General features: G+C 29.0%; 1 long non-coding RNA gene across 8 annotated transcripts; it reads left to right on the plus strand.

Annotated features, from left to right (window-relative positions):
• Positions 1-236: 236 nt before the first annotated feature.
• On the plus strand, positions 237-60,487 carry LOC132919304 (uncharacterized). 8 transcript variants are annotated; one of them, XR_009660617.1, is made up of 3 exons: positions 237-489; positions 53,266-53,379; positions 59,018-60,487. It is a non-coding gene; the product is annotated as an uncharacterized LOC132919304 (long non-coding RNA). The 8 variants fall into 8 exon arrangements; XR_009660613.1 differs by having other exon boundaries at positions 53,266-53,383; positions 59,018-60,486; XR_009660612.1 differs by lacking the exon at positions 59,018-60,487 and adding an exon at positions 54,174-54,729 and having other exon boundaries at positions 53,266-53,387.
• The last annotated feature ends 4,751 nt before the right edge of the window (positions 60,488-65,238 follow it).

Below are 65,238 nucleotides of genomic sequence, written 5' to 3' on the forward strand. Positions count from 1 at the left end.
TATACACACCGACACATAATATATACATAAACGCGTAGTGCATCGCTGACGGTACAACAAATGTAAATGGTATATACGTGTATATATATATAGGTATATCATAGTCCCTTTTTAACATGCAAACGTTGTAGCCGACGTCGTCATCGTCGCCGCCGCCGCCGCCACCGCCGCCGTCGTCGTCGTTGGCACAACTTTTATGGGACTGAACCTCGTCGCGTGCCAGAGGGGTTGTCGCGCCGGTCTCGCGTGGTAGTCGTCCGGCGGTAGGACGGCGCCACGGCCGCGTCCGGCTCCGTTTCGGCGCGACCCCCGCGCGACGATGAAGAACCGGTTCACCGCAAGATAAGGGTTTAATTTCAATTATTACATTTGTTTTTTTTTCATTCCGTTCCACGACTGACCCAGGAGACGTGCAAAACGAGGGTGTTAGAAAACCGTCACAACTCGACCCGATAAATCACCACCAGATGGCACTACCGACTGTGTGTGGTAAGTATATATACTACCTACACGCATATATTATGATGTGTGTGTGTGTGTGTGTGCGTTTTTTATTTTATTTCTGCAACTCGTCAACGTTACTTTTTTAGAAAAACTTTTTTACACGTATTCGCGTCTATATGTATATACTTCCTCAAAAGAGTTTTCGAATAAGCGACCCTTTAATAGGGTTTGACTTGTCGCCGGGTCCGTGCTAGTCGGTTGCTCCCTTGGGACCATGACCCTTTCGTAAAAAAAATTTCGCTTCGTTAACATGTTTATTTCTTGCCCCGTTCACCGAGCACCGGTCGTGTCAATCCGGTTGATTTCCGTACAGAAAAACCGTATTCGTTTTGACGCCTGTCAAAAAACGCCCGTGGACCTCCCATGTGTATTGCATGCACCGCACATACCATTACCATTGGTCACGACAGACTCTTTTTTTACGTTTCCCTTTGGAAATTAAATCGTTAAGAACGGGAATGCACAAAAAAATAGAAATCAATGTGACATTTTGAAATGAAATTCGTCCAGATGTTATTCCATCATCATATAATGTGTATAATGTATATGTGTACATATAACCGCGAACTTAGCTATATTTAAAGTTAACAAGCTGTTTATATCAAAATATGTGTAAATATAGGAATAAGTAACATGACCGACTCAGTATATGAGTTCGAATTTCTTTTTCTGTCACAATAACATTTGATCAAATTATCAAAAAATCGAAATTGTAATAAAGTTTAATTATACGTTTATACGTAATATATGGAATTAAAAATTGTTTATAACGCTGATATTATACGATAAGCTATATTATAATTGGATTGAACTATATTTATAAAAAATAAATGAATCACTCATAAATGTCAATTGATTAAGAATTAAAATATTGTTCAAAAAGTATATACAATAATTTTGTCGATATATTATATTTTAGTTGTTTGACTATTAACTCATAGATTAAATTTCCATCTTTCCTATTTTAATTGTTTTTCCTGAAAACCTTTACACTCTAAAGATTACTTTGTAAACAATATGTTAATTCAATTGATCGTCATACAAGTGTAAACGAGGGCCCTCACCTTACACCCTATATATAATGCACTGCAACAGTCGTGCTTCGTGCATATTTAACGAATAACCATGTGCATTTTTAAAAGTGTTTCAAGTGTTGTGTATAAAATATATGTAAAATAATTGTCAACCCTTAAATATTTCACAAGTGTATAACTCAGTGGTTTCTAAACAACTTTTATGTGACCGTTTTTCGTAAATGAGTGTTGTATCTACTGTATAAATATATATAGTGAAAAATCAAAATCATATCGTGTTAAATATTGTTGCATAGTCTTGATCTAGTGTACTTTTTATAGTTGATCCTTTGTGGTCAACCCGTCATTTTTATATAGTCAAAATATTAATTTTTCAATTAGCAAGCAATATTTTCACTAGAATGTAACTATTAATATAATATATTTGTATCTTTCTACAAGATTAATGACATTTTAAACGATCTGCATATATTTCAAACAATGCGTATTAAATGTCATAACTATAAGTACAAATAGTGATGCAAGATATATGGTTTTTTATTTGTTTTATAAATATTATTATTTATTTTACATAATATGATACATCATAAAGACACAAAATAAATAAAACACATAATAATAATAATACTATAATACCAATACAAATTAGTTTGAAAATATTAACAAATATTATTAAGTTATTGTATAATAATATCATGACGTATAGTATTACTAATCGATATTGCCGCTATAAATGTGCACGTAATATGTAATGCGAATTTAAACATTTAAGTATTTTATAAAATTACGTGTTTGTGAATTGTTCAAAGTGGCGTAACGAGTTATACGAAGAAAGGAGAAACTATATAGGGACTTAAAAATCTAATAGTATTTTTTACTGCCAAAAGACATTTTTTTTAAATTTAAAATTCATGATCATTTACTTGTTTATTTACAGTATTTTAAATCATTAAATAATCATACACTTTACAGTGTAGAACTCAAAAATTTTCGGATATTTCAATCAAAAGCTACGCCACTAATAATTGTGAATTATAAATTAAAAATCATAATATTCTATACAATATATAATATATCTAATGATACATACGACATCATTGCAGTGCCATATTTTGAAAAATTTAAATGCACTTCAATCAATAACGATTATAATATTATATAGTTAACCTTGTTGCTAGATTATTAACACTATATTGGTAATATGATAAGTTTTTTTCAGAAATGAAATAAACAAATAAATAATAATTACTTAGATTTTGGTGACTATACATATATATATATATATAAATATAATTTAGGGAATCGTGAAATAGAACGTTGAGTGGAGGGAGAGGATAAATGGACCTATATGAACACGCGCGCAACTTGAAAATCGAGGACATAATAACATGCCATACGTTTAAGACTACGTTTGGATATGTCTCTGTAACGACTAACGATTATGAACGAACTGTAACCGTTATATAGTTATTGTCAGGCATAAACACGCTGTATACATACAAATATATATATACACACGCATGTGTATTATATCATAAATAACGGCCTGGAAGAAGAAACATATATAATATATTATGTAAAAAAAAAGTCCATATAAAATAATCCTGATTCGTGGGCAAACCGGATAATTTATAATACATAATATTATATATTTCTTCTTTGGCTGAACAGAAAAAAAAAACATTCAGACTTCTGTCATCGTGTGTCTTTTTCATTATTATTATTATTGTTTAGCTCTCAGAATGATTAACCACTCGTGTATATTATAGCAATTATAATAGACGGCAAACAAATTTCAGCGGGAGAAGTCTTTGATTCGGTCCAATTTGCACAACCCGTTGGTAAATAATGTATATAGATATTATAATATTATTTTTAGATAGTGATACCTACGCGTTAAAATTTAAATACACGAAAAATCAATTCATACACGTTTACATGTTATTCTTCTATTATCCAGTTAGTTATAAGTTATAACGCTTGATAAATAAACACCAACCATATTGATTCATCTAGTAATAACAAACGTCGGTTAATCAAATAAATAAAGCAGTGAATCGCTCAGTGTTAATTATTGCATTTTAATAAGGAGGGTGAAGTTTTTAAGAATTGCAGCACTTTAATCACGGCTAAAATAAAGAACATTGAGTTCCCTCGCAACAATAAACCCTTTTGCTTATTTATTTAATGAACACAGAAAAAAGCCAGTTAATAATATTTTGATGGGATTTTTTTGTATGTACATTTTTGAACAATAAATTATCATTTTCATAAGAAATATACCGCTAACTAAAGTATAACATTTTATTATAATTTATTTTTAACCAGAAACCTATCCAATTGTATAGGAACAATTCAAGCCTCCACATAATTCTGTTTTTTATTCTACAATAAGATGCGTATATATATAACTAAACGTGATCAAAATTATTCGTTTTGTTGCGTAACATCGGTTATAAATTTTAACTGTGTGCAGCAATATGTCGCCCTATAGGTAGTGCCTACCCACGTGTTCCACCTATTATATAAAATGTATAATATTTCCACGTTTCGGCACCACGCGTACAATTCACATCAAAAAATATCGTTCCCAAAAGGCTCGGGGATTTATGGAAATCAAACAGGAAATATCATTATTCACATGGGCGTGATATGGTGGCCGTAGTGGAAAAGGAACGCGCGCGCGATTTATTTCGGCACGTATATCGGTTGGATGTATATATGTATAGCGTGGAGATCGTATCAATAATGCAGACGCGTGGCAGCGGCTAAAAGTGGCCTCGGTAGCTGCGACTCTAGACCTACATGCAGGACAGTCGGTTGGTTGGAATTTATAATTTGGTCGGTCACATATTATAATATACTACTATGATTTCATGCGATATAATATATTAAAACAAAAATATATAATATATGCGCGTGTTCAAACGGAATACGAACGATCGCCGATGATAAATTTAATAATAATATTATATTATATTATATCGTATGCGTTATATCTACTACACTCGTACATAGATAATAGGACGATGGTCCACGGTGTGCTATACCGCCCCCGCGACGTTGTGGTTTTTGACCCGAAACAACCAAAATGCGTAACAACGACTGATTTATATCGTATCGATTTACGTTATAGTCGAAATATAGCAGCATGGATGGTATAACTTGTGACTATAATATTATGTATTATACATATTTGTTATTTTATACAGTAAATTTTCACAAATTCAAACCCTAATAATTAAAAAAACTTTACAAATTGAACTAAACCAATCTCACGAGAAAACTTTTGAAATTCGAATAAAACTTAAATAAACTTATTTAGAAGTGCAACTCAACTAATATAAGTGCACGTGAATTAAAGGTCTTAAATAAGCCTTAAAGGCTTGCGGTCTTATCAAAAAATAACAGGGAATTAGCAGAGTTCCAATATACAAGATATGGTGGACTTTTACTGAGCACATGGAGTAGACTTATGAGAGGGTTTCTAAATACGTTATTTGATAATTTATTCACATTGATGTTTTTTGAGTCATTTTGAAAAACTTTAGACAACATTTTTAACCAAGTTATAGTCAAAATGTATCTCAAAAAATACACCCATTTTTTTTTAACAAGAACGACGACTCAACAAAATATCTAGGAATGTTTCTGTGAAAAAAACTGACATGAAAAATTCACTTAACAAAAAACTTGCGCAATACTATGCAAGAATAAGCTCCTTCTATTCTTTATTACAAATCCTAACTCCAAATAAAATCAAAAATCCAAATTATTCGTTCAATATTCATATACGTTGCCTAGTCAATGGGCGTCAGCCTCTTCTATAAAAATAAATAAAATCCAAAAAAAGTTCCTTGGAAGATTTTTTAAAGCTTGGTCCGTAAAGAACAAGCAAATCATGACGATACGAAAATACCTTTCTTTAAAGTTTAAATAGAACACAATAATTCTCAAATGTTCACATCAACCTCAAAACTGCAGAAGGAACATGGTTCTCCAACTTGGAAAACATAACAAAAAACTGGTGATTAAAACGGTGTCTAACATAATACATACTATTTATTATAGTGAAAACGTAGATACAATCTAATAAAACTAACCACAATTAGAAAATCTTAATAACTAATAGTATTTTTTTTAGAAAATATTTGTATTTGTATCAATAATCGATTTGTAATCTTGTAAAAACATGCGATATACTGACACATTTTAAATAAATAAATAAAACAAAATTTGTTTATATAAATTGTAACCATTATGTCTATATTTATTTTTTTTTTATTCTTTAAAATTTAAATTTTTAAATGTGTTTACTTCATTTTAAATTACTGATAGTCTAATGTACTATAGACTAATATTACTATGTTGTATATAATAACGATACTGAAGTTAAGTTAAATGTATATTACAGCATGTGGATAATTCTATGTACCTACTGTATATTATATAAATATTACTATTTAAAAGGTGTGTTATCTGTCAAGTGTTTAACGAAACGCATTTATATTATATGAGTAGATATGTTTTGGGTATATAATATTATATTATCTAATGACGTTCCGAAACCAGGGTAAAAAATGTTGTAAGTTTACAGATAGAGAGAAAGAGAGAGAAATAAATTTAACGCATGTCTCGGTGGTGCGTATTTGGCGTGTGAAAACAGTCGAAAGTAATGCGTGGCGAGGAAACTTTACCTCTACACACACATACACCACATGTCGTAGTTACGTACATATATGATGCTCGGAGGGCTTTTAATATAATACAAGCGCATTTCGACAATGCCGCAGATTGCAGTTTGAAACTTTTGAACGCCCATTTTCACGACCCCAACACAATATCGCGGGACGAATTCGTAAGATGGGAATACTACTATGCCACCAGGCGCAAGGGTGAGAGCAAGAGGTATACCGTATACACGTGTACATATATGTATATAATAATAATAATAATAATATATATATATATACATATACAATTTATACATATACTGCTGCCGTTGCTCGAGTCAAATTGCCAGTCGTCAGTAATATATTATATCCTTGAATAAACTCGGGGATATATCTACCTACAATATAGGTAGGTACTTTGGACGAGACCGCAAATCAGACTTACACAGCCAAGCAATGCGAGTATGCGTATATTATATGGGTGTAATGATAATAATAATAATAATAATAATACTGGGACCTAATGACAACGATGACGATGTATACGACGCGTGAGGTAATACATAATATAGAGGTACATTATACATCATAGCGTGTAAATCACAATGCCATATATAATATACATATACCTTTTACACGTATAATTCTATATTATTATTATAATCTTTATTATGCGGTAATGGTTAAATATTTTAAATTCTCGAATACTTTTCGCATTTGCAGTGTGCGAAATTTATTGTTCACTACACACATGCACGGACGCGTGGCGGCGCCCGTCGGATATTTTATTGCAGCGACTATACTCTTATTATTATTTTAGAATTTTTATTCTGGGCGTGGACTTAATGTTAATTTGTAACACTCATCTGTGATACATATAATGGATAGTATAATATTAATGTTACATTGGTGAGATTATTTGTATTAACAATAATACAATTAATACGATTTGATAAAATATTTCAGCCAAAGTAAAAAACGATTGTCGGCGTGGCAATGCAGTGGAATATTTAGTAACAGTGGCGTATCTGTGAAGTGGGAAATCTGAGCCATAGCACATAGTGAAATTTAATTTTTTATTAAAACCTATGCCATGATAAATTATAAATCCTTAGCATCTTAAACAATGAAAATACATAATATTTATTATTTATTCATGTTTCATGCCATTGACCTGCAATCTAATTTTACGCCTCTATACTTAATTTCGTGAATGTGGTCTGTGTGTGATGTAGTTGGTCTTTATTTTATTTAACTGTATAACATAACGATTTATTGGTATTACGAAGTTAAGTCGCAAGTGTATTTATAATATTAACATGTGTGAGCGTACAAGTTGAATTAAAAAGTTAAATGTATTCTAATTTAATCATCTTCAAATTAATTCGACAACAATATCATCGCCTACCTTTTTTACTTACCTATATAATTATCAACTTTCGCGTCAGTGAAATATTTAATGAAACATGCTTGTTGTCTTTATAACTTTGCTCTATTTGGTGCGATTGATATGATCATGTAAAACATGTGTATAGGTACCATTACAGTATAGGTGCCACGTATATAAGTATTATAATATGTACCTAATGCAATTAATACGCATCAATCGTTTGATCGCAGTCACTTTTAAATTCAAAATTTATAATTTATAAAAGTTAATTTTAACTCAGGCAGTCACATCGACTAGGTATATCAAGTGATATCAAGAACTTGAATATCCAATACTTAATTTATGTTTTTAATTTGGCTCGTCAGTCTCAACTTATATTTTGTTCACCTACCGTGAAATCAGAGAGGGTTTAAAAAATATTATCTAATTACAAAATATGTATAAACCACTATACATTTTATGACAATAATAATAATAATAATAAAAAAATCTACATAATTAAAAAATTGAATTATACTTGCATAATCTTATGTAGTTATTGGTTAAAGTTCTAACCATTAAACAACATAATCATTTATAATACATTTATACAACTAAATTAACCTTCGGTAAATACATTTTTCCTTACAAAAATTGTTATTTAAATTAAATTCTCACTAATAGCCAATAGGTATATTATATTAAAATGTGCCTAAAAGTGTTAAATTATTAATATTATATTATCTTTGTTTAATTGTCGTGCACAAATCGATAAATTATTTTAGAACACATGTGTCTAAGCTACATGCTTTATATTAACGAATACCCATTATAAACAGAAACTAAAAAATAAATAAACATAACAAATTAAGAATTTAAATTAAAAAAAGTAATAAAATAAATAAATTTCAGGTTTCACTGGAGCCAAGTGGTAGCAGCCAGGGTGCATCTTATATAATCGCATAATATTAATTAGTCATTTCGCAGAAAATCGGGTATATACACTATACTATACGATATTAGCCGTGTGTCAATATTATATAATATATTAGTAAATTTTAGGAACTTTAAAACACGTACGTGAAAACACGTATTATATTTGGTACAAAGCTGGATGGGTAGTCACGTGGTGAAGGGTTGAAGAGAAATGACATCCCACGTAAAAAGCGCAAACGTTAAGAGATATACATACATATAAAATATATTATATATATATATAAAGAAAGTAAAGCGTTTAATATTTTAGCCGTCGACCCTAATAGACGGGCGCAAAGGGCGTGTGCCGCCTTTGTGCGTCACACTCGTCGCCGTCGTCGTTGTCATAAAAGAGGTGTAACTGTGTAAAATGGAATTCGTTACGTCACGGTAGAAAGCACACGGGGTAAAGCCCCGACGAGGCGCTTTCGCTCGATCGTGTTTTGACTAAATGGACAGCGCGGCGACGTTTGATGTGTTTATCTGATATTTTTATAACGTCCCCTTTCGTCGCGCAAAACCAACCACCATTCGGCTGGCTCCCATCGACTCCGCAGGCGCGTTATACGGGTCAGGACGAAATGATAATAATAAATCCCAAATCGGATTATATTATGTAGATGTATAAAATATAATAATATAAATCGGCGAATCGCTAAGACTGTGCAGCTAAACCGAAAAAACAACACCCACGCCCGACCGGGCGCGTGCAGTCGGTCTCGTTTTGTGTAGCCGGCGACGATTGTTATCAAAACGAATTATAACGCTGAACCGAAAATCGAAATAATAATATTATTGCCACGCGGTGCTAGAGTTTTTCTTGAAGGACTTGATTAAAATATATTACGTAATCCTCTTTCCGCCCTGCGTGTTGTGTAGTCGTTTTGTAACGTCGTCAGATGGACTGCAACATTTCAATTCTGCACTTCGCGATACCATTATATTATATAGGTACTATTTATATTATACCACGCCGTAAGTTCAGCACGTTTTTACAATAGAATACAACTACGGCGTGGTGGCGACGAAAGCTGTTTTACCAAAGCCTGTATCTCAAACAAAATCAGTTTGCGGGTACGAGGAGGTTGGATTGGTACATAAGACTATTTAGATCTGTGAGTTTTAGGTGATACATTTATAACTAATAAGTGCTAATACTTATTACATTTAACTTACCATAAAATCTATTAAAGTTTAGGTTATATTAGGATAATAGGCACTTCAAGCCATGATTTTAATCTAATATTGAATTATATCATGATTTTATATTATAAGTTTTAGTCTAAGTGTATAAGTGATGTATATCATATTTAGTATCTTCTATTATATATATTATAAACTAATTAGTCCACATTTTACATATAGATACTACGGATTAACATTTTTGGAAGAAAGATAATGTTGAAATTTGTGTTGTGTTTAGGTTATATACATATAGTCTGAATGAAAGCGATTGAATGAAACAAAGTAATAATAATAATAAATATTTTATTTTTATTCTACTAGATGAATTGGACTTATTCAAACTATTCGAATATATTCAAATAGGTACCTAATTGCTTATAATTGAATGATTATTTCTATTAGAATTAGAAAAAAAACTAAAATAAGTGCTTATTTGATAATAGGCGGGAGGGGGATTGTAGTTACGGAAAATGTCTTGGCTCCAACCAAAAAAATATTTAATACACGCTACTGCGATGTTAAGCATAGAAAATGTTTATTATTTCTAACCGCTGCACGGCGTAAGTATTATTATTATTATTATTATGATTGTAGTTGTTGTTGCTGCAGTAACACGCGAACTGTAAAACAATGTGCCACGAGTATAAATGCATTATATTTCACAAATATATAATCGAACATATACATACTATATATATATATGCGTATATGATACGCGACATTATATTATAAAATGTATTATTATTATACTATCGTGCTCGAAATCGACCCCTTAAAGGAGCTGGCGACCGTCTCCTCTGCCTCAGCCACCGCCGCAATCAACGTTATAAACCGTGTACGACGTCAACTCTTTAATACAGTGTTTGATTTACGAGGGGATAACGATCCAGTCACATTGTTCTATGTATGTATATAATATTATGTACGCGAGCTCAACGTATGCGGCAAAGCGGAAGATCAACCTTACCGAGAACAAATTGTAACATGTGGTGTATGTTGTACAATAATATATATAATATAGTATTATATTCCGATTTAAATCCCGAGTGTTTATAATATATATATATATATAATAATAATAACAATAATACATACGTCATACATACATAGAATCGCTATCACAGTTGGACGGCAGTAGGTATGCTATAATTTCGGATTAAAATAAAAACTGTATCAGAAAATAAAAATTAAATTCCAGTAAGATTAATCCCAACGCTTTATGACACTAGAAAGACAATGATTGATTTCAAGAAAAAAAATTGTTTAATAATATACGGTTTTATGCTCAGATTATAACTTGTATTTTATCATAATATTTTATGAAAATAATAATCTAAATAATTAAATGACTATTATATTTATGAATTATTATTAAAGATGTTATTGAATTATTTTTTTTATATGTATATATAATATAATCCAGTGAAATAGTTATAGAACGGAATATGGTAGATATAAGTTAAATTAATTTACATTTACTATACAATTCACTCTTGAAAAATATTAAATACATATTCGTATTAAGTATACGAGTACAGTAACAATATATAAATAATAATAATATATCTGTACAGTAAATAGTAATTAATAATTATTATGCATGTGTTAATTCACGATAATTCGAATTTTCACAGGATTTGTTTGGATTCATTTCTAAACCAATCATATTTTAAATGGCGACAATGAAGTGGACGTTTAATAATTTTAGATCTACAATAAACATACAGACAGATCATACAATAAATAAAAGCTACTTCTAACGTATTATATATTTATAATATGTATTTTGGAAGAAAATGAGTTATTACTCATTAGTGTTATTTACAAATTACACACAACAATTCTAAACTGCCGAGTGCCAAACTGCCGACAATATATATTATTATATACCTAAATTAATTCAATGTTTGAGCTTGAACAGAGATAATATAAGATTATGTATAATAAACACAATGATAAGAATATATAAATCTACATATCTAATATGTATAATATTATATTGTAAGTACTAAAAGCAATCGTCACTCTATATAAATAATATTAGTTCACTGCCTATACCGTAACAACTTAATTATATATTATTATTATATTATATGATACGAGTGATGGTTGTAAATACTATTTTATTATCGTTTCAAGACAACGGATGGTATTATTATTATAGTGAAAACCGAACTGCTTGACGAGGAAACGATATGGGATTTCGATCACGCTTCCGTGTCAAATTGAAGCGAAAGATTGACATAAAAGAGCCGTGAAACCAGCACACACATTTGGTCCGGATCTATATAGGTACCTTAGAACAAGATTCTGAAATTAGCTTTTCTAGTTTCTTGTAAAATGTAAGTTTTTATAGTTTAAAACGACTACCATTAAACTGACGGCTGTCAATTGAACGAATATATGTTCTTTATATACTTAATACAAGCAATATTATATAATTCATTGTGTTTTAGCTTATAAATTATATTTTGTGTGTATGGAATTATATACCTATTTTATCAGCGGATCGACGAAAAAATTGAAAAACTGTCATAAAGCAAATATGATTGAAATTATTTAAAAATAAAAGCCTTAAGGTAAACAATTGCAATGAATACAAAAAAACAATATATTTGGTAAATTGTGACGTTATAATAACTTATTAGGTAATCAAACTTGTAATAGCATGTAATATGCTGAAACTTTTTAATTTTAATAAATATAAAAAAAAATAACTTATTAAATATTACGTTGGAAATATAGATATATTTAATACTAAATGAGTATAATAACTGATAAAATAATTATCATTTATCATCTGGTTCTGATGTCCAGAATTTATTATTATATTATTTTAGATACTGTTTTTAATTCCATTGAAAATATTTATAGTCAAATCGTTTTTTATTATTACAATAGAAACTTGTCCGCTATAATTTAGGTTTATAATAACGAGGCCCTTTAGGAATTAAATACATATATATATATAAATAAATACACAAAAAAAAATGTTTATAAATCACATGGGTATACCTATATGTACAGCAAAAAATTCCTGCACGCGCAGACATTCGCCTGGTCGCCTCGTTCTCACTTCGTCTCTCTCACATACATTCTCACTCTTTCTCATTCACTCTCCAAGGATAAAAATGTCGATTACAAAAGATCGTAAATCAAACGATCGACGGACGATCGACGTGGACGAACGAACGAGACTGGTCCTGGTTTATTAATGGACCCCCTCCCCCGCCGTGGCCTGACGACCTCTTTATTCTCCTACTGTGTACGCGTAATCACTTGGCAATTTTTACCGAAGGGGGGGACACAATGACCACTTTTTTCTCTTATAATAACCAATAGGTATTTTTTTTTTTTACAATGTAAGGAATTCTTATATACTTCAAGTATATAAAAAGCTAATAAGGATTTTCGACTTCAGCATAAAACATTAATCGTTCTGCCCTCTCTATGCTGCAGACCTTTAATGGTTTGATTTTTCTTATACACACAAAAAACGTTGTAAACGAATTTATGCCAATTATAAATTATATCGGAACAAGATAAAAAAATATTTAAGCAACTGTATATATACTTGTACGAAATAACTGACCATAAATCTAGATTCACAACATACTTGGGTTGGAAGGAATGATTTATTTGGGTCAACTTTTATCAGGAAATATAATTTAATTCAATCAAATAAACTGAAATAAATTATTATGTATTTGTTGTGTATTATATTTATATATTAATAAAAAATTTCGTTGTAATGTAATACATATTATATAGTATTTCAATTAAACACATTTTTGTAAAAATAAAAATCATAAAAATGTATCATTAATATATTTATTTCAACAGCGTACTTAAATTAAGTATATTGTATATCATATATTATAATCGTATACATTTTAAGATCGAAATGATAAAATACGTAAAATACTTGAAATTTTAAAAGTAAAATACGTCAAGTCCACTTCTCAAATATTTTTTTCTTTTTTTTAAAGCTTAGGAGATGTCCAACTGCGTATAAACCCTGAATCGTATAATAATACTACATCTCTATATGTACGTAAAAACAGCTTTAAAGTGCCCAGAGGTACCTGCTCCGAACAAAAAACTGCTGAATGTTCCCTTTAGAGTTTTTTGTTGTATATAGAGGACATAAAATGTACATACACACACATACACACACACACACACACACATATATATATATATATATATATACAGATCAACGTATTCAATATTTCTCTGCGACACTCACAGCACGACTATGAAAAAGTCTGCGCCAAAAGGCCCAGCCCGTTATAACCACCCACGGGTTTTGACCCTCCTCTCTCTCTCATGCGCACGACGCGTATATTCCTGTCGCAGGCTTTGCGGAATAGCCTCAGGAACACTACATCCATTCAACACCCTTTGCGCATTATATTTATCCTTCTCCTGCTACGGCTGTCCATCCCTCTCCTTTCGGGTCGATTAAGTATGCCCTGAAGGCTCCGAACCAATCAAACAGCATGCGTTCAAAAATTACACACCCAATCGTATTTATAAATATATATATATATATAGAAAGGCAGAGAATCAATTTGTAAAGGCTTAATATGTCCCTTGTGTGTTTTTATTGGTCGAATTATATATTTCTTGAATGAGCGTATTGTCCTAATTTGTCACAAAAAAAAGAATCTAAAGCTATTAAATTCACATTCAGACCCACTAATAACAATTTATTACTATTATTATTTACTTACTATGTATTCAAAGTCAATACTAACAAATACATCAGACAAATATATATTTTAAATCGTATATAATATTAACGTAAATTCTAACTATGCAAAAGTAACTATAATATACGAGAATCATAATAATGAATTACCTATAAAATATTATCACACAAATGCGTAAATAATATAAAAAGCTTTAGCAAATAATAATTTAATATAAAACCATAACAGTCTTTTAAACACTATTTTAGTGGATTATTATAGTTCAAGTCATAACATACTTAAAAGTTGCATTAGTTAATACGAGACGAAGATAATAATTTTTTAACTCGTCATTGTATACTTCAGATTTCTAGCTAGGTCATAGAGCATACAAAGCAATATGCAATTCTTACAACTTCCGAGCCCTATTAATAAAATATGTAAACATCGATTCAAAACTAAAATTTTTGCGAATTTTCCAATTGAAATGCACATATCGATTGAAACTTTTGCACGGTATGTGATTGGAAAATATATGTTGTAGTCTAAGAAATTCCACCAAAACAACTTTTTTCCATTAACAATGATATCACCTACTTTGAAATATATGTCCGTTTGAATTATTATCAAAGATCATTATAAACACTCTTAGAGTAAACTATAATATAGAATCATATTATATTATTATATAAGTGCGTCCAATTACAAGGGGCGCGTAAGTGTATAACTACTGTACATATTATTATTATATACAATGTACAATGCGCATGTATAAAACATACACCACACTCCTCAGCTAAACCGCAAATTTCCACTTTGGGCGCACGTTACAGTAGTCCCTCTGTATAATATGCTATAATATATTATACACAAGGCTGAGTGAGACAGCCGACTAATATTTCGATAGGTTGATAGCACTATATATATAACAATATATATATATATATATATATACTATAATAAGAGGTACACAACATATAAGTGTATGTACATGCGAGGAAAATCATTAACTAAACCTGTCCGTATTATCCATCGTTTACGCGTCTGTAATTAATGGGGCAGTGCGGGATTCTGATTTTCGTCGGATCGCGTTATTATTTATCTATGCCTTTCGGCCGTACGCTGTTGGTTCTGCTGTTATCCAGTTATCCATTAAACAGACGGAACACTGACAGGTCAACACCGACGACCCGAGAAATCGTTTTCAAATATATATATAGTGTATAATGGCAGGTATGGTATGTACTATATTCAAACACATATTATATCAGCTACGCGATAAATCGAGTGCTGCCATTATTATTATAATCATAATAAATAGTTGGACCAACGTTAGTCCAAGTACTACAACAGTTAACAACACGACCCGTTAAAAAATGTGAAATATAGTTTCACTCGACGTTTATCACCGTATATTAGTAACATAATAAGATATCTAAACTACATAATTTTTTTACATGTATAAAAGATTTCTCGCGTAAGTTTCATGTTATATTATAGTAAGAACCCAGGTAGTTTAAGTAGTTTAAAATTTGAAAACTGATTACATTTACATCCATTATAGTATTTTAAGGTATTGATTAATTTGGGTGTAATTTATAATAGGACATGATACGTTATATTATTTAAAAAAAATAATCCTACACATATAATATTGATGTAGTTAATATGATGTAATATTATTACATTATTATGTATAGTTTAAATAATATTCATCACAAGTATAACAATTATTTGAATAGTTTTATGAGTAAAAAATGCATTTAAATATTATATAATTAATAAATAAATAAATAATTTAGACTGTCGTATAAATCCAGTGACTCGTACTTTTAAAACTATTACTGTAATAGAACTATTATATAAAAAATGTTCAAAGCCATCATAATTATCTACATACAACTTACCTACCTACTTTTTTTTTTAAACGTAATTAATGTTGTTTATCATACTAGAATAACCATGATAAATAATTTAAAAGAAAAAAACAGTTCAAAGCAAAATAAATATGTAATGAAAAGTGTTCACTGAAACGTATAAAAGTTAGTAATATAAATAGACTAGTAACTACTATTCAAAATAACAAGTAATAGGTAACGATAGTTTTTTTAGTATATTATAATGTAAGTGTTTCATAATATATACAATACTATTTATAGGTATCAATGATATTGTAAATATTATCATTAAAACTGATCACAAAATAAATGCATAGCATCTCGTAATCTCATATAGGTATATCATGCGACATACCACAGCAATGAATACAATATAATAATAATAATAATATTTATTCATCGGTTCTAAAATTATTTACAGTGTTATTATTTAAAAGCTGCACTGCATCGTTAATCACTATATATTTTAAAATAATGCTACATCGTATTATATATTTAAATATTTGCATTTGGTTTAGTAAATACTAATTTATGATTTTTATATACTAAAATTCAAATAACTACAGTGAATTTTTAAAAAATTTACCTATGAAATGATATGTTTTATCATATAATTTAGAATATTGTATTTCAAATATTCAGGACCGAAAACTACAAAAGGCATGATATATCAATATAATTATTACGTCGTGTGGGGATAAAATCGGCATTCGTCGTCGAATGCGCGTATAATATAATAATATAATAATAGCGTCATACGCAGTAATAATCTTTTTTTTACCAGCTGGATCAATTTTTACTCAGTCATCATCTCGTATCATCGGGATCGGGGCTTTGTCAACGAATGATATATATATATATATATGTTACATGACATCCGAATAAAATATAAATTCAAAATAATAAAATGTCGCCTAGTCACTGCAGAAATCCGGTGGCAGCAGTAGTATTATTACCACAATATTGTTTGCCGAACAACCACCGTATAGTCTCACCGTGCCAGGCGCGCGTGTGTGTGTACTGCGTAGTATACATAATATATATTTATATACGCCGCCCGACCCTCCCACGCATCCACAACAATGACTAGAGACAATTTGGCTGTATCGCGAACGGGTATACATATATATCGATATTATATACATTTGTGTGGGTCCCAGACAATGCCGTTTGACATTGCCCTCGTTAGCAAATATAGCGGAATAATCCCTATATATTCGTGTGTATGCGCGTATTCCTTTTGTGCGGTGGAGACAAACCAGAAAAGAAAAAAAGGGGTTTCTTTTTTGTCAGTATATAGGGCGTATTTATTTAAATGCCACTGAAAAAACCCGACTTCGCCGCTAATGATAACGCGTTTTGGCGGAAATTATTACTCGCTCGCATATTTTGGCCGGTTCGTATACTTACGCGCGTACGCACATTATACGCATTGTATATTTATTATTTATACAATCATACGCCTAAAGTCGTACCACAAACGTTTTCAATTAAAATTATTGCAGTCTATCTCTCATATTATGCGTATATACCGCAATCTGCATGTCAAATAAATTAAACTATTTATTATCGGTGTATGTATTTATAAGCATATATTATAATATTTAGTGTTTGGTAGAACGATATTTATTAGTTCAAACGTCGATTGAAAAACATATTTTTAATTATATTGCACGCAAGCAATACCGCTGTGGCTGTACCCATACTATTATTAAATTCATTCGGTTTTGTTTTGAGAACGCTCAATATTCGGCTATATATTATGTATAACCATATGTGTACACATATTACATATATATACTTCAACTATAGAAATTATAAAAAAAAAGGTGCGTCATATACTATACAATACGTCTGTTGTCATTCATTCAATTATGATTTGATTTTACCGTGTCGGCGAATTGAAAATTAAATAAGTACTCACTATTCAGTATATAATATATAATATGTATATTGTATATAAGTACTATTATGTATATAGAGAGAAAAACAAATTACTGAGTAAGTATAGATAATTGAAACGTCTTATCCAATGATTAATACTTCACAACGTCAACTAGGGCTTTTTTTTTTATTAATAATGACGTCGTCAATTTATTGACAATATAAATGTGTAGGAGCCAGGTAATAATACACATAATTATACTATGAAATTAATGATCACACGATATTTATATGTTGTTATATTGTATTTTACTACTATGTATGCAATTCCGTAACACAATATTAAATACAGGTGTCCTAACCTACATTAGTACATGTTATATAATGCAGTATATTATTAACGTTTAAATACCGTATAATACTATACACTCAAATTACATGTTAATTTAAAATTTAAATGACGTTTATAAGGGCGTGTTTAATAAATTAGGTAATAAAATATAAATAAATCAGAGGAAAAACAATGAGTTTTAATAATTTCCTAAAATAATTTAATTAGTTAATTTTCGTTAAAAAACGGAAGAGTGATAATTATAAGATAAAGTAAAAATAAAAATGTATTATATTTCATCAAATCAATTAATTCTGCAAACGAATTCTAAATCAAAATATTATAATGCATAGATAAATATTATACAAGCATATTATTACATGACGCACAATGATTATACGCACTGACACGTGGTTAAAACGTTCAATCAATCAGAGTACCTTATATTTTCGTTTGTATATATATATATTATTTTAAAACTGCTATCATATTATTATGTGTATGTATATTGTATGTATTGAGATGTACATCATGCATAATGTTTATATTTCTTGTGAATGAACGCAAAAAACAACAATAATTACCATAATATACGATTTATGAAATTATTTTAATATATTCACCCGGTTCTTCTTCGGTCATGAACCCATAATATATAATAATAATTGTATTTCGAGAAATGTTTGTTAAAAATCAATCTACGTAATGAAATGTATACGTCAACTCAAGAACGATTTTTTTTTAAATGTTAAGCGCGTTCGTCAACGGTTATAGCAACTATAAAACTTATTGAAACTATATATATATATTATATATTTGTATACACCCATTAATATTATATTTTTATGTATATAAATTAACTAATAATTTTAGTCATTTGCAAACTCGTGCACAACATTAAATCGCAGCAGCGTTTTTACAAAATAATTATATTGGTTTGAACGATTTGAAAAGAATATTAATAAATAGTATTTACACGAGCGTATAACGTGGAAGCTTCACAAATATTTTAATTATTTTTTTTTGTAATACCTCTAGGTACACCTAGAAAATTATTATAGCTTATAGTTATTTACGTGAACAAAAAAATGTGTAATACTCATAATACTCGATGTACACGACTGCAGTGGCAGTGGCCTCGGTACTTTATAAGACAGTGGCGGCAGTGGCCTCGTGAGTATATATAGTGGTGACAGTGTCCTCGGTATACACTAACAGTGGTGACGGGACCGGTGCTACAGCAGTAGCAGAGCATAGTACATTTATAAATTCCGATTATGTCCGACGACAGCGAGCGATAAACCCTTTTATAGGCACCAAACCGTTTGGGCATTGTTTGCACACTGGCACGCACACACGCCACGCATGACTTTATCGGTCGCACGACCCTCTCTCATTACGTACCGCCGCCGTTTCATATATGCGGGCTTAAAGAGAAATTAATTTTCCTTTCGATACCATTGTTCCCCAGCATCGGAGGAGGAGGAAGATGAGGTGGCGGTGGACCCTCTAAACCCTTCCGTGACGAGCTTTATTGGTATAATAAAAACACGTACACACGCACCCGACTGGGCCGTGACTTTGGTGAGTATAATACACACACACACGCGCGCGCGCATACACAATATATATATATAGGAAAACCAAACGAGGAATAAAAAAAAAACGAACCGACGACGACGACGACGACAGCGACGGGATTGCTGTGCACAGGGGTGACAGAGTGAATTAAAGTCGTCCCTCTTTCGATCGATATGTGTATATATAAATATGTTTATATATATGTGTGTGTATGTGTCTGTGCGCACGCGTAAGGGGACAGTGGTATTCAAATGAGATAATACGGAAATGGATTTAGAGTGAACGAGTGAGTTAGCGTTCCGGGAGAGAGATGGAAAAGTGCCTGCGTGCACTGCCACACTGTAAGGATTATATGGACAGGACTATACAGCGGGACTGCAGGATATAGAGTAGAGGAGGCGGTTGCTGGTATATACGTGGCAGAGTCCACGAAATAACAAACGGAATAAATCGAGAGAGAGAGAGAGAGAGAGAGAAATATAAAAAAAAAATGACACCGATTCGATGTGGTTTTCCAATGAACTCGTCGCGACCCACGACAAACGCGTCCGTCCGTCAACACAATCGGATTATGCATCGCACACCAGAATAATAAAGGAAGAAAGAGAGTGCAATATCAAACGCACTATAAATGTGCATATAATATGATATTATTATGCAAGTGTACTTAACGCATTTTATCTATACCTATTATGACATATAGTCTATGTAAGTATTGTCTATATTATAATATATGTCATGTGCATATTTTATTACGTGTCCGTTTTGTTTTGCTCTGCTCGTTTTTCAAATATCTGATTTATACATATACGCGTATTTGTTTTAACATCAAAGACTCTGGTCTAATAGACACGATAAATATAAAAGTATTGTATTCAACTAAATATGTATATACAATAAAAAAAAATTTTAATTACATCAAGACACAAAACGTTTGTTATTAATCAATAATTATACCATAATGTCTTTCTTCTGCTGTTTTAAATAATACTACATGTTATACATTAATGAACATATTATATCTATTCAACTGATTAGTGCATTTTATTTATTCGTATCTACTACTATTATAGCTATACAAATTAAATGACTAAAAACTATATTATATAATAATTAATAAACGATTAAAAAAGATACCAATCAGTAATCATCTTTTACTGTAGGATTAATCCCGCCTAAACACCTAAATAAAACGTTCGTTTTTTAATTAAATTTTGCATTTGACATACTGTCTTATTAATTTTACATCTATTATACTATTATACAAATTTAAAATGTATTTCACTTTGTAAAAAGTGCTAATCTCCGTGATCCAAGACTATTTTTTTTAACAAATCTTATGGAAAATAAGATAATATTAAATTACAATATACATAAAAATGAATACTGAAACCAAGTTATAAACAATGTGTATTGTGTATACATAAGTTTGTGTACCTATATGTATATAAACATATAAGTACCGGCTATACACGGTAATCTTGTAAAGAAATAAAGGTTTTATTATACATCAATGCAGCAAAACACACCTTTAATAAAACTTGAAAAATGGGCTTAACAAGTTTTTTCCTATGTTTATGTGTGCAATTCCCAGAAAATATATTCACTCGGAATATGGGGAAATGGGTGTTAAAGTTATGTGGATTTTTATAAGCGTTAAACTTTCAAAGTGCTTTCCTCGGCGCGTATATCCTACTACGGCTTTAAGTCATACTAAATTAAACTACGGGCCCCAAGGGCCAATAGAACATCAATGCATGGACGGGATTAAGAGTTATATACACACATATTCGAGTATAATATACCGAAACACCAACACCGCTATTATTATTATAATTTTCCTTTGTACCTATACATTTTTAGATTATCAAGTTTCTGTGAAACAGCTGACTACACGATCTGATGCAAGAAGTTCAATTAATTTGCATCAACAAATACGTACTTAAAACGTTTTCGCAAGTACAAAAGATGAATTATTACTATACAATGGATTTGTTTTACACATACAAAAATTATTTTGGACTGTTTTCTACGGGGTGCTTACATTATCATGTACTCGTATCATTTGAACATATAAAAACTATACAATACGTTAATGATATTATATTATGATAACCGTGCAGGCGATAACCAAACTGGAAGTCTTGATAATAATATAATAGATCATACTAAAATAACAAATTATTTTTTGAGATATGAAATATATTTTGTAAGATTTGGTGTCTATATAGACTATTTATAGTAATATTTTATAATACATCTATAATAGAAAATTTTTCAAACTCATCAGTTACGTGCACAAATTAAAACCGTTTGTTGCTCTTGTTCATGCGCAGGTGTGACAATGGTGGGGTGAAAGAAGTCAAAGCACTGCGTTGCTACAATGATTACGCTACCGCTACGCAGGGTTATTGCAGCAGATGAGCTGGCATCGATTAATCGTATTTTGTGTACAATATATCATTTTATACGTATATGTATCGTAGTCGTTTGCAGTATAATATTATGGTCGGGGGATCGATTGCCTGGGGTGACGGCGGCAGAGCTCGGGGTGCGACTGAACACTATGTATACACTGCCGAGAGAAAATGGCAAATTAATGATAATTGCTTTAGGTGATTGACCAACGTCGTCGTCGTTGTCGTCGTCGTCATCGCATAGTGTACATTATATGGTGTAATTTATTCATTTTTTTTTCACTCCCCATACACACACACGCGAGCGCGAGCGCACACTCATACATTCTGCACGTATTGTATAATAGTCGTCAGGGCCAGCGCTTTGTAACGATTCCGGTCGAGGGATGATGGCCTCGGGTTAAACACACCACCCCTGTGGCAGCGGTGAGACACGGCGACGAAATCGAATGAAATAAAAAATAATAATAATAATAATAAAAAACCACCCGGGCCACCCGCCGTTGATCGGCCGCGCGCATTAAAGACACCCTCACTAATTGTGCAATTTTTGTCAATTTTCCGAGGGCTATATATATGCTGGATATACCTAATAATATAAGAGCGGTGGGGATAGAAGCACTCTACTATTGGTACTATTTCGCGAAATGGCACTCGAGGGTAACATACCGTATACCTATGACGTTGGAACCTAACTCGCGCCGAATTATTCTGTACACTTTTCAGATTACAATGCCTTTACGACGAATATTGTTTTTCCTATATGTACGCCGCATCACGCTATAGAATTCAAACGGCATTTATACATAAATATAACGATATACTATTATGATATACGTATACGCACATTATGACATAATATATCATATCGCACGAGCTCACACGACCTCTCGCACATATAGGTATTAAGTCGTTATAGCGGTTTCGGATTTATCATCATATCGAACGCGTCGTATAGGTTTATTTTGCATTGAAAAACTCGGGAAACCGCGTCTAAATCCCCTGTATAATATTGTAATACATTTTGTTCGTTTACGTATTACGGCTGGTTTCGTATATCTGTAGGTACGCATTATGGATCGGTCCGACATTCGATTTTCTGCGTGGCCCGCGACAGAGTTCAGGTCCCGGTAAGGAATTTCACGGTTCCGCGCTCCCGGCGGCGGCTCTCGATAACGCGCGCGTACGTATACGATGTATGAGCGATCATTGATCATTATCGATGCCCCATCGGGTCAACGCGCGGCTCGCGTTGTTCGACCGACCGACTCGCGCTCATTAATCACCGCGTAAATGACAGCCGGGTAAAAACGGTCGTCGCCGCCGCCGCTACCACAGTCAAAGTTCTTCTACGGATAATATAATAATAATAACGGACAACGAGACTATATAATACTGTATACACACACATATATATATATATATATATATATTATGCACGTGTGCGTGTGTATTATTAAACGGGGGCCATTGTGCAAAGCGTCAAAAAATAAAATCATACTACGCCACCCCGAGTGTACGTATATACATATATAGGGTAGTGCCAAACAGCTCGGTCAAATGTGTGTTTGGGGTGTAGAAAAGAGTTATTTAGCACCACAGCGAGTGTACCGTTTAGACACGTATCATTGATCACATACGTTTAGCGGCTGTGGCTGTGGCGGCGGCGGTAACGGGTGCGCGTTGTAAAACTTTTGTCGCTGCCGCTACTGCTTCTGCTGCTGTTGCAGAAACGGAAGGATAAATATATGTTATATGTTTTTAACACACACACACATGTATATATATACCAGTGTGCTAAATATGATATTATACTTGGTAAAGGATTTGGTTTAAAAAACACGTTATTATTATTATTATTATAATATGCGTAAGTATGTATGTGTACCGTATACGGTACATAGACGCGTATAATATCACTGCTCCATACCTATATATAATACACGTTTATAACACAACGACGATTATGGTAATTCGATTATACGTGTAAACTTCTTATATAGGACGTATGATTTTTTATTATTATTATTATTATTATTATTACCCATATCCATACGCATATACATAATAATAGCAATGAATTTATATCTTTACATTCGATGCATTGTCGAATCTCTAAATACGATTGTACAATAAATATTTACGTTAGACGTTATGAAAAATGCAATAATAATATAAAGAGAACTAAAATATACGCAGCAATGCTCTCGGCGAACACATACCATCAATACGTTGTATAATATACTACACAATATACAATATACATATTATGTATATTTTTTATTTCTTTTAGCTATTTAGTTTTAATAGTTTTATTATAATCATAATAATATTATAATACCTATATGTAATTGCTCAATACAGATTATAAATAGTTGTAGTAAAATATTATACGGTATACATGATGGAATTGTACATGTCAATATACCTTAACATTCCAAAACTCGTCAAGGTTGTTTAAAACATTTAGATTTTTCCGATTTTTTTTAGTAAAAAAAATCAAGTAAATGTTTATATTTGTAGTAAGTCGTATATTAGTAACGGTACGAGTTTTTTCTCCCAAATAAACATTTTAAACCAGCTGTTCCGGTTTCCTATATACTTAATAAGTATATACGATTTGGAATTATATTTTTCATTTTGATTAAAATCCGATTAGCAGTTTAACGGAGAGATGTAAACGTCGAGAAATAAATATTTTTTTATCATCGTAGAATAATCACTGGAGAAATGTCGTTCGGCACACATATTATATTATGTAGGCACGGCAATGCACACATACCAAAAACGATAGGTTTTTGCCACGTAGTTTTTTTATGCTTTCGGATTTGCTATGACAGCAGTTTTTATACTTTGAAATAGCTTTACACACACACATATACTATTCATACTGCACATACACACACAAATAATGTGTATATACAATGTATATACACGAATGAGGATATAAACCACCATATAGGATATATAAGCGAAATGTTAGGGAAAAAGATGCGGTGATGTCATCGGCGGGTGTGCGCTTGGCGGTGGATAGTACATGGGGAGACGCCTCATGCATATTCAGCAGTCCAAGTCAGCTAGCTGGAGGAGAAGGGAGGAAGCTTTTTTTGTCGTATTCCCCTCCACCTTGAGGGTCATATTTTGACGACCCCTAAATACGGTTTTCTTCTTTGAGAGGGTGGTGTTCGGACGACAAACTTCTCATAGTCATTTGCATCTTTGAATCAACGCCTCTGACCTTATACTAAACTTCAGGAATGCTGGTTGTATCATATACATATATAAAATATAATATTATAAGTAACTAATAATTAATATTTATAATAATATGTGATGTATACTATTATATACGAATGTAAGATAAATCAATTTACGAGTTATACATTAAGTTTGATACCATAAAAATTTAAAGTAATAATTTATCCAGTCCAATACGTAAAAAATTAAAAATTGTAAAAAGAATAAAAGTACCTATGTACAATACTAAAGAGATAATTATTTTTCTATTTTTAATGAAATTTAATGTCTAAAATAGAATTATGTAAATTACATACATAAAATATTTCAAATATCAAAAATAACTTTTTTTTTAATCGTGAACAAAAGATACATTTCTATAAGTTCATAAGATAAACTCGTGTAAACCATTAATTCAACAAAACAAAACTTAAGAAAACTTAAATAAAGTTAAATTTTAAACTAAATATAAATGGAAAAATATTAAGAAAATATCAAAAACCCATATCCCTATAACTTATAAGCTAAATATATAATATATTATAGGTAAATTCATATCATACCTCCATTAAAATATATATTAGTTAGTACGTATATTATATTAAACAAAGAGTATGATAACAACTTAGATCCAGATTAAATCTATAAAAATGGTGAACCAATAATTTTAAAATTAATTTTTGTTTTAAGTTAATATTCTATTTTGATGCAAATTTAATTTAATTTACATACTTGCAAATAAGTTTTTTTTATGCACAACACAACGTTGTAGATACTCGTTAGGAAGTACCTAAATAATAAAAAACAACTTGTAGAATTTAATAAACCTATATAGGTACTATAATTATTACGTAACTGTTTTATAATTTGTATAATGTTAGTCAAACTGTATATTTAACATCGTTTTAATTAAATTAAAGTAAATGTATAAACATCTAAACAGACACACACTCTGTAGCGCCACCAATAAAATTTAAAATATATGCATACAATTTGCAATACTCGTATTAGATATATCAACTGTCTCGATTTTAAATTTATTATAACGAATAATATCTATATATTTTGTTTCATTTTTACAGATTCTATAAACTACATTTAGATAACCATTTTCAATATACTCATGAAAAATATCATGAAAATTTTCTCACATATTTAAACGACTGCAACCTGTATTAAATTTGTTTACTATCCTAAATCTGCAAATAAACAAAACAATTTTACCATAAAAGAGCCGGCAAAAATGATAAATACAGTGTTGAAGAATTCGTGCCATATGGATATTATTCATGTGTTCTAGTTTTTTCAGTTTTTTTTTTATTTTTTTACTGAAAAATCAATGTAGGTATGACGCTGCAGTAAAAAAATTATAAATACGCACGCGGTCGTATAATATATAGGTGAGTACAAGGGAGGCGAATAATCGGTAGTATAATATAGAATATTATAATATTTTGACTGTGCGTGTGATTACGATATAAATACACGGATATGTGCGCGCGTGAGTTTCGTTGATGGCTAAATCGAGTAGAAATAAAAAAAATATTAATCGATTTCAACATTTAGAAACTCAGTGAAGTAGATATTGTACAGGTATTATATCTATGTATGTTGGGATAACTATATAATATATGTATGTGTGTGTGTGTGTGTGTGTGTGTGTGGTGTGTGTGTGTGTGTGTGTAATAAACGGCGCTCGCGTTTTGGGTTTTAATAACCGATCGCGCGATGGTATTGCGCGTCGTCTTCTTCGAACGCGACGGCGACGGCGGCAGCGATGTCATCGTTGTCGTTACTGTCGAGACAACAGCACTACAAACTATAGTTCATATAATATATTATTTTGCAGTATATATAATAATATGTATAGACTATATTATATAGTGTGTGTGTAAATATGGTAGGTACGCGACAAAAACACATCTCTGGACATTATCGATTCGACACGCAATCGTTCGTGACCATTCCACCACCGCAGCGCCGTTCGCATCAATGCGTGTATATTATATATGTATAACTATAGTAAACGCGGACGGACGAGAAAGCTCTAGTGAGCATAACACTATATAATATTATATATACGACGATATATTTATGGCGCCAGGTGGGCACGTGTAAACGGCATCGTCGTGTATTAAATCGTAACGCGCAGAACTATTATATTTATATATAGTTATATACATATATAATATGTGTGTGTGTGTGTAGTCGAAACGCGTGCGCGCATACACATACGATTAGCTATATGTATAGGTAGGTACGCATAGAATAATATATATATTTATGTATACCTGTTAGATATTATATACGCGACCACGAAAATAGCGCTAATGCTTTTTTTATGCTCCGGAAAGAGAGAGAGAGAGAAAAAAACGAATGCGAACAATGACTATACGACGACAACGACGACGACGAGCGATGGTTTTTTTTTCCGATTTTTCTCGTTGAATAATAGTAATAATTTTGCTCGTCGCCGCCGTAATGATGACGACAATAATGCCTTTAGGGGAGGGCTGCCGAGTGAGAGGTGTGTGTGGCGTGGTGGGGGTTTTGATATTATTATCACGAAAGAGCCGCCCCGGGGACGCCGCCGCCATCGCGAATCGTGACGTAATCAATATACGCACACGGTGGCGGCGGCGGCGCATTGCGTGTCTGCCGGCAGATGGAAGCACGAGCTTAGCTGCTGCACAACGCCAAAGCATAATAATATAGTATACAAACATAATATATTACAATTTAAACTTATAATATATTATTTATTGCCTCTACAGTTTATTATATACGACACTTATTGCAGATTGTATACGGACCTATATGCACAATACATGTATGATAAATGTAATTGGTTTCAATCTGATGCCAAATAGTCAAATACAGGATCCAATACTCGCAATAAAATATTAAGTACACAATGTACCCTGTATAGTGCAATGCGCAAAACGATAGGTGTGCCCCGTTTGGCTGAGGTGCGGTGGTGGCAAAGGGGAGATTTGTTTTAATTGTATCATATATACGGGGCCGCACCCGCGACTGATCGACGACAATACGACCGACGAACGAGATTGCAACACACATAGATTATATAAAGGTACAACTGCGCACTATCCCGCTATAATATTATAATATGATATAAAAATGTTGTGGGCGAAAAGCTTCGCAGAGATTTATTTATCACGATCTCTGTTAAAAAAAAACAGCTATATAGTATCAGATATACACGCAGTATATTATCATATTTATAGTCACGCCGGTATTTATTATAATTTGTAGCGTGTGCCGATCTATTAAACAGGTAGGTACCTAACCCGATCCTCAATCGCCCGAACGATTTTAAGACGATTTCTGAAATATAAAGTAGGTTTTTTTTTATCGTATACCTATATTATATTCATTTCGAGGTCTGCAATAAAAGCGTTCATCGTACATACACACGCGAAAATAATTATGGATACGTGAACCGCACGAAACTATATGTTATAATTAACGGCGATAAGGGATAGGGACATTTGAATTCTCTAAAATTAATTTTAATTTAATGCCATTATAATATTGTATTTATACTATGCTTGTAAAATAAACGAAGATAGTATGTTTATTGTTTATGCACATTATTTTTTACGACGAAAACTATACATGATCAACACGTGCACCTACATGACACCTATAGAGACGTATTCGAGATTTTTTTTGTTTTAAATTTATATTTAAAAATGCAAAATGTGAGGCTTTACACGCTCTCCGCTGTTGTAGTCATCAATCTTCATATTAATAATATCAAATATTAAATAGAAACAAATGACAACTGCATGTTTTGTAGAAATCTGAATCATAAAAAGTATATCTACACATACATTTTTTGTATAAATTTGGCTAATATATTATTATACATGGACTGTTTCAACATCTAAACACTCCGCCATTGAACCATTCATTTTACCTATATAATGTTATACCTAAATGTATACGCTAACTTCAGTTCAAAAGTAGATATTTAATATAATATAATTGGGTATATACATGTATATTGTATATGTGTGGTGGCCAGACATTCGACGATCCGCGGTTAACACCAGATCGTTGTTCCCGCCAAAACGGCCGGAAATAATATATATGCGTAAAACGACGCGTGTGTGTACGTCTGCGTGTCAACATGTGTGTGTATGTGTATGTAATAATAAGGTACATATATTATTATAATATACAGCGTGCGCGCGTAAATCGGCGGCGCTAACCTGCGGACACGGTCAGGGATACACCGCACACCATATACGTATATATAGTACATATTGTACATAATATATATATATATATAATATGTATGTATGCGAGTATGTATACAGTTGCCCGGCGGGTGGTGCACGAACCTTATGAAAAATTCATGAATTATGCAAAACAACCGCTTCCGAGTGAGAGGACCGCCGCCGCCACTACGACTAAACAGCCGCAAGTGGCGGTACTTTTCTTTTATATATATATATATATATATATAAATATATATACTTAAATACTTTGCATGTAATATATCGAAATAATAATAAAAAAAAGAACTATCGACAGACAACACGTCGTCGTATCGACAGATCTATAATACGGCTGCTGCGAGGTACACCCTACACCCGAACTAACACCTATATAAACAATAAAATGATAATATATATATCATACACGATTAGGCATATTCTTAGATATAATATATAAACGACGACGACATTCTAAAATATCACCGTGCAATTCCATCCCTAACGTTTCATATTTTATAAAAAACACGCGCGTGTTATATATTATATAACATATTTTATAAATTTCGATAATATTTAAGCTCTAAACCTACGATTTGGTTTAATCCTAACCCATCGTTGAAATGTTACTGTATTTTTGTTCTTAACGTGTAAAAAGCTTTCCAAATAGAAGCGGAGGAGGTACTTGAAATCGATTAGCAACGCACGCACGACGACCGCCCCCTCCCCTTCCCCATGCGTGATATACGGCGTCGTGGTAGGTCTCTCTTCTGCTACTCATGTGCGTATATAATGCTATAGTATGTATTTATCATGTATAGAAAATGTATATATATATATATATACCTATATATTGTATGCAAGTTGTGACATTTACATCTTTGAGCTTGATCGCCGACACCGATGTATGAATCGACACCTACACACAGTGGCGGCGCTTCGGGTGACGATCGAGACAGAAAACTTATAATCTTGATTGCTGCAAGTATAAGTATTTTATACGTATTCGATATAGATTACTATCTAGAATCGATATGAGACGAGATTTTTTTTTAAATTCGTATATGTATACGATAATATACGTTAATTATAGTATATCCATTATGGATATGTGATATTATATTATTATATCCTGCAAATGTTCTAGTATATATATAATATAATAATAAATATTAAAAAGATGTATTTTTAATTCATTTCATGTTAGGGTGCCTTTTTCAGTCTAACTTAATCTTAAATTATGGCTTGCATATTATATTTATACTAGTAAAGATTATAAATACAATATAATAAAAATATAGTATATAAATAATAATACATTTATATATTATATGTATATGGGATCAAACATGAGACTTTGTAAATTGTTATCGTTCAACATTCTCCAATACAAGGTCACAAAGATAAGCAAGAATTATTTGACGTTATTAAATTTTACGAGAACACGCGTAGTTCAAACTTTTTAAATATATACTGCACGTATAATCGCATTATACATAGTACGTATAATGCTATAGCTATTAAGCTATGTACACTATAAACACGTAAATATTCCATAAAAAAAATGCTTTGTTTCCCTTAGAAGACAAAAATATATTTTGTAAAAAAAATCTGAATAAAGATATTTACTTCATATTATGTAATTAGTCATTAATAATTTGTATAGTTGTTACGACAGCCAATAAGATACATGTTAAATTATAGATTTGTGTAATAATTATTCTGTTAAGATTTCAATGGACACAATATATTTTCCAGAACAATAAGTATTAGTACTGATAAAATTTTAACGATAAATTTAAATTATAATATAACAGACCTATGGTGTCTAATTAATATGTATATTTTTATTTTGTATATTGAAATTGCATTTTTACTTCAACAATTAAAAAAACACAAGTGTACGATAAATAGTATAAGACTATAAAATAGAAGACGACATATGTATATTATATATACAATTAAAACCTTTTACTAATTTATACATCTAACGCCTCAGGATTAAATATTATCTCGTAAGTTCACATTGGTTTCAATAATATTTAAACAACGGTACAGTACTATTGATGTTATTCATTGATTATTTTTAGCAAATTATGTTGGACGTAAAACGTTGAAAATTAATATTATAAATATTTTAATATTATATACATTGATAAATTCAAACACTACTGGAATTATCATTCATCAACGTGATTTATATGCGTAACCGCCTCTACTCGATGAGACTTTTTGTTATGGACCATTTTTCACTTCTGTATATTATTTTTTCGTCATCGTCATTCTTGTTGTTTTGTTATATAGCGCACAGAAGCATCCAACAGTCTATTTTCATAATTTTTCATTTTTATTAATGACTTTAAAAAGCGCCAGGCATCTAAGACGAGATTGGGTTCCACCTCTATCCAAACCGGTGTAATGACAGTAATTACACGTGGATATTAATAAACCAACCGGAGGTAATTAATTTCGGGTTGAAATACCCACAATGGCTTAATGCACACCTCTGGCGATTTCTAGTATACCTGTAGCTGCGCGAGTTCCATTAGAAACGTCTTATTTCAGTCATGAATTTTAGTCCGATAATTCGCCTTTCTGAAACTGTTTACTCTTGTTAATAACAACATACATAATATTATGCGTATTACGCTTTTACGGTTATTTAATATTTTCTATTATCTCACTCATAGACAGCTTAAAAATATAAATTAAACATTTCAAGGGTACTTAGGTATAAAAAATATATCGGACGACTGTGCTTGAACGTAAAGAAACTGCGCACAAGATTCATTTATTTTATTTTTGATGCTTATTAATAATTTAATAGACATTGATTTTATATTAAATGAAAACTGAAGTACCGAATTTGAGTCATCCATCATCATTTCTTGGGACACTGTCATATACACACTATATAATTTGACTGCTTGTCTCATTTATTTAATTCACACGCATCACGTCAAACGTTCGTTTTTGTAAATACCTGCCTATATAATATTATATTATACTTAGACATATAATACGACAGCGCTCTATATAAAATATGCTTATCGATCGCAACATATTGCACGCATACTGTATATATACAGGTATCAGAACTGAGTCTCCGAAACATGCTGATGACGGCACTGCGCATTAAAGTCGGGTATATCGTATATATAATATATATATATATATATAGGTATACTAGTATATATATATATGATAGCTGATAACGTCGCAAAAACTTTCCCGTCATCGACGCTGTAGTTAAGAGACATCACAAATAAAAACGTGTATTTTTTCTTACGGTTTTTTTTTCAATTCGTACAAATGAAAAATGTTGAAAAACAATATTCAAACGGCGCGATGAAACTTTGTTGCTCCCGGGTTTTCTTTTTTTTTTTAACGAAGGGGAAAAGTTACACATAAATGGCGGAGATAGACGAAAATGAATAATAATAAAAATGACATAAAAAATTTTTCCGGTAACTTTTTTTTTATCCTTGAGCATAATTGAGGAAGCGTTGTGGTGTCCCACATAAGAAAATAATACCCATAGCTATTGTTGGTGAATATTGATCGAGTTCCTGAAAAAAAAATAATAACACCTTCTTCTGCACCGTTGTATACACTGTGTGTATTTTTATCATTGACATTTTATCTTTGAATTTTTTTACGATGCAATAAAATAATAATAATAATACACATAAAATGTATACTAAATAATTCTGAAAACGCGTGTTAACATTTTAAAAGTAAAAATAAATACAATATGTATTTTAAAAAATCCTTTAAGGCTTAAAATATGAATACTTTATTAAGTTATACATTTTTTTTTGTAGCAAGGCATTACATCATACACATTACACATACACACTGTATACTGTATAGGTACATGGTATTGTGTCTTTTTTGTGTTGTACATAATTTATTTGAAATGTTCATTTGTAAGTGCATGATCGAATTTTAAATACGTTCTACTTTCTTGTAACAATGAAAAAGCGTGACTCTCTCTTAGTAAATTTACCATATTATATAGGTACAATATTTAAAACAATCTCTGTATCATTGAGATACCTCCATTAAAAAATGTTCCTAGTAAAAATATCATATTTATATATATTTAGGCATTCCTTTTTGTATCGTATATATTTATATTATTGATTTACTAACTATACTAATGCTATATACAATACACCTATATTCTATAGTAGATTTTTCAATTATTTGATATAATTCTATATAGTAGTTTTTCATATTCAACTAAATGATAATTATAATTCCCAGATTAATTAAATTATTAAGTTAACTGAAGCGAAATTGTATCAAAATCGTGTTATTAAAAATTAGTAAACTAATTTGCATAAACGTTTATTATTTTATACGGGAAGTATACTATCATTTATAAATTATATTGTTTTGTTTAAATATCATTAATATTAAAAATAATTCAAAGTTAATAAATATTTAAAAAATAATAATATCAACTTGTTTGCTTTTTAATTGAAGCAAACAAATATTTATTCTTTATAAAACCTTGAACTATCAACCAAGTATTGGAATTCTGAACTTCAATGTTCCGCTCCACATTAGTCATTATAAATATTCATTTTTGAATAGAATTATAAATTCAATATGCGTTTACACTGTTTACAGTGCTTTTTACTTAGGTATTAATTAAATTGGTTATTATTACTATATTAATATTGTTTATGAAATATAGAATATAAAAGGAGAATAAAAACAACATATTTAACCTAGCTCGTATTTATCTTTCATACATTTAAAAAGTACCTAATTATATATTATTTAATTAGTTCAATAATATATAATGATATTACTTGTTACAATTTTTCTCGATAATTGTATAAAACCAAATTGCAGAGTATTATTTTATCAGCTTATCCATTTTAAAATTTTACATTGGGTACTACATTTTTTAAATACACCTAGGTACCTGAATTATAGGTAAACAAAATAATATTATATCATATACATAATAATGTCTACATGTGAAATTGTGAATACACTCACATCAATTAATATCATTGGCTATAATATAACTATAATACTACAAGAAAAGATATTAAAGTAATAAGTTATGTTATAATTTTTGATTGAAATGATTAAAACAGAATAATTATACGTATTATTTTAGTTACTAATGTTAGTATATTTGTATGTACTATATATCTATAGTTATAGCAATAACTACTCTAATAATTACTCTACTATAATTTTTCTACTCTTGATTTTTTTTGTAATTATACTACATTTTATACATAGTTATATTTTTATTTTTTATATACATAAATATATTTTGTTTATCTTGTTACCTCCGATATTAATATTTTTAATTGTTTTGTCATTAAGTCAAATAGATTTAAGTTACCATTATAATAACCATATAAATTGTAATGGGGTTCATCCCGTTTAAATTAATAATAAATAAATAAATACAAGTACCTATAGTTTTACATTTGGAATTAGTAATTCACAAATACGGTGGGTATATAATTTATCTACGACACATACCAAAGTAATAATATAATATGAAATTTTACATCTATTATACTATATATTTATAAATATTGTGAACAGGACACATAAAATCAACGAAATTACATCATATTTTATAATGAACGATGTAAATGTAACAACAAAATTCATCTCGCATACATAATGTTATTACCCACACATTTTTCTAAATCTAAACAATTTTTCTGCCATTTAATATTTATATACAATATATATTATTATACGAAGCATGACAACAACTGATTTATTAGATAATAGGACACATAATTAACTACCTATAAGTGCTCTTGTATAGGTACTGTTTATTTCACCATATTACATTATTATTCACTACATACTAATAATTTTCAACGTATAGGTTAGGTAGCTTATGTACCTTTTATACATAAAATTTGCGATACTATATATATATATATATATAGAATTATGGCTGTATAGTAAATGTGTATATAGTATAGTGTATACTCGTATTATATAGACAAGGCTGCGCGGCGTTGCGTCGGTGGTGGCGGTGGACAAGGGGTTGGCGCCGCCACCGCCGCGCGAGGGGTAATTAATTTAAGCAAATTATCGCGCGCTCAACCGCCGCCCGCCGCACCACGACCCGGCAGTCGCGCGATCCCTGTCTCCCGTCGCCGCCAGTGTAAACAAGGAAGCCAACGCGGGACCCCTCCACGCGCACGCGCGCGCTCTTACTCTGCACCCACACAGCACACACACCGCCGCCGCCGCCACCTTCTCCTCGTTCTCCTCCTTATCCGCACCAACATTCCGCGCGCGTCCCTTTGTGTTTATACCATCATCCGCCCCCCTCTCTCACGCGTTACCCGCCCGCTAGACCAATGGGTGAACGGGGTACGCACCGACCGGGATTTTGATCATCGGCCGAGATGTATGCATATTCATGAGGCCACTCCTCCCGGCGTCATCGTCGTCGTCGTCGTCGTCGTTGCCGTAGCCGCTGCCGCCGACGACGTCGACGACGGTCGGGCGGAGGAGCTTTTGCCGTGTAGTATATAATAGTGGTTCGTAAACTAGTGTATTTACACGACCGTCCAATATGACTGCGTTCGCGCACCCACGATTTTATATTTATTTATTATTGTGGTAGGTATGTAACTATATGGAGGTATATATATTATAATGTTTCGATAAAAAATGTGCCTAAATATTTTTAACTAAATTAAAAATATTATTCTCTATGACTAAGAATCTAAAAAGACTAACACAAAATCTGATCTGTTAATTTGCATCAATTAATTAATACGTATACGTTTATATCTATAGAATACAGATGTAAACTGAATATTATTCATAATAATTGTTCACTTAAAATTAATTACTTTATGTTTTATTTTATTGTTAGTGTGTCTTTCTTATATAGTTTCTTGTATTTTGATTTTATCATATTTTAATTATTATGCTTAACATTCTTAACTATCAATATAAAGATTGCGCCTATAAAGGAGACAGATATTTATTGTTATCATTTTAATTATTACAATAATAATTTTTAAAAACAAAATATATTTTATAGTTGAAGTAATATGTAAAATGTATAAATGCATTTTAGAAGAACAGTATACCACGTACGAATATAATATTATATCTAGATATTCCATTAGGACCAAGAGCTGTGAATTGATGGCAAATTTTACATTATTTTTATTTTATACATCGTACAATTTTGAATTGTTATTCCGTTAGAATTATGCGTAAGCTGTGTCCAAGACATATATTATAATATCAAAGTATATTAAATTTACACTTAATTGCATTTTTAACATATTATACTATTTAGTACCTCAATGATTGCGGTTTCTATTATAAATTATTTTATTTTTTATTGTATATTTTGATTTTTTTTCGCAATTTATCGATTTTTGTTTTATTAAAGTATAAATTATATTATATACGCACATGATATCAGCTATAGTGGATACAGGCAATATAATATAATGAACTAGAACTAAGTTAAATAGTAGGTATACTAGGTATAGGTATATTTAAATATATTGTTTACCTATTATATAATTATTAATACAAATTAAATCGGATCGTTTTTCTAAACTGTATTAGTTGAAGTATTTATCTGAAGCCAACCAAACTTTATTTAATCGATTAGATGGATAATAGCCAATATCCAATAAGGCGCCTTAAACTAAAAAGATACATATTATTTTGACGAGTACATATTTAAATAAAAATGCACATATTATGATATTTATTTAGTACTCAATTATATTATAGGTACAATATATAATATGGTATATTATAGCAGTTATAATATATACCTAATACTAATAATACAATGCTGTAGGCATTACATAATATTTATACGCATAACTATCTGAACCATAATATTACGATGAAGTAGATAACGATATTTCGTATAATCGAAACGAAAATTCTCCTTATATTTTTGTGTGATTTAACCACGCCGAGTCTGCTGCATATCGAGAGTTTTTGGCACTCATGTCGGTCGCGGGGTTTTCTAATACAAAATCCACTCTTTCCTCGTCTGATTCGTGACAAGGCAACCCCTAAGTACGCTATCGTCGAAGGCTAGGTGAAGGGATTGAAAATAAAAAGAAGAACTTACGGCGACATGTGTGTGTGTATATATATATGTATTTATACATCGCACTACCGTCGTGAAATCCCAACGCTCGTGATAACATTTCCCTTATATATAAAATAACATACATATAGTATATTCGTACACTCGTACACATACAATACGCGTCGCTTATATTCCTACCGGATACACGTACGTAAATATCCATGTGTACGTGTATACTGGGACCGGAAATGCAAAACGTTTCAGTGCTATGTATATCCTTATGTATTTATATGTTATATATATATATATACTTAACCTTCGTTCAACTTAATTCTATAAAATACAATCGTTAGATATATATTATATAGGTAATCACGATTTTCAATATTTTATTTTAGTATAAAGGTATTATAATATAATATGTATAAGCACTCGACAAAAGTCAGGATACTTAGGTACTCTCGGTTGTTTTATCGATAAACATATTATTATATATAATACATATAGGTATGTATATACTATATATTGTATACATTATATGATAGGATACTAAGATGAGAAGATTTCTGTATAACACATACATTCGTGATTTTATTATTTTACTATAAGCTGTAGTATATTAAAATAATAAAATATATATTAATTCGATATACTGACAACGCGCAGTCACATAAAACCACAAGAATTTCAATTGATGTTTTTCGATGTTCGATCAAACCGTTGTATTCTATTAAACTTGTGTGTCTATTATAGATATCGGTCGTGGCACCTAAATAACTTAAATCTGGCATTTTTATTTATTATTATTTTTTTTTTTTGCATATTTTTGCATAATCAAGTAGTTTTTGTATAACCAACGTTTTTATAATATCCACTTGTACGCTAACACAAGTATGCCAATTTAACACCTAAACTGGATAAATTACGCAAGTTTTTTCTGTATACCTTTATATAATGGAGTAAAATATATATGATATGTGTGAATATGTCTAAATACTAACAAAAATGTATGTTTTTTTAAATTAAATTTTGTAACCACGATAAATGTTTAATAAATGATTTTATTTTATTTACTAAATTAATAATAATTATTACGTAAATAACAAGTAGAGGTATGTCATTTACATTGTAATATTTTGCATATTTCAAATTTCGTGATTTGTATCGATATAAAGTATCTTTACTTTATTTAATCTTGTACAATAAAGAATAAACTATAAATACTAATAAAAGAACACTTTATAATTTTGGAATTAATTTCACATAATTAATGTTTATAATGAACGCGAAAATACCAAGAGTAATACTATTTTAAGTACAAATGCATAACACTATCAAAATTAATTTAATAATAATGTAAAATAATTTAATATATTGATAATTTAATTTTAAGTAAAACAAATTGTTTTAATCATCAAAATGGTAAATATACATCGGTTTTCAAATGCAAGTGTGTTGTACTATATTGTATTAATTATAATTAATAAATGCAACTCAATAATAATATAATTATATTCAGGATTTATAGTTATGGGCTTGTTATGCCTAATTATTATAGTTAAATAACGTACGGTACCTAATGAGGAAAAATAAATGTTTCTAAATGCAATCTAAAGTGATATAGGTAAAATAATGATATACATCTAAATCCATAAATAGTAAAATGTATAATGAAAACTTTAAACGAAATATCGTCATTGTCGATGTAGAAATATAATATGCGAGCAATTTTTTTTCAATTTCTTTCCATAAATTGTTTTCTGGTACAAGTGCATGAGTACATATATACATATCGGGTGTCTATATATACACGTGCACGTACATATAAATATACGTATATACTGTACATTATACGATCGCGACGGTTATTGTAATCCGAAGGGTCGATGCCTGTATACTGCAGGGAACTATGGTATTTATATGTATGTAATTGTGTGTGTGTATGTGTATGTGTGTGTGTGTGTTGGCCAGCGGACGCATAGGGAATACTAATGACCTGTATAGTTGTTGTCAGCGCGTTATCGTCGTTGTCGTACGGTGGTCGCCTACGTCAAACTATAATAATACTAGTATTATATTATTATATTATATACCTATCTACGACAGGACTATTCAGAAATACTTTAGAATGTGGAAAACACATTTGTATGTATATAAGTACCTACTATTTTAAGTTGTTTTTATTTTTGCATAATATTATATTGTATATTTGTAAGTATATAATAATTTATCATGTGCGTCTTTAGATTTAAAAAGTTTAAATCTATCGCGATTTGACGATCACGTGGTCCGATTCACACAGCATCACAACTGGTACATGAAGCGCTATCTGACGACCAACCACCTAAATCTGTGACAAGTTATTCTTTGAAACAATACTACATGCATTTATTACATTTATTACCATCCGAATATCTATATAATATTTTCGAAACTAACGTATTCTTTTCGCTTAGGCACATAACGTATCTACAATAATACGAAAATAGCTAGATTATACTTATATTGAAAAAATAAATAATTTACCTATTAAGTAATAATAATAAATTATAAAATAAATTATTAGGTAATATTAAGGATTCACATTTGATATAATATTATTAAAAGAAAACTCATCAGAATTTTATATGACAAAACATACATACTTATGTGCGTTTCTCCCAGAAAAAGAACTTCCACCACAGAAAAACTCAAACAAACGAACCATAAGTCCATAAACTATCAAAGATCAACCAATAACATTCCAAACCCCAGTAAGTAAACACTCACACTAAATTCAATGAACTTAACGTAATTAAATTTCCATAATTACATTGAACCTTATAAATAATTAATTTAAAGATAAATAAACTAACTTTTAAGATATTATCTAAATTAATATAAAGCTTCTACATATTTAATATTAGCAAAGGATTTTGATCATTGGTCACATATTTTAAAGCTTTCAATAAAAAAATAAAATAGTAGGTATGTAATACTATGTACTTGCAGATAGTATAAGGTAAACGTTATATAATACCATAATAATATTTAGAAATAGTACACTGGAAAATATTTAAATATTATATTTTATTTTTTAAGTTAAATTTTGTTTGTATAAAGTGAATAAATACATTATATACAAATTACAAAGAATATTTTAATGAATTTCATTATTATTATATTATGACATGAAATAAAGATATTTTTGACGTTTTAATAATCATACTGATAAAATTATTTTATAAAAAAAAAAATAAATACTTATATAAAAATCATTGAAACAGCTGTATAAGGTAATATTGAGTCCTAATTTTTAATAACCGTTTCTTATTAATTGGAACTGTGACTAATATAGGTTGTGTATTTCGATTTACTTTCTTCGCTCACGAGTCACGACTACAGCGTATGTGATCAAACAAAACAAACTGCGAATCAAACGTATACACATAAACGCATCACTTATGCATAAATTATTTCTACCGTAGTGAATTATAATTTTCATTTCCGCGTGTCGTCACGCACACTACGTGTGTCTACGTTTCTATTATACGTATTATTATTATTTATTTTATTATTATTATTGTCGGAATCGATCGATCCCTGAAACTGATAACGATAAGTCGAATCGACATTTTTTGATTATATCGAACATCGCGTGCACATAATACGTATATTACAATAATGTAAAATAATAATAATCGTAAATTACGTCTGGCTCGAACCGTCGATGGTCAGGAGCAATTAAGAGTAGTTGCGTTAAGTAGTTCATTTTATTTTGCATACATTTACAATGTATTACTTGACGACAAACTCAGATACAATTTATTTTTGAATAGAACTATCCATGTCATTAGCTTTGAATTTATTAGCTGAAAAATCGTCTAATAAAGTGGTGTCCTAATTTTTTTCTTTACTACCCACTTAAAAAAAAAATTGACAGACGCCCCCCTAAAAAAAGTATTGTTAATAATCTTTCACCCCCCAAGTTAAGCTTCTAACTTCCATTGCCCACTTGGATAGATCTAGCGCCCCCAAGGGGGCGATATTGCCCACTTTGGGAAACACTGGTCTAATAGAACTAAATATCTAAATATGATTGTATTATTTATAAGAACAATGTGTTTATATTTTTATTCTCAGCAAAATATAGAATAGTATAATACTGTATAGGTACGTATGAATTATGATACAGGCATACTCTTTGAAAATATATTTAAAAAATTACATTATAGGTATTATACATAGCACATAACTATATATGAAATGAGAAATAAATTATGTTTTAATATACGATTTTACTTTAATGTAAAACACTAAATTTTTAGGAATAAATGAAAAACACTATGCGTAGTTACTAATTGGATAGAAAATCATTAGCTTCTAAATAATTTTGAAGTACTAAGTATATACAATCCACAAAGTGCCTACTCTTATTAAGTATACTATAGCTGCTATTAGTCTATTATACTATTATCTACTGAAATGAAATATAAACTATAGTTACGCCATGTAAAAATATAATAATAAATGATATACTAAGATGCCATAAGTGGCATATAACTCATAATAAATTTAAACTAATAAATTATACTTAGCCTAACACTAAGAGAAAAAAATGACTATTTAATAAGAATTTTAGTATTTATATAATAGCTAACCAGAAGGGAATTGCTCTATGAGTAGTATGAGTACATCCTGTAATATTTTAACGAGGGTTTGTATACAATGGTGTTATAGCACCAATAACTATAATAATAATACGGCATCATGGTAAACCACAATTAATTTGAAATAAGCTATTATAATTTTATAATATAATAATTATAAATTATAATACTAGATACGTATATAAGATTAAAAATAGGTATAACTAAATATTGTATATATATATATTATACATTTTTTATACAATTATATTCAACAATTTTTTTTTAAAACTTTTTACTGAATAAAAAAATTAGCTGTTAAGTACAAAGTATATATAGTTATAAGTCTATACTGAACATTTTTCTACGAAACAGAATAATATTTGAATATGTACCTATAACTAAAATTTAGTCACATTATATGTTATTGATTAATTTTTTATTATTTATTATACTATCTGCTACACTATACCAATAAATTATCGAGAACAAAATAAGAAAATAATATCCTGTAGGCTATATGAATATAATATTATGTTTGTAAATATATATGTGTTCCGTAATTAATAATTATCCTGATTTAATATGAAGTTTATGTATATGTAATTAAAATTTTAAAATAATTTATGATAAAAAATAATAGCATGTTTTATGTAAATACTTGAATCACGGTATTTTTTTAATTTTCATTCATCATAATATTATGTCAGTATATCACTATAAAATTCATTCATACATTTTTTGAATGAGTTATATTATATTACCACTATTACCTATATTTATTCAGTTACCGCATTCTATACAAGAATGCATAATTTAATTAAACAATTTTAACAAACTTTTAAATTAGGTGAAAAATGTATTTATTGTTCAAAAAACGTTACTTATATAGTTAAACAAAATTTATCATATAGTTTTTATACCCTCTTTATAATTTAATTAGACAGAATTCTAAAAGGTTGTAAATTATCAATTTATATGACTGTGGGAAAAATCTATAGGTACATTACAGCCAACAGGTATATATATTATATTTTTAAACTATTTAATAGAGAAACAAATTTTTATTATATCTTATTAATATTTTTAATCTATATAAAGTGAACTTTTATTATAATTAATTATAAAGAGAGCATAATTACATAAATACCAATAATATAGTGAAAAATTTTCCCTAAGATATCATAATTTATGCAATACAATAAGCAATAAGCATTATTAATTATTATACTATAACTGTGATAACAAGTTTACTGTGTACAATACTATAATATACACCTTCTCAACTTCTCGTTCTCGGAATCTACATTTTTACGAACGTCAAATAGTTTGAACTTAAAATTTTAAAGCTTATAATTGTTGAATATATCTGTATAATATGTTTAAATTGTGACAATGTGCCACGGCCACGCGTAGATAGCTACTTTACCGCATACATAAAAAAATGTTTAAAATCATGCATTTTTAAAAGTACAATATTATATAGCACAACACGGTCGGTATAGCAGACCAAGTGGATACACTGTGTACCGTCCATTTTGTACCGTAGGCCGCCGTAGGAAGTGGCTCCAATAACGCGCGCCGCCCACACACACATACGTGATACGTGTCTAAATTTTATATAATATTAGGTATATATATATATGAGTATATCATGACACAGGTCCAGTCACCTTATGTTGTTTTATTTTGTATTTATTAATTTTATTATTGTATGATTTTGATTTAAAAATAAATTATATTATATTATATTTTATTGCCTATGCTTTAAACCAGAGGATCACAATAGTGCAATAGAAACTTTTCAAAATTTAAAAGTTTCTCATAGTCGGAAACTTCAATTAGTTATATAAAATGAATTGTTTAAATATATAGGTATATTTATAGGTAATTACAGGTTTATTTTGAAAAATATTTACAGATAATTATTAATAAATTATTATCATAGATATACAGTAAAACCTTTCTATGATGGCTCTCTATTAAACAGAATCATCTTTATAACGGAAAACGTCAATAGTCCCGGTTAAAATAATATATGAAATCAACCTCTTTAAGACAGAACCTCTACAAAACGTGAACGAACAATTTTGGTGACCCTGCAAACAGTAAAAATATTCTATGTAAGACTGAAATATTGTAGAAAACGATGATTATTGTGATAGTAATGAGACCATCAGCGATGATTTAAAAATAAAATATTTTAAAACCACAATCTCATATTAAGAAGAATTATAAATAAAGTTTTCTGCCACAATTTCAACTTCAAATCTATTATAACTAAAATCAAAAGCACGAGAATGTGCAACACGCCCCATAACAGTCACAAAAAGTAGTAAAATATTACAATTTTTTTTTCTCAACTATATAAAAAAGTAATATCTAATATATTTTTTTAATTTCTTAGCCTTAATTTTTTAGAATATATGTATTATACACAAAACATATTTAAATGTTAATCATATGGCTTATATTATAATTTTTAAATATAAATTTACGTTGTACGAAATATTTACCTAAAACACAACTTTTGTCTTTTTTAACACATAAATACATTTTTGAAACTTCGCTTTTTTTTCTACTTCTCTACAACGGAAAAACTTGTCGTCCCCAAGCGATTCCGTTATAGAGAGGTTTTACAACTTTGGTAAACGGGGATAAGGAATGATAATTGTGGAGAAGTAGATAATGCTTACAAATTTTCACTTGGTTTGCAAATCTACACGAAAAGAATATAGTGGAATATATATATATATACATATTGCATAATATATTTAACTTCGAAAGTTTATTTTGGAGATATTTAACTTAACTCAGTTAAGAATAGTATTTAAAAAATGTTTACTACCATTTAGGTCAAACATAAAATAGTGATTGTAAACTTTACATTTTTAAAATTATTATAATCGATAATTGGATGATCAAGTTTTAAAATTTAAATTAAATAATAGGTACCATTGATTAATTTAAATTAATTCAAAACAAAATTTTTCTTACGAAATCAAAGGATTTTCTATTATATTATTATTATATACAATTCATGTACAATATATTTTATAATTACAAAGATAATATTATACGCATTAATCTTCTAAAAATTATCTAAATAATAGATATGAGGAAAACGGTAACTTTGTACGGTCGGGTAAATATGTTCATTTCAGAATGCGGACACTTTGTAGTTTGTACTTTGTACTATTATATACATAAAGTATATATTGTAAAAATAAATTATATACCTAAGTAGTAAGTATATATAATGTCAATTATGAAAATGTAAAAATTAAATAAAAAGTTAATATTACAACGTTAAAATATAGTGTATTAACAAGTCAAAATAATCAGTTCTTTTAATTTTTTACAACCAACAAAAGTTAATTAAAAATGTGTATAATATAAATATAAATAAATAACAATATTGAAAAAATCGTTAAAAACTATATGTCATGTAGAATATAGTCGCCAATATATAGGGAATTTAAAAATTCGAAATTTGTTATTTTCTTTTTTTGATACTAGTTACATAAATTTAATAGTTTATTATTGTCACCAGCGTTGAATTTTTGTCTCTTATGAATTCTTAAAAAGAGTTTCCTTTTGAACAGATGCTATAACAACTTATTTATATTTTATATATACAATATACTTCATGTATAATATAATAGTACAATGTACAAAATGTCCACGTTTTGTACTTTTAGTGCTCGACCGTACAAAGTAACCTAGAACCTAGATATGAATGATATGATATATTGACATTAAAATACTATAATTATTATAGTATAGTACAATAACATTAATAAATAATGTTTGATTCATTTCATAAAAAATTATAGGAGTAATGAAAACATTATCAAAGACATTTAAATAAATTAAATGTAAAACTGATTACATCACTGTTTTTATATTTATAGTTTAGTGTGTATAACTATACTACTTCCATTGATAATACTCAAATTTAAGCACACGATTGGTGGTCCATTTAATCATTTAAGTATATAATAATCAACACTGTTGACCCAAAAATAATCATTTTATATTTAATGGTTTTGCACGTTAAATAAATACTTCAATCGAAAACCAACTTGGGTACCCTAGTATTTTAGTGGGAAATTATTGAAGTGTATTGTCACGAATATTCATTCACCAAGATAGGCTGAAAAAATCTTGTCATCTCAAACACCACCTATCTATTGAATTCTCCACCGATAATAATTATTAATTAATAATAATGATTGTGAAAACGGTAGGTACTTATATGGAACTCAATTGACGACTATTAACGATAGCTATATACGCGTTTATACACGTATACACGTATGCATTTTAGTATGCATATTATAAAATAATTTATTGTTTAAAAAAAATAAATCTGCAGTAACGCAAATTGAATTTACTTAACTATAGTACCTAAATATTTTTTTGCTCACGACGAAAAACGTTGTAGTATTAATGATATATATTTTTAGTTAATAACAACACCTGCATTTTTAAAATCTAAATTAATTTTTTCCTACACTAAATTAAACATTTAAACATTTCTAAAATTCTAAACATTATTATAAATTAATTGTATTGCTTTTGATTTGAATGATATATTTTTTTTATAATAAAAACAATGAACGTATATTTAAATATATTGAAATGCCTTTAATATCACATGAGATTATAGAAGAGGTCGACTCAAGGCGACGACAGCGGGAACAAACCAATTTTTATCTACATATATATTATATTATATATATATATATATATATATAGGTGGTACCTATATTTTAATATATTCCGTGCGTGATCGCTATAACATTTAAAACAAAAAAAAAAAACGACAGTTGTTGTTTTGGGGCACGGAAAACACAGGAAGTCTCTAACTTGTGTGTGTGTGAGTTTTTTTTTTTCGGGTATATAATATATACGCACGTACGTACGTATACACGTACAATATACATATAATAATAATATAAACCGGTGCTGCAAGAGGCCTGGACATCGCCACTGTCGGTCGGTCGGTCGGTAGGTCGTCGGTGGCCCCAAAATTGCCCTCGGCGGACTCGGCCGACCGGACGTTGGCGGAAGTCGTAAAGGAAACGAAATTTCCATATTATCGGAACTCACGATCGGTTGGTCGGTGGCGGTAGGGACACGTCCAAAATGCCGGTCATGATCGTAACGTTTATTTTGATATATTATGTATATATATACACACCACCGTCTTATAACTCTCACCCTCTTCCTTCACCTTCCCTTAAGAGGACTATACGCGCGACCGAGTGATTTGGAATTCAAGACGTTTCACAGCCGTTTTCTGAGAAATGATAGACTACTATAATATAGCCACTATATATTATATACATACATATTATATACCTACAATCTACGACGACAACACGTATACATAAGACTTGTAGTCTATAGAAAGACACGTTCTTATATATATATATATATATAAAGGTACGTGCAGTCGCACCCCAACCGCCTATAAGACGTCTCAGATTTACCTGAAAATCGGTACATATAATATAAACGTTCTAAATCGTTAAATTATCACGAAGCTATTTCCTACGAAAAAAAGAGTGTTTTTATTCGTGTTCGTACAATTACGATCGTTAATAAAGTAGTCATTCTTAAAAATAATGTATAATACTAATGTAAGACTAATGTCGCTGCTACAATTTTTTAAAAATTAAGAATTGCTTAAATATAGAATAGATTTAGTTTATAATAAATGTCTATATTGCCAATATTGGTTATATACCTAGTCTGATGTAATCCGGTAATATCCCCAATTGGGGTGTATGATAAGTATATAATAGAAGATATTACGTATTATATAAGAATTATATAAAAATTATACTCAGGTACCTAAAGCAGGATAATTAGCACCATTGCTAAGCTATTACAATATTATTTTACTATCGTAAAAATATATTATACCTACCTGTACAATATTTTGTCTTATATATCAACAAATTTAGTATTTAATATTTATATACATTACTTGGGTATATATAATTAACTTATGAATTGTCATTATAGAAATTAGTGGTAAGTACCATGTATAAATAGCAATAACTTTAATTTTAAAAATAAATAAAAAATTGAATCACATTCAAAACTGTTACATAATTTTATGTTTATACTTTATAGTACCTATACTCATCAGCCATAGCATATTGTTTGCGTACCTATTATATAAACACAAAAACATAACCTATTCACTATTGCTATATAGATTAATTTCACTGAATTCGGTTATAGAAAAATGGTGGATATATGTTATATATTTCAATTTATCAGTTTTTATTTTATATTTTTCCTCGCGTGTACAGGATATCCGGTCACGGTAGTTCCGCACCAAAAGCTTGCAATCAGGTAAAAAAAAAAAATCCCAATGGGGAAAATAACGGAGCAAATGACAAGGTTCCAGTCGAAAAAACTATAAAATGGACAACAACTCTGGTAACAACAATTAACTCTTAATATGGTTTTTTTTTTCTGGAATCCCATGTGGTGAAATTCGTAATTACACTCCGTTACAGTTTCTTGCGTTTTCGAAATACCCAATTACAGTGGATCTATTTTTGAAAATGTATAAAATAATAATAATGAAAAACTATTAAGGAAAACGATTACATTATGCTTACATAACGAAATGTGTTCTGCCCCCCTATCGTTATACGGACACACGAAATGGAAACATCGTAATATTCAAATTGCTGAAGGAGTGTACAACGAGTCGTGTGTATAATTCCACTAAATTTAAGAACAAAGCCTCATATTACACACAATATAAGACGACGTGATGAAAAAAAAAGAAAAATGAGAAAGAAATAAAATACGAAGAAGCGCTTTTGCGAAAGGAAAAAAATCTATTTCGCTTCTTTCACCCTCTGCGCTCTCGTTCCTCTCAGAGTCTTTTAGAAAGAAACAAGGTTTCACCGCCCCTTTCTCCCCCGCAGCGACTGTTTCCATTTAGGTTTTAGATCTCTTCTTTCCATACACCCTAATGTTATTTTGTTTTGTACGGTTGTTATCAATTTGCATAATCTACCCCACTGCACGCTCACACACATACACACACACACACACACACAACACAACCAATGTTGCCACTGGCCCATAGTCTACTTAGACTTTATGTATGTAACGGGGACTTCTATCGTACCCAACAAAACTTCTGAAAACCGAGGAGTATTTTTTTTGCTCTTGTCTCGAAATATCAGAATTCAAAAACGCCTTGTGCAATTCAAGAAAGCATATATATATATTATTTTAATACACGATTCATATTACAACGTGCATTTCATTAACTCATTCTTTTTTATCATTTCTCACTTTTTAAAAGTATTCGCATTCGAAGGATGGTTATTCAAGAAGTTTGGTATGCAAATATACACTTTTTTCTTGGTCAAGGTAATAAAAAAATAAGTAAAATTATTCTGAAATTGAGACATTTTTAGAAAATATAAAATAAAAGTATATAACAATAATTTTAAAAATTTTCGACGATTCCTTTTATAATTTATTATTCATTATTCCATTACTCACATCTTGTCACTTTAAGACTTAAGTGAAATAAAACTCGACATGAATGTATTAGCTAGTTTTGTAATCAAAAACAAATATAAACTAAATTTATTATTTAGTCAATTTTTGTTCAAGTTTTCAGTATATTTTATAAATTATTAATAATATAATATGTACATAGATATTAATTTTTAATCTATTATTATTCTATAATAAAGATAAAAAGAATCCTAAACTATTTTTGATTGCCGTAGAAAAGCAATAGTTATCACTCATATAAGATATAATACTCAATAAGTACAATACTACGCTGAGTTATCTATATTTTCATTTTTTCTTGAGAATGTATAAAATATTTTTATATTTATTTACTCGCAAACGAGTTTATTATTACTTGTAAATTTAACATTTTGAGAATCAAATAAAAGTCATCAGTTTAATTATAATAATGTTGTAAATGTTATAAATTATGAGGTGTATATGGGCGCAATGGGCCGCAAGATTATTATGATATTATGATACATGGGCCGCTTGCTTAAGTATTTAGCTAATATTATGGGCCGGTAAAATTATTGTGCTTGGTAAGTTTCTGGGTCCCAATCCGGCCCTGGAAATAAATAAGTACTAAGATTTTTATCATAATATGCTGTCTTATTTGTATAGTCTTTATCAAATATTAAAAAATAAATAATAAAAATAAAGAAAATCATGGCATAAGTTATAATATTTATCAGGTATATTAGAATTTAGGTACTTTGTCAATATCAATATTTTTCTGTTTTTCTAATAATGTGATTATGACCACAGAATAAATTAAATTTCATTTATTCTGTGTTATGACCATAATTTCAATCGTGAACATTGAGCATATTAAATAAATATCTATATACTGATATCGATATATCATGGTAATTATTTAATAAATTCACATTTCATGAAAAACTCTGACATTTTCAAATATTGAAAAAAACCCCAGGACGTTTTTATTTAAGCTTAAAAAGAGGACATGTCCGGGGAAAAGAGGACTTCTAGTAACCCTATATTTATGTACCATAAGAAATACTAATAATTTACATTCGTTAAATCAATATAAAAATATGTATACCTAATTCAAGATCAGTAAATTAAATAAATTATGTAATTACGAGTAAAGCTTGCATTAACCCACAAGGTACAATACTTTATAAACCCTAATACCCTATGGTTTATCTGTTTTAATAATAATAATAAAGCACTATTATAGCAGGTGAGGACGTGAGGTTTACATCTAATTTGTTTTTTTTGTTGTTACGTATTTTGTTAGTTAAATAATAAAATTTTTATTTTTATTTGCATTCATAACATATGATTATAGGTATCAGACATAACTTGCATCTTTAATAGGAGATATTATATTCAATTATTTAAAAAAAATAATAAATCTCGTCATTTTAAGTTTTTATATTTATAAATAGGTACCTAAATACATTACATGTTATATTAAATTCACTAATATACCTATTTAGTATATAGATTTCGTTGCAGTCAAGTTGAACTGTGGAAGTCTCGTATGTAAAATATATGAATATAAATAATATAATATATTATAGTATCGTGACTAGGTACATCCATAAAAAACATACCTATATGTTTTTTTTACCCGTATTCAGTTTTTCTTCTACAATTACAATAACTATAATTATATGCTTACAAATGTCTGTTTTATATTAATTTATTAATTAGCGTGACAATAATTATAGCATGCTTATATATATATATAACCAGACGTGAACTACGGAACCGTTAAAAACGTGCATCCATATACTACCTAGATACATAATATGTAGACATATCACATGTAGTATATTATATAGTGTATAAAGTACTATAAACTCTCATCGTGACGAAAAACATTCGCAATAATTTTTCTTTTCCAAAAGTGGGGAAAATATAGTTTAAAAAAAGGTCACTATACGTCCATTTTGTATTATTCTTTTTTTCAACCACAAAAACAGTCACGGATCAGACGTCTTGTCACGGCAAGGTGAATCTAGAGTATTGTTATATTATTGTTATATTTTCTTCTTCCATGGACACCGATGCACCGTTCCGTGACGGGATTCCTTAATTACCCTTGCCCACTAGATAATTACCCGGACGCCATTACTATATATTATATATATATATATATATCACATAACCGCGCAACGACGTGTATATTACACCGCAAAAGTATAGATATAGATATATATTATATTATTATAAAATTATGTACTCTACGGGTTCAAAACAGGACAAAAAAAATGTTAACGTATAATGTTTATATTGTTGTTTTCGGTCGCCATCGCCGCAACAAAAGGGGAATAATAATTAATTGAACGTGGTCCATTCGCATATTATATACACACATACGAAAGGGAGCACAAAACAATAAAAAAAATAATGTGCAAAATTAAAGTCGGAAACTAAAAACGGTTAAACTGTTGAATTGAACAATAGATATAAAAACACCGAGGTATAATTTAGTGTTAAAATATTGTGTAAAGTCTGAAAGTCAAGGTATATACATATATATATATTTAATATAAAATAGGTCCATTTTTATTATTTAAGATAATGTAAGTGTATTTTTTAAATGCATGCACGTCCTCGAGTTCGGTTTATAATACAAGTTTACGTTTTTTGTTTTTATAACGCATTGTATACTTATTCATAATAATATTAACATTCTACTACTTGATTAATCTATTTTAACTTATGTCATGTATAATATTTATCTAATATTGGATCTACCTCCTTTAATAATTCAAAAAAATAAATAAATATAAATCAATGATATATACAGAGAGATGAAAATCTATAGTTAAAACAATCACTGTAATACTTATAATAGAATACATATTTATGTTATATACTATATATGCATATAATGAATTATAACCTCGTAATAGGTACATCGTATATGCATTTTATTTATCAATTTTATTCTGTTTGATGGAATATTTCAACATGTCCTTCTTTGCAGGTTTTTCACAAGTTAAACATATAAACATGAAACTGGATAAGATATTACCAAGTAGAGATAAGGATGAATATGAACTTGAAATTTAGCAAAATAGCACTTTCATTATCTATTATAGTGAGTAAGTGAGTACTTAAAATAATAATAAATAAAAAGAGAAAAATTATTTTATATTTAAAAAACCGCAATAATTATTAATATTATATTAATACACGTGTTTTGTTAAATTTCACAGATATCGTATCTATGTTGTTATGCGTGATGGGTACGATTCGTAGACACGCCTATGTTTGACGGATAATTATATAGCATTTATATTATAGTGACGTTAAAACAGTTTTAAATCCAAGAATATACACTTTTTACTGCTAGTTTGAGTTATTTTATTTACATAAAAACATTCAAATATCTATGAATTTAAAACCATTTTATTGTCATCATAATATAAATGTAGTAAATTATTATATTAAAATAGTTTGTACTTATCAATGATTATTATTTTTCATTAAAGTTCATTAAATAGACTTAGTATGTAAACACTCGTCCAAATAACTAAAAATATTATACAAGTATCATAGTTATTTTCCATAACCGTATACTTAATTAAATTTCCACGGAGAAATAGGTACGATATTCAATAATACAGCAATATCACTCGAGGTGCTTTTTTTCACCGAGTCTCTATTTAGCCAAGGGATACTTAATGTATATTTAATAACAATAAGTCTTATTGTTATCTACTTATATTTTAACAGAAAAAGTATAATACTGCTAGTATATATACAATGTTATCGGTCGAATAGCCGGGAAACAAAAACTACGTATTAATATTCGGAACGTATTGGCGCGAATCTAACAGCTTTTGGTTGTTCACTGTATATATATTATATATATATATATATATGTTATAGTCGGAATGGAGTACGAAACGGTTTTCGGATCATTAAACAACAGCACGCAAAATCTAATGGTTTTTGTGGTGGACGACAAAGATGACACAAGAATAACCTGTCGCCGTAACCTATATATTTTGTCGTAATACGGCAATGATTTCACCACACTAAAAAAAACTTTTCTACCAACTTTTCACGTTCCGAGCGATAAAAGTTAAAATTAAAAATACATCTCTTGTTTCCTCTCATCTATTTACACAGAATAATGTTTACGATGACCAACGGAATCATTTCAATTCGATCAATACAATATATATATTAAATATGCTATAGAAACAAACGCAAGTAATAACTGTTTCCTCTTTTTTTTTTTGCTGTACAGTTGTACTCGCAAAACGAAAAATTGTAATATTATAACTAAGATACGAAATTTACGTTGGTACTACAAGATCGATAATTAACATCGATAATTGTATAATATATTAGGTAATTATTATTATAATTTTTGAATTAATATATTATTGTATTATTGTGTAACAGCTATTACGTATTATATAAATTATTATATGGATAATCTATGTAATTTTATATTTTTTTTTATTAACAGAACTCATCACCGATGATAACTTCTACAATCCCATGACCAATGTGTATTTTAAATTTTCACCTACAAATTTTCTCAAATCCTAAAATCTCTTTGTTCTTTTATGAAAAGTTCGAAAATCATTTTCCAGGTTCTATCTAAATTTAAATAATATTTATAATGTTCTATATAAACGAAAACGAAAACTCGACGATATAAACTTTAATACAATTCCTAAACGAGCTATCAAAAAACCCGAACGACAAAAGTCTTACTACCCTACCCTCCAACTCTCTCAGACATATACGATGTGCTATATAAACTCTGTAAAGCCACATCATGAACCTAAAACTCCACTACCATATATTATAACGATAATAACGACCCCTTCCCCTGTATGGATTACTAATGTTTTCCTACTGTCGCGATGGCGTGAAGTATATGTAGAGTGTTTGTACTTATGGTTATTGAAAAGCGAAAAAAACATATAATATAAACTCATACATACAACACACTCGCACCGCGATGTGTGCAAGTGTATTATTTCATGTATTCGGTTCCCGACACGTATTCTGGATATCCGTGTTGCCAAATCTGTTGATTATCATTCCGAGCACATCTCTGCATACATTAAGATATATTTTAACTAATGTGTGCAACCACGGCCACCGGGTATGGTAAGGGTGAGGATATACGTACATAATTAAAACAGTTTTAAACAATCATTTATAGAAAATAATCATTTTTTTTTCAGATAGTTTATTCTTTATATATAAGTATAATATAGTACACAAGGAGATTTGCCGAACATACTTTCTTTTCAATATTGAAGTTATTTAAATTTTGATTGTTATACCATTTAAGGAGTATGATACAAACTTATTTTTAAGTGAGAACTAACCTATTTAACTGAAAATGAAGATTATATATTTTTTTTTTTATGTTGGTTTACTTATATTATCAAAATATTTTAAACTCAGGCAAACATTTTTGAGTTATTTTGTATGTATACTTAATATAATGCATTATAATATGTAATATTAGATTTATTAATTATTATAGGTACTTGGATAATTTTCCAAATTTGAAAATGTTAATAGATTAACTAACTATTATTAATATAAATTACTACAATTAATAATTATAAAATTGTCATAGTCCCTCTGCCTTTCAATCCCATTTTCATAGAGCTTTCTAGTACATAAGTTACAAAGTTAAGAGTAACTCAAAAACTAATAGTTAAAATTTGAATTTATATTATACATCAAAATATTAAAAATTTCATTCGATTACAGTTTAATAAAAAAAGGGTGATTTGAAAATAAAAGATATTAAAACTTAAAATCATAAGATACTTATTCGAAAAATCTTAGCACTTAAAAATATAGACATTAAGTATATTTAAAAGTTTCAAAAATTAAAATTTGAATAAATTCAGTATAAAAGTAAAAATTGAGGTGAGCATGCTTATATTTAATAACTCTGTATACATTGGTATATAAAGTTGAAGTGTATAATATTATTATACATTAATAATATATAAACAATTTTTTGAAAAAGTACTATGTGGGTATTTCGTGGAGTAGTGTTTGGCCATAGACCATATAGTCACTAAATAGTGTTGCGGACAAGCACCGTTCGCTCTTGGATGAGAAAATCACCCGAATTTTCAGGGACGAAACCATATACCACATGCGGAAATAGGTGTTCTAAAAATCTACATCACCTACCTTACAGTAACACCATATAAATTACAACTAATGGCTTGAATTTCGAAGCTTACTTAAAAAAAAAGATAGTGTGTATAATGTAGAGAAATACTAATAATGATATTAATAAACTATAGTACCTAGCGTAAATGTATAATATATATATATAATACATCATTAGTCTTATATAGTAATATGGAATATATTGTACTATGAAGTGTTGAATTTAATGTCTGTTGAGCGTGTTTAAAATTATTGGTTAAGTGAAGAAATAATAAAAAAAAAATATGTAAGAAAAAAAACAATAAAATAGCATTACTGCATTAGTATAATTATGTAATAATAACTAATATTTATCATTATATAACGAAAAAATTATAGTCAAAGTAAAAATACCTTACTAGTTTTTGTATAAAAGTTATACGCTACCGCGATATACGCACGACACACATCTACCAATAAATAACCTGAAAAGTACACATTGCTTTTGTACACGAAAAACAGAATGCCGTGACTACGATAAAAAAAATAATAATTCCCAAAATCAATAAAAGTCAAAAAATATAAAATATTTTCTTCATAATGACTATTCTATTATTCTACAGTCTTTTGATTAGGACATAGTTAAAATAATAACAAAGCTATTGTGTAACTTTTTAGTCTGTTAAGTATTTTTTATAATAACAATTAGTAACAAAATTAATACTAATTAATAATTTATAATATTTGTAACACAATTTCCATGTAAATTCAATTTATAATAATCACTCGGATCCGTAATATTTTAACCTAGTATTATTTTATTGAATTGTATTTATTTTTCTTAACTTGATTATAATAATATATATGTGTATGTATGATGGATCTTATAAAATCTAATCTTACCTGATGCGCAGACAGCAAGACTGCATAAAGAGTAGAGACTTTTTTTTTATCCAAAACCTAAAACAATATAGCATCAACATAAACATAACTATTTTAATAGAAATAATTAACTTAACTTTTTAGTGGTAAATTAAGTATAGTCATAAATATCTCGATATTTTATCATAAATATCAATATCATACAATTAATTTGAAATTAAAGTTGTGTAGATTATGGTAAAAATTATATTATTAACGTTTCTAATAACAAATATTTCTCAGAATATTTTACAAAAAAATATTAATAATTAAATAGTCAACAATTCATAAATAAATTCCTATCAATTGATTTACACCATAAAATGATTAACATATTATTTTGGATACCATAACCATTATAAAATATAGGATTAATAAAAAACATGGACTTTGCCAAATTTATATCTACAATATTTTAGTTAAGAGGACGCCATAACACATGTGTTGTCTCTGTCTTACTAACATAGTAACATACATCATAGCACATTAAATTTGCGTTCAGCAAATCACGTTGTGTGATGTTAGCTTTAATATTAGAGTAAATTTACCAAATATCAAATTTAAAAGTAAGAATATTATCAAGAAAACGACATATGTTTTTATTGATATTATCATTTTAAAGTGATTTTTAGCTATGTACAATATTACAACTTTAAAATGATAATAACAACTACATACGGGTATGGTTAAAGTTAAAATATTTTTGTATCAACAGAGTACAGACCTTCAAAAGTGTACAGAAATATACTTTATTAGGTATATTTTGCTTTATTGGTAGAGTATGAATACCCACAAAGTTTTATTTTAAATTAAAATATATATAATAGATAATTCAATTTTATTGTCTAAATAAATAATAATAGTAACCTAATATAATTATATTGACCTTGAACAGTAATTCCACCGAAAAACATAATATTTTATTAATGGTACCCAACATAAAATTGTTTCTGTAATTTCAATTATATTATAAGAAACATAAAATTCACATCCTACATAAACTACAGAAATTAATTTGATAAGTAAAGTAATAGTATTTTCATAAACGGTTTGTTCATAAAAAAGTGTAAATACAACACAATTACACAAGTGTACCTAACTATATCATTTATTTGAGATTATATATCAAATTGATCGCATTCAAGTTAAAAATAACTTATAATACATTAGGATTTATGCGGTGGTTTGGTATCATTTTCAAGTATTATATACTTACATATATTATACATTCGTTACAGAAATATCAATTGAAATATTAGTAGGTATACAATTTTGTACTACGATATTAAGTAAATATTTTACTATATTGGGCCTACCTATCTATTTTTCTTTCAGATTTAGATTACTGTACAGTAAATACTAGTCTAAATAGTAGTCTAGGCACTCGTATATATTATATTATAAATTTATAACATAAATATACAAACAATTACTATCTTTCTTTAAGATATATACTACATAATATTATAGTTGTTACAAATATATTATAATACAAATATATAGGAATAAGTGAATTTTAATTCTATCATAGTCGTTATTCCCCCATCCTGCCAGCCAATACAGTGGTATATTATAAAAACCAATACTCTTTAGTCTTTATAGTGTATACACAATCCGCTTTAACTTTTCAAAAGTTTTGAACAATACTTTTTTTTTTAATTACAAAGGTTTGCGTGGCTTTCAGAAGCAACAGCTTGCGAAATGTTCTTGTGTATACACATACACATATATACATATATATTATGTATAATACAGAACTAATATTGTCATGGGCCCGTGGAATTGAATTAAAACCGTCGAAAAGCAGTCGAACCGTTTATAATTTATTCCGTAACACACAGCGCCGGATACATTCTGCCGTTTTCTTCATACATATTCATGCGGGCGCGGAGGAAACAGGTGAAGGTCTCACACACCGCCCAGGCCACATGGCGCAAACGACACCCGGCAGCAGCGACAGCCGTAGTGGCAACTGAAACGGTTCTACCATAGAATGTTTAGATAAGGAGTGAGTAGGGGTCTATGCCACCAAGAGTTAAGACGACAATATTAATACATAATATCATATTGTTTTCCTATCCAAAAATAGTATTATATATTGTAAAATACCGAAATCTGTAAAAATCAGAAATGGTTCCTTCTACATAGTAATTTTTAAAATATAACTATGTATGAATATAAACTGAAAAGCACGTTTTCACGTTCAATTCTGTTCAAAATTTGATGAAAATATCCTAATAATATAGGTACAATATATTAATATATAATACACTAACGAATTGTTATAGTATAATCTTATAAGACTCCTTTAAGAAAAACTTGATTTAATTTTATATATTAACTGTAACTAAAGTACATTAGATACATTTCTGATTATATTCCGTAACTCTGTAAGGTATGCAAAAGCATAACAAAGAAATCGTCCTACGTAGTTTGGGATGAACACGCGAAGGTATAGTCGAGGTTGGGTCGAGGATGAAAAAACACATATCACAAGTCACGCAAACACGACACACACATATATATCGGATGCTGAAAACATAAATTATGTATGTGTCCGGTATAGACGGCCGGTACGCGGAAATTACGACGGTATAGTGGTGAAAGGAAGATATAGGTGACAAAAATAAGAATACTTTAGGTACTTTTCAGTTTTTGCCACGTAAATCCAATACGAGTGGAAAGGTGGAATATACTATTTCTTATGCCCTCCTGTATGTCTTGGGCATATATACCTTCCTAAAAGTTCTATATAGAAATGTATCCGTTTTCTATACCGATTTCGTGAAAAACTTTTATAAACAGGTTGATACTTATACTTGTTAGATAGTACCTAAAGCTATAGTTTTTACTTTGAAAAATAAATTTGAAAACGAAACAACAACTGAGCGAGTTCTAAGTGATTTTCTTTTTATATACCAACGTTAACACTATAAATATACTTTAGTTATTAAAATGTCATCTTTTAAAATTCTTGTGTACACCTTTCTACTATTTATAAATCGAACTATACTTATTAATATAATTTAATTTATTAATGTGTATAATGTATATATACATATACAGTTTGGTCTAATAAGACTTTTTATATATAATTACTGGTAATTAATAATTTAATAAATTCTCCTATAAATAGAATTACGAGTTTAGAAAATGATAACCAAATAGATTTGTTTAATTTTAACTCTATTCATTCCTTTTTATAATTATATTAGTAGATATTTTTAATGAATTTATATTATAAATATTATATTATGTTATTACATTTTATATTGAATTATGTTTTATTATTATTCATTAATTTTATTGTTAATGGTAAATTACTCATTTATATTATTCTCTTTATGTTAAAACGTATCTTGTTATTATGACTATTTAAAATACTGTTATTGAGCTTTAGAACGTTTAAAAAAATAAATAAATACCGGGTAGAGAGTCTAATATAAAATAAATTAAGTTATCATGATATACAATAAATAAGACAAATAATTGCCATTTAGGATACAGAAAATTAGAACAATAATAATAAAGATTATTATATAAATTAGACTTGACATATTGATTTTAATATACAAACTCACGAATTAAGAAATTCTAATTTATTTCATGTTTCTCTTTGCAAAAATAATTATTCTTCCACCTTGTTTTTCCCCAGAGCACTATCTTTGGCAAACTCTATAATGGATCATGATGATTTTTTGTTATGTCACATTATTTATTCATACAGAATGTTTAAACGGCGTTAAATTTAAATTTAATTGTTTAAATTATTGTTTTTTTTACTATTATGCACCACTCGGTTTTTTTTTTTTTGTAACTATTTATTGTTAATTAATGATTTTTACTTTATTATATAATTATTCTTAATTTAGTTGTTTAAAATATTACCATAGGTACTACTAATTTTATCTTTTTTTTTGGATTGTATCCAAATTATATTATACGATAAGTTAAACTGTACTCACAATATTATTACTTATTGTTAAAGGGTTTTATACTTGTTTATTTAATAAATAAATAACATTTAACAGAATTCGATAATTTATTTACAATACTAAAACTATAAAATAAGTAGGGTGTTCGACGTTCGTCACCCAGGTCCTAGATGTAATATATTATGATTAATCGGTTGGTGTCTACCGCATTTGATACTGTGCATAGAAACAATATAAGGAACGTATTGAAATGTTATGAAACGAGAAGGAAATTTATAGTTTTAGTTAATTTACAACATTAAAAAAGGAGCATAAATTAATCCATAAATGAACCTATGCAATACAAGGTTAGCTATATTACGTTAATATATTATTATTTAAGTACTGTACTTTTTTCATACAATGTATAGGTTATTACTTATTATTAATCTACTATTAATTATTATAATGGTTTTTATTTTGTGTTTAACATACCACATAATTTCGCATTTTCACCATTGATATTTATTTTAAAATTTAAATTGTATTAACAATTAAAAAACCACATTTATTCAAATGTTAACAAACGATTTGTAAATTGTGACTTATAAGTATCTTTTATTTCACATTTATTATAAAATTAAATTTTTATATATTAATAAAACTTCAATGGTTTCTTAATATAATTAAAACCATAGTATCTGGCACTCCTTACTAACAGATTAGTTCATAAAAACTTGATTTAAAGAAACGCAATGTTTAATAGGAAATTTCGATACGATAAAAAATCGTGCATGTGATCAGTTACTTCGATAGATATACATTAAACATATTATACACTCTATACTCCATTGTACAACAGTAAACAAAAGAACATTTTTGATATCCTGAATCGTTCACAATATAGGTTATAGGTATATTGTTGTATACGCGCACAAGACTTTTCTTGCTCAGCCATTTCCTCTTTCCGTCGTCATCGTAAGTCATTTGTATGTATACAAAACGAATTCCGCAATAATTACCAGCGTCCGAAAATGATTAACGACATAAAGGTCGCGATATTCCGTGATAAACATCGTGTTATTATTATTATTATTATAACTATTTTTTTTTTTTTATAATAAGAACTCTCACACCACGTCTATGGCATGGAAATTTATACATACAGTTTCTGTTGAAATAGAATAAAAATTACTCAAGGCCGATTCGTTTTTCCAGATTCGAATATAATATAAACACATATTTTTCGTTCCCATAGCCCAAGAAAGATTATAGCTGTCAAAACGCGCGTGTTAATTACTATTACACTACTCTATTATTTACACAACGACGGCATGGAGTTCGATTAAAACGTAATTATTTAATTCATGTGGTTGGCTGCAATATAATTTATATAATATATATATAATAAATATAAATATACTAGGTTAAGTACTTACGCTGCAGTAAAAAAAAAGGACACAATAAATATTAATTAGGTGCTAAGTAACTGCTCTGACCATTCACATACTATTTCCCATGCGATAGGTATTTTTCCACATTCAGTTCTCAAGTACTTTATGATTCAGGATATTAAGTTGTAAATTCAAATTTTTTCTTCGTTTATGTTTAATTACTAAACCGTAATATCAAACCTACAGTATGTTGAATTTTTAAAATGTTTATAGAAAGTAAAATTGTACCTACATTAAGTAAGTTTTATAGAGATAAATTATGTTGATGTACTTAATCACAAAATATATAATATTATATAATATACAATATCAATAATCTGTAAAGCCTATAAATATAGATAAAAAAAAAAATTTAAATTTGCAATGTTATTTTACTTTCAGAAATATCTACTAAATAGATTTAAGAAATAATATAATATGTAATGTCAATTAAAATTAATTAATTAATATTAATTTTATATATTATTATTGCTGCATACGAATTTCTAACTAAAAAGAAAATATACGTCACAATAACCGAGTTGCGTCCACATGCAGTTTTTGTACAACACGTCTGAGTTGCGTCCGCAACAATAATTTTTATTCTATTTCTATATTTTTGGTGAGAAACTCTTAAATAAACTCGATTTAATATAACTTATATCTGTAAATGCCGCATTATAATTTATTATCTGAAATTAATTTTGCTCCTGTTATTAGCATTAGTTACACTGCGACATTCACATAATAATATCATAATGAAAAATCTTGAAATATTTAAAAATTTTATTTTTTAGGGAAAAAAATACAACAATTATTATATTGTATTAATTATTTACCCGGTTTAAAAAATTAAAAAAAAAAATCATATACATTTTGGAACAATTAATAATTTATAACAACTAATATAATATATTATATTTTTAACCGCGCCATTTATATAATTTTATAACAATGCAAAGTGTATATAATATATTATAATAAATCTAATTTTTTTACACATCCATTGCACTTACTCAAACGGATATTAAAACAAATTATGTACCTATTGTTAATTATGTATTTATGGTTCATTGTAATGGATACAAATTTTAATTTAAATTGTTTAAAAACACACCTAATAAGTAATATATACGCAGTTGGGCTTACAATTTTTTTTTTATTAATTAAAAATGTGTTTTGTATAGCAAATACCTACATTTTTTTTATTATTGTTTTAACCATATAGCTCATGCCTTAAAATTATATTTAATTCTTAAAGAAAAGTCTATACTCAATTTTTGGTTAGGTATATTTTTACTTAATGCAGAACGTCCAACGAACTGGAATCGAGCGAACTCACACTCTCTCACTTTTCTATTGACGTATATACGTGTGTTTATTTAATAATCGGATGAAGGCGATACGTGGGAAAATTAACACCATTTTCTCTATATATATAATTCATGTAAGCGGGCCTATTTGCATACACACGAGTCTCTATAACACCCCCGGATGCCAGATTTGCAGTTCACCGACACTCGTACTAGTATATGCACTTCAAGCGAAGGACTCACAAGCGCATTAAATAAAATACAATAAAAAAAAAGCGTAATAATATAATCAGGACCGGCTACAGTGGATCAGAATGAAGATTTAAAGACCCTGAATTCGTTATCGCGTTATTATTATAATTCAAAATATATTGAAACTATTACTTATATAATATCACATATACATTATAACAGTAAAACTGTTATATTATTATAATATAATATACAATAAGCATTTATAATATTGGCATTTGCATTCAATAATTGAGACTATGAATGAATGGTTTTCGGCTTAAAAACAATGCACGTGTATAATTATATTATGTAATAATATTATAAATTACTTGTCTACTTGTACTTTACTGAGTACAATTACTTTTATATCCGTTAAAAGATGACAAGGGCGGCTGGTGTGTGACGTGGGTCTCCATTTCCGTCATTACACACTGACCTCTGTGTAGAACAATAATAATAGATTATATAGCGAATCCATTTGCATTAATTAAAAAAAAACACTGACAAACCCTCTTTGGAGAAATGCGTATAATTATTGCCTGCCCTAAGTGGCCAGATAATAAAAAGTAGTGGATTATTACTGGGGATAGTGACTACTCCAGTGTATATTATAGTTGTTTTATTGTGTAATGTTCGAGTAGTTGACATGACGCATAAAATAAAGTTTATTTTTCCGTTTTTTTTTTTTTTTGTTAGTGAGGGAATATGGATCAAGTTAAAATGTAGTAACTAAAACCGTGAAAAATGTATAAAAACAAAACAATTTTATTGTTAATTTTACACGTACATTAAATACCTTGGTGTACATATTTACAAGCGTATATAGGTACGTCCCAAATAAAATAATACAAAACTTCTAGATTAATAAAGGCTCCATAAAAATACTTCCTTATAATGACATAGGTATTATAATACCTATTACCGGTACTACCTAGTATAATAAATGTAAGTTATACTAATATAGGTTATAGTTAAAAATATTACTTGATTAAAC

This window comes from Rhopalosiphum padi, chromosome 2 (assembly GCF_020882245.1).
Source record: "Rhopalosiphum padi isolate XX-2018 chromosome 2, ASM2088224v1, whole genome shotgun sequence".
NCBI lineage: Eukaryota > Metazoa > Arthropoda > Insecta > Hemiptera > Aphididae > Rhopalosiphum > Rhopalosiphum padi.